At 39.2% G+C, this 72,089-nt stretch overlaps 1 protein-coding gene and 1 pseudogene across 1 annotated transcript; both read right to left on the bottom strand.

Moving 5' to 3' along the window:
* Positions 1-4,762: 4,762 nt before the first annotated feature.
* On the bottom strand, positions 4,763-25,401 carry LOC139710082 (organic cation transporter protein-like). The gene is made up of 11 exons (XM_071622026.1): positions 25,252-25,401; positions 20,606-20,908; positions 19,655-19,758; positions 18,930-19,084; positions 18,253-18,421; positions 17,576-17,714; positions 14,824-14,915; positions 13,231-13,439; positions 9,898-10,006; positions 7,919-8,125; positions 4,763-4,883 (listed from the first exon to the last, which is right to left on the bottom strand). The coding sequence occupies exons 1-11, from the start codon at positions 25,399-25,401 to the stop codon at positions 4,763-4,765; spliced, it is 1,758 nt and encodes a 585-aa protein (XP_071478127.1).
* Positions 25,402-35,297: 9,896 nt separating this feature from the next.
* On the bottom strand, positions 35,298-71,854 carry LOC139710092 (organic cation transporter protein-like; annotated as a pseudogene).
* Between the last annotated feature and the right edge of the window lie 235 nt (positions 71,855-72,089).

The raw sequence follows: 72,089 nt of genomic DNA, 5'->3' as shown, positions 1-72,089 counted from the left end.
GTTTGCGTGTGCGGATACGCATGGTTTTTGTTTGTTTGTTTGTTGTTGTTTTTTTTTGTGTGTGTGCGCGCGCGCATGTGTGTATAAAGAGAGAGTAGCATTCAGATCTTCTTGTCAAAGTCTCCACTGAAGTATTACATGATGTTGACGTTCAGACTAAACGTGAGGATTAGGGTGTAGATGGTGATATAGAAGCGGATGAGATGGGCATCAAAATAATCTAATGGGTTCTATGTACCACCTACTCCACCCCCATGACAAAACACACACGCACAAAAAACAAAAACATATGCACACACTGTTCACACCATATCCGCTTCCCCTCCCTCTCATCAATCTTCCACGTATAGTCATCTTCCTATAACCCATAGTCTAACCCATAATATTAAGGTGGTTCATTGAAACCTCTCCATTCGTATTATGTTATTATGTTGGGAATATGTGCATTGATAATGATATTAATAATAAATACAACCTTGTCAGGGGAAATCCTGCAAAACCTAACCTTGCTTTGATTTGAGGATCTTTGATGTTATCATACTTTGGGTTTTTTTTGTCATCATATTCATCCATCTTTAGAAAATGTTGAGAAAATTAAACGTATTTGCTTCTTTATTTGAAATGTCAAAGTAAATTATGTCTCACCTTCACGGTAAAATGATTCACAATGTCAAAGTACATGCAGTTTTGAAATGTACCCTTGTTGCTTTCAATACGTGAAATGAAGGGAAATGTTACATGGGCAGCATAGCTACACATACCATCTTACAATGCATGTTGAACGTATTTAATTAATGTCATTATCTTCTGTGCCTGAAGAGATGACAAGGATCTATTCTTTATCTTAAAAAAAAAAATACACATACGCCACTCACATTTCACTAATCAATGTGCAGTGCTACTTGATATTCGGTTTGTTGGTTCTTGGTACGCCACACAAGCTTGGATCAACACTTTTAGATAAAAAGGAACAGACATCATTATAAGTGGTTGTATCCCAATATTACTTTGCATCTTGATAAACTGGTCTACCTGTATAAATATAAAAAAAAAAGTGAAGAGTCACCTGAGGTTTCAGATGTGTATACAATTTCTATGGATTGTAATTGTATTGCACATCTCACTTTGTCAGAAGGTAATTAATAAGAGAACATTCAAGGTTTGTTGAGATGTGCTCTTAATAAATGCCGGTTAATTTCAGGCATTTGTAATATAAAAAAATACATGGAGTCTGTACCTGCAAGCAACTATCACGCGCACACACTCACACACACACACAGACACGCAGATGGAACTTGGGAAATGCATATAAACACATTCGTGTGGGGAAATACATGTGCAGTGAACGACGTCATTACAGGACAGGCCAGTTTACAAGTGTACGTATCTTCAAATGTATGGACTTTTTTCCCCTTCATAAATCTTATAGTAACACGCTATTCTATTACACATGCACATTTCAACATTGAGATACATTTTAAGTGCATCAGATATGTTGGTATGTCATGTAAGCAATCAGCAATATCGCGCAAGCTTTCTTGGGCGGCAGGAATCAAAGAGGTTTTTGTTCATTGATTCATGAAACTTGAATATTATAGCAAACGGACTACTAACTTTAGCTCCACTGCCGCTTGGCATTTGTTTTTAAGAGTCATTCGTACAAATTTTGTATGAGTACCAGGGTTGTACAAAAAAAAACAAGAGACCCGCGGGTCTAGCGCTCACCTCACATCGCAAGTTCACCTTTCACGCAGTCACTAATCTAAATTACACACAGCTCTACCAAAATTTGACCTGGCATTCTCAAGTAGAAGATGAACATGTACAATTAGGGCCCAAATTCGGACACCTCCCCCCGCCCCTCCAGTCATAGTATCAATTTTTGCTCTATCACTTCTGGTTCAAGAGAGGAACACTTTTTTAAAAGATTCCTTAATTTGGGGAATGGGGGCAGGAGCATGGTGCCCATTTTAACAAATTGAGATCCTATAACCCCCTAGGGATGCTACCTGCCAAGTTTGGTGAACAGCCATCATAAGGTTTTCAAGAAGAAGATGAAAATGTACAATTTAGGCCCCCAATTTGGGCCTCCCTACCCCTCCCCCCTGCCCGCCACGGGGCACCCCTGGATCTGCTATCAAACAAACTTGAAACTACAGTCATTAATGTACTATTAAACTCATAGTATTAACTTAGCTCTATCACTTTGGATTCTCCCTAGAGAAGATTTTTTAAAAGATACCTTAATTTTGAAGGGCTTGGGTCCCTTGAGGCCCTCCAGGTGGGACACGGTGCCCATTTGAACAAATTGAGATCCTACACCCCAAGGGATGCTACCTGCCAAGTTTGGTGAAAACGGGTCATGGGGTTCTCAAGAAGAAGATGAAAATGTACAATTTAGGCCCCATTAGGACCCCTAATGGTTACAGAGGAAACAAGAAGAAAACAAACATAATATGTAGAGGGAGACTCTCCCTGACTTTTCATAATGTCTTATGACAGGCTTATAAACTGTTACATAAAGTCGAACAGATGTTATATTCCTCACCTCCTTGGCGATGAGGAAACATACATTCAGGATGTTCCATCTAAAGGGCTAAATGCTATTTAACCCTAACCAGGCCGGGCTTTTTTAGGTGTTCTGTGGCCGGGGAGGGGTTGATTCAACCCCCCCCCCCCCCCGAGATCTCGGCCGTCGATCGCGCAATCGCCATGAAATTTGGCACGTGCATTACCTGTGGCGTAATCTACCGAGCTATACAAAAAGAAATGGAAATTTTCGTCATAATAAGTAATTATGCTAATATATGCATAAAATCATACATTTTGCTCTAAATCAGAAATTAAAGCTCCTAGAATCCTAATTTTTGATGAAAACATTCTTTGTAGCATTCCTAACAATGTACTTGAAAAAAAAATTGGTATCAAAATCAATTTCTTATGCATTTTATAGTTTTATGAATTTTGTATGTATTTCTCTGTTTTTTCGACCTTTTGTTTTATTTTTTTCTGCAAAATTATGACAGAACCTATTTCAAGCATAATTATGCTAAAATTAATTAGTTTTAGCTTATGAAAGCGAAAATAATCATATCTTTATGAATAAGAAGAGAAAACTCCATTTGCATAGACTTTATACATAAAATCACGTTTTTGAGCCATTTTCGGTCTGACAGGCATGTATAAAACGTTATGCAGCGTCGTAACGGTATGCACAATTTTCGCGAAAATGGTGTCAAAAGATGCGCGAGACTTGAAAGTAAAAAGTCAGCGAACGGCGCGGTCAAAAAATTTCGCGCGGCGGAGAAGTCGCGAAAAATGTCGAGGGGGGGAGTTGATTCAACCCCCCCCCCCCCCGGCCTTTTTAGGGTTAAGGAGTACAACCTCTTCAAAATTCACTGAAAATAGCATCTGAGATCTTTAGATATGGAAATATTGTAAATGCCCCACAGGAAAAGTCTGTTCCATTTGGTATATCCTGCGAGTTGGTCAAGTGCTGTGAAACTTAAAACAGCTTCGATTAAGTTGAGGGAGAAAAGTTAGCGGTAACATCACCGTGTGTGCGTAGTCCTTGTGGGGACCGTTGCTTGGTAAAACAAGAGCCGAAGAAGGGGAAAGTTGAGGAGTGAAGGGACATCATAAGGAGAGTGTAAGGAAGACAAATAGTGACAAGTGAGGGCTAGCAGAGAGCTGAAAGTTGAAGTTGCACTGGAGGAGAGGACTCTTCTGCCAAGCAACTGTCCTTGCTAGGACTACATAATGGTGTTACCTTTCTCCCTCATTTACTTCCCCATGCAAACTTTCAAGTAATACATATACCCTTCTCTTAACTTGTTCCGAAATCTCTGCGAAGCCCAAAAGAGACTCTTGTCTTCCTTGATACTGCACCTGAAGATATACTATGCTCATTTTATCAGTCGTTTCTGAGTTCTTTTTTCCAAAGCATTAGATAACCTGCGAAACATTAGTCTGCAGCTTAAGCAAGAACGTCATAGATCGTTCTTTCACCTGGTGTAGTTTATCACTTCTTACATAAACACGAACATGTCCTGATGTAAGAGAACAACCGTGATAGATCAAATGAAGTACATTGACACGCAAAATGAACTGTGATATCACTATACCATGTTATGGTTGTTGTTCACGAAGGCACCTAGGCTTGTGATTAATATTTCGTGGTCTTTTCCATCAAGACATAACATGGCGATAGCTAGTGAGTCATTTCATTTTGCATGTCAATGTGCCTCATTCATGTATAGTAAATGATTTTAAGGTATCCTACAAATTTTTGCATCATATCTAAACACATGGGAATAATACAAAATATTTCAATGTTTCGTTTAGCAAACGACAGAACCACGGCAAAACACATTACTATCCAATGGGGTACTACATACATTATTTCCCTATGAAATAATTGCAAAATACGCTGTACTGCTCATTCGCACAGACATTACCATAATAATGAAAATAAATTGAAATACATTCCTAAGTTTTATCTTGATTGCTACCCTGAGGAATGAGTGGAAGGCAACACTAAAAATTGTCAGTCTATTGACTCGTTTGTTTTGTTTTTATTACATCTTATACAAAAATAAAGTAGCCAGGTTATGAGTGGAATTTCGCTCTTTAAGAGCTGACGAGGTGATAGATCTTTTCGTCGCTTTAGAACAAAAAAACAAACAAACGACAGAGAGTGAATTTGTTCGCACATTTATCTGGAACTCATCCAACCTCAAGAATGTGAACTATTCGTGTGAAGTCAAACTTTATCTGATTCGTCTCCGTGAGTCGTTTCGTCGTTCATGGGTATCGACATCGGGTTCGCCGGCTTCTCTTCAGCGTCTACAGCCGGAACTTCCGCGTAGTGCACTCCGGCATTCCTGGAATCGTGTGAAGGATGACAATAATTTTGTTGTCGTGTATTACCGTTATGTTTTCGCAATGAACAACTCGTCACATATTACAATATCTTCCTCTTCCACCGTCTTCTCCAGATCCCACACATTCTCTCTATAATACGTTAACTCTTTTGATGTGACATCTCATTGTAGTGTATGACTATTCTTCCAGACAACAGAATAACAAAGGCTTAACATTATTTTCATCATTCCTTAAGGAATGACGCAAATCAAAATACTTTTGCCCATATCCTCATTTTTTCCTGTCCTTCTAGTAAACCGTATATATAATCCATGGGCCACCTGAGGTGGCAAAACCTTTTTGATGTCATTTTGTTTGTCTGGCATAGATATGCTTATCAAGCTATGATAGCATTTCCAAATGAGTAGCTTAGTCATAATAAATGAATTTTTAACCAATTTGGTCCCGTTGTTATATCCCTATACTTCTGAATCGAAGCTAACCGCTGTACAAAGAAAAGCACTGTCTTCTGTATGTTCACAGGTTGTAAACGCGGTGCGCTTAGTCTTTATTCAAGGCAGCGAAGGGAATATCCAAAGGTTAAGATGTCCACAGCGCTTAGTCTTTATTCAGGACGGCGAAGGGAATATCCAAAGCTTACGATACAGTGTATATCCTTTTATCTAAAAACAACAACAACAACAACAAAAGCAATTCCTCGTGAATTTTACCGTATTTTTCAATTATTTATCATTTTCCGGTGAAAACGCTACGGTGAAAACGTTAACACCACGCCAATGTCGCTTTATTTCCATCCAACAATAAAAGATAATACAAAAACAATGTACCAGTACACTACAATACATTATAATGAATGATATTGTCAATGAACAGAGTGAGTTTTTGTTTAAAACTTATGTATTTGTTAAGAGGGTAGTATAAAAACAGTATAAAGATTCTCTTTTATGAGGAACTTTAGATATGTTAACGGTACATTGGTCTAGATAAAGACTAAGCGCACCGCGTGACAGCTGTGGACATCATAACCCTTTGGATATTCGTATTCGGTAAACTGGCACCTCGTCTACAACCACACTGTCCACTGTTCACCTAGTCTAATGCCATCTCGTCTAAACTCGCTTCGTCTACTACCAACTCGTCTACCAACCATTTTGTCTAGATGCCAATTAGTCTAATTGTCATTTCGTCTACTAACCATTTAATCTAATCTCTGTCTCTAAGTCACATCTCGTCTAATACCCATTATGTCTATTTATCATTAGGTCTATGAATGAAATAGTCTACAGCTCATTTTGTCTAATAGACAATTGGCCTATATCCACCTTGTCTAATAACCAGTTAGTCTACTCCCAACTGGTCTACTCCCAACTGGTCTACACCCAACTCGTCTACTCCCAACTGGTCTACTCCCATCTCGTCTACTCCCAACTCGTCTACTCCCAACTCGTCTACTCCCAACTGGTCTACTTGTTATATAGGGTTTTTTTTTGTCTACTCCAAACTCCTTACTTAAGTCTACTTCATCCAGTTTCCTTTCCCATTGAAATAGCTTGAACACTCTTGGTGCCCCATTTGGTTTATTTTTTTTGTTCTAATTATGACAATTTTATTACTTTTTATTTTAAAAAAATAATGTCGCAGTGTGAAAAACTTGCTATGTTACATTTGTGCTGGATGTGTAATTCATATCAGAAGCAATCATGCAGCATTTATATGTCCAATCTTCAGCACTCCATCCATTCACCTTTATTGTTATATCGACAGTGAGACGGACTGGACACTAGACAAAGTGGTATATTCATTATTAGCATGACCAGATGAGAATGTTCAGTTTGGGTAAATTGCTGAGAGTATACCAGTTGGGAGTAGACCAATATTGGGTATAGACGAGTTGGGAGTAGACGAGTTGGGAGTAGACGAGTTGGGAGTAGACGAGATGGGAGAAGACCAGTTGGGAGTACACCAATTGGGTATAGACCAGTTGGGTGTAGACCAGCTGGGTGTAGACCAGCTGGGTGTAGACCAGATGGGTATAGACCATGTTGGGTATAGACGAACTAAGGATTGGACGATATGATATCTAGACAAATTGAATGTAGACGAGATGACTTGTAGACGAGGTGGGAGCAGACAAAGTGGCAGTAGGCGAAATGGATATTAGACGACATGACAAGTAGACCCTGTGAGTATAGACGACTTGGCTATTAGATCAATTGCTCAGTAGACGAAATGCTCCTTAGACGAGTTGGGTATTAGACAGTACGGGTAGTGGGCAAAGTGACTATTAGACAATATGTGTACTAGACAAAACAAGTGTTTTAGACCAAAGTTAATGGATATTAGTCGAATCGGTAATAGACGATTTGCCAGTAGACCAATTGGAAAATATACAGAGTGGCGGTAGACGAGGTCACTATAAACTGGATATTCCCTTCGCTGCCTTGAATAAAAACTACGCACACCGCGTTTACAACAGAACACCTGTGGACATACGGAAGACAGTGCTCTTCTTTGTATAGCGGTTAGTTTCGATTCAGAAGTATAGGGATATAAAAACGAGACCAGATTGGTTAAAAAATAATTTATTATGACTAAGCTACTCATTTGGAAATGCTATCATAGCTTGATAAGCATATCTATGCCCGACAAACAAAATGACACCAAAAAGGTTTTGCCACCTCAGGTAGTACCAATAATCAATTTTTCGGGTCTTGGCCCATGCACTAATAGAGTTGTGACTTTACATGTGTCACTTTTCTGCATTTTCCTTTTGTCAACCCTTGCCGATAGCACTATCTATCGTAACAGAAGAAAACCCATATTGATAATAGCAATCGTGATATTACAATGTTTTTGTATCATGTATACGTACTTGTGGTATTACGAATTCAACGAATTCAACGCATTACAATTATCAAGGCTAAAGTCAGATGTTATCCATGACTTTTTATGCCAACGAAAAAACAATAGTCGGCGAGGCGTTTTAATCATTTCAAGACTTATAAATGAACGTAGTGCATCGTTTCTTCCATACCTCAAATTCTCCCCCTCTTCCATTGTCTCCGGTAGCTTCCTGCCCCGGGTCTCGGGCAGGAGGAGGGCAAGGAGGCCGGCAGCTATGCTAGACAAGCCGTAAACCAGTGATGGTAGCGGGGCCCATGTTCTTCCCAAGATGCGAATAAGAGGCGCTATAATAGCTCCGACTCGTGACGACATGGAGCACATGCCTAGACCAACACTCCTGGGAGCAGGAAAGAAGGGAAAAAGTGTTAGTGTTTTCTTCTTTCTTTCAAAAGTTAAAATGCACTCTAAAACATTGACTTTCAAGGTCAAATGATACCCGATTCATTTTCTGAATCCATAATGACTCCTGATGGTGTACAAGTCTATGCAATATTCATAAATTTCCAAATTGTTTGATGATTTTTTCAATATTTTGTTTAAATATTTTCAATCGTTTCACATAATAGAAATTTCTTCTGCATCCGCTATATGCTCTCCCCATTTTTTTTTCTCCCCTGCCGTAATGTCATCAACAGTCAGTCTATCAGTTTGAGATGGAATTCTTCTACACGAGATCAGTTTTAATATTGCCAGCTTCTTGATTTTGTTTGTTTGTTTTTTACTGTTAGTTACGGTAGGGTTATAATATACTTCAGCTGACTTTAAATGTTGATGACATTTTGAAAGCTAAAGATAAGTTTAAATCAGAATACAACTGGATGCCAAAGTACGTCAAAGTGTCAGAGATTCACGAAAATGAGCACATTAACATTAGAAGTTATAATGACGTTTGACATCTATCCGCGAAAAAAAGAAGAAGTGCTATTAGTCATCAGCTGTCATAAAGTCTCACATCATTCAAGTAAGAAACACATTGCAACAGCCGAATATTTCAAAGGTATTTACACGTTACTGTAAGAAATGACAAAAATCAGATTCTTCTGTGTTCATTCTGTTTATTTTATTCATTTTCTTTCTTTCTTTCTTTCTTTTTTTTTTGGGGGGGGGGTGGTTGGTGTTGTAAGGCATAGTAGTAGATTTTAACCACATTGTCTTATATAGAAATTATCAAAATTTTAAAAATACTGTTTCATACTTGCCAACATTTTGAAATCGTGAAGAGGTAGATTTTGCGAGGGAGCGAAGCGACCAAGCCCGAGCGCGCTTGCGCGCGAGGGGGGTGGGGGGAGGGTGGTGTCCCCCCTCCCGCGGTGTGGACTTTTTTTGTTTTTCAATATCAAAATATGAGATTTGGTGCATGATTTTTAACCTTTTTAAAGGGTTCTTGGTATTGATAAAAAAACATATAATCCATGTAAATCTATGAACTATTTTGTAGACTATGCATATAAAAATAAAATTAGACACATTGGTAAATAATTTTTGTAGGCTGAGCATATGTGAAAAAGTAATCAAACATATTGGCAAATAATTTATCCCCTTATAGTGTACTTACTTTCTATTGTGGAGCTAGTTTGATGAATAAGACATAATGTTGCCCTCATCAAATCTAAATTAATTAGCAGATGACCTGGCTGTGAGATTCCTGTACGTGGCAGATTTTGCTCTCTTCTGCAGTGTTTTGGAGGGTTTCCATTCGTAGCATTCACTCTTGCACAACGTGAGCTACCAAAACATTACTATTATGCGTGGTTCTAGCTACACGTACACGTGTACAGTAAGTCTTGCACGCACGTAGATATGATAGAGACTAGTGCGCCACTGCAGTGTGCATACATGTGTGCATATTAGAAGGCTGAATACGGCGTTTTTGAGGAACGAGTTCCTTGAAATTATTATTAGTATTCTAATTACTAGCTTATTTTAGGGAATCAACGCACAGTGAAGGGAAAATATTATGACTTCCATTTCATTTTATGGTATAGGTTTGCTACAAAATCGGTAGATCAGAAGAGAAAATCGGTAGCCGGTCAAAACCTCTAAAAAGCGGTAGTCTACCGCCCAAAGCGGTAGAGTTGGCAAGTATGCTGTTTAACATTGAGGAGTTACCTTACAGGTGTTGGATACAGCTCGGCAGTGTAGATGAATATTATACCAAAGGACGCGGTGACACCAAATTTACCTATCGTAGCCACTGCGGCTTTCCATGGTCCACTTGCTGCATTAAAAACAGAAACCATAATTATATGATTATGATTTAATGCAAACAATAAAATCGCTTTTGCGTAGATTATTGTGTTATTGCATGAAATTACCAAAAGAAAAAGCATTTACAGACTCTTTATACATTATGTTTTAAGGACAAATGCATGCCTATAAGCATAGGCAACATTATTTCTCTAATACCCCTTTCAGTAACCCTCTTGGCTCGGACCAGGAGCGGACCGAGTCGAAAATTTTGAGTTTATAAATGGGTGGGGGCCAGAATGGCCCGCGCCAGGTGCGAACTATTTTGGCGCTGCTGCAGCTACCACCAGGTGCGGACCAGGCGCGGGCCTGGCGCTGATTGAAGAGTTTATGAACGGTAGCAGCGCCAGGCGCAGGCCAAAATTCCTTTCACGGTCAAAGGTCACAGCTTCCGCTGTTTAAGCGCGCGGCACGCACATCAATTATCGCGCGAAAATGTACTTCCGCTATATCCATGACGGGTTCAGTTACCATGGTAGTTATCCCTTACGTGACCGAGTTTATAGTGGGTCATCGTAAAAGTAGTGCGGCTCCGCTATAGTTACTGAACGCAATTTTGACTGCTTGGCGTGGGCTACTTTAGCTCGGACCAGGAGAGGGCCAAAAATGCATGAGTTTATGAAAGCGGTATAATACCCCTTTCAGTTAACCTCTTGGCTCTTGACCAGGAGCGGACCAAGCCCAAAATTTTGAGTTTATGAATGGGTGGGGGCCCGCGCCAGATGCTGACTATTTTGGCGCTGCTGCACAGCTAGCACCAGGTGCGGACCAGGCGCGGGCCTGATCGAAGAGTTTATGAACGATAGCAGCGCCAGGCGCGGGCAAAAATTCCTTTCAAGGTCAAAGGTCACAGCTAACGCTGCTCAGCTCACAAACGCGCGGCACGCACATCAAATATCGCGCGAAAATACACTTCCGCTCCGTCCATGAGGTGTTCTGTTACCATCGCAGTTACACCTTACTTTACCGAGTTTATGAATGGGTCATCGTAAAAGTAGCGCGGCTGTGCTATAGTTACTGAACGCAATTTTTACTGCTTGGCGCAGGCTAACTTAGCTCGGACCAGGAGCGGACCAACAAAATCATGAGTTTATACTGAAAGCGATATAACATGTCAAAAGAATTATAAGCCATGAAGTTTTGGCGCCTTCCGATTCCAGGGCACATTCGCAGCTGCGCTCAGTAGACTCGGATCAAAGACACTGTTCTAGGATGGAGGGTCAGTGGTCTTGTTCACTGAGCAAAAAGAGCTCAATTTTTGATTGATTTGAGAAGCCCATTATTCGACAGTACATGTTGAGGAGGTGCGTTTAAATGATACAAGATAAACAAGTATGTAGTGGCGTCAAATACTGTCATATGATATTAAAGGGACAAGTCGAAATTCATAAGACTTGAAAACATCGTACATCTTCCGTTAGGAGAAAACAGTCATATCCAGACGAGATTCATCTCTCAACCAACCAACAGCGTACGCGCACAAACAAACACACACACACACACACACACACACACATACAATTCTTCACACATTAATCATACACAAATATTATCCGCACCGAGCAAATGACTTGGATTTCTATAAGCCAAGAGAAAGCCATAGAAACAGCTGAAGTATTACTTAACTAAGGGGAAGTTCATAGAATGATAATACAAATTATTTCAATTGGCGAATTCTCTACAAGTTTCTTATAGGGACATTGACTTCAGCTTTTCTACAGACAGAACTAATTTCCTTTAAATAAAAACAAGTTAAAAAGGCTATAGGCATTGGATCTAGTTGCATGATGTGTGTAGCGTCAGCGCCCGTTGACAACCCCCCTTCGAAGAAAAAAAAATGTTTTCCTGTTATAAACTTGAAAAACAAAAACTGCATTGATAACTGAACGGCACAAAATAATCATGTGTAGCTATTAATTCATTATGATAAAGTAGATTTCACATTAAAAAAAAATACATGATTTTTCCACCTCACTCTATATATATAGTTACAAAGCTTTCGGCCTTTCCTGGACCTATTTGTGACAGAAAACTTGGCAATCAAAAGGGGTTGGATGTGGAATCTACTTTATTTGTGCACTATGCTTTGGCGACGTCCAAACCTTCACTTCATACGGAAGGTGTTATACAGCCAAATGTGTACAAACATCTGGAAGGGAAACAAATTTCAATAAACATTTACAGCTTCTTTCGTTCCTTTCATGAAGACGGAAAGTTGTTGTTTTTTTTTCACAGCTTAATGTACATAATACATAATGTATGATACGCAAGAGGCATAAGGTATTTATAATGTGTTTGCTTCAGATAAATATTTAGATATTTCCTGATAATCAGGGAGTCAAAAGTCTACATATCAAACCTGCTCCAAGACCGGAACCGCAATATATAGTCTTAGGGTTTATTTACCTAAACTTTTGGCCCTTTTATTTGCAATCATTTACTACCTTGTATCATGAACCATACACATGTCTTGCAATAGATTTTTATTATGAAATGGGTTAATCAAATACCGGCTAGGGATTGGCTAAACATAGTCACGTGATGGAGGCACATTGGTTATGCTCGCCCATGGGCAGAACACTTTTGTAATGTTCTCCCATGGAAAACAGTTTTACCTAACAAATGACAAACGATACCAAACGATTGAACGATAGTATTTTCACGCAATCGATAGGATAAATTCGCCTATTCCATACAATGTGAAAAAGCAGATTTGACTAACCCATATAATATAACAGATGATGACTTTTGTTGTCGGGAACATGTACCAAACGTTCTACCCTCAGGGTTTGAAATGCTATTTCGGGAGGCTATAAGTCCCTCGACTTCGTCTCGGGACTTATAACCTCCTCAATATAGCATTGCAAACCCTTCGGGTGGAACATTCGGTGTGTTCCCTCCCCCGCCAGTCATCATCTATATAAAGTACTACCACTATACGCAGAGATACAACATGTTAGTCCTCACGAAACCTTGGCTTGGTATAGGCATGAGAGAAGGTGTAATATTGAGGGAAACTGTTGTCCTTGTTTATATACATTTGCCCCAACTCTGGAGACAAAATTTTAAAAATATTATACAAGACAATGATATGAACACATCAATGTGAAACTTCTGGTGGTTGTTAAGTATTGACTTCTCCCTCTTTTGACACACGCCCTGAAACCACCACGGAATCGAGTTGGGATTACTTACGAATGACTATCGTCAGAAGACAGGCGCCCCCAGCGATGAGGAGATAGAGGCACGTAGAAATGCGGCGTCCATAGTACTCCAGGGTGAAGAGCGTGGAGGCGTAGGCGGGCAGCTCCACCGCTCCCGACACGAAGGCCGCAAGGTACACGTTGACACCAAGGTCCCCAGCACCCAGAGATAGCCCATAGTAGACGAGGTTTTCCACCAACCTGGCCAGTTCAATGTGACATGAGATAAACAGGCTCACAAAGATTTTGTTTACTTTGATATCATATCTGTAAGGCTCTCGCGGTACTCTTTAATAGACAAGATGACAATTGTACTAATTAAATACACAATGACGAGCCAAATTGTCATTTACGCACTCCATCTATAAAGTCCTATAGTCAGCATTCCTTCGAAGGGACTGGTCGCCCAACAATGAAATAACCCCACCATGGAAGTGTATGTACAACATAATCATAGACAATTTCATTCAAACCCGATAACAAAGATTACACATTCACAAGCCAGCACACACGCACACCAAGGCAGGCAGACAGACAGGCACACACACACACACACACACACACACACACATACATATGTATGTACATATATATGCACATGCAGTGAAAACTTTGAATCCAGATGAAAACCCATTTTCTTTGCTCAAAGTTTTCACCATTTATTATTTTATTCTGGTCAGTTTCCCTTTCTTTCTTTCAATATATATGCATATGATGTATATATATATGTGTGTGTGTGTGTGTATATATATACATATATACCGGGTGTCCCAAAAAAAGCGGAACGGTGGATTTTCAGTACCTTGCGTTTTAAAAGTGATATATTTTTTGACATCATTAGAAAGAGCATCTTCCGCAGAAGACCATGATACCAAAATCATTAAATTTTGTTTAGTACTTTTTATTCTACGCCATTTTTTGTAAATGCAGTCATTTTCAATTTTTTGCGACTTATGAGATAATAATTTGGGTGCAACACGCGTTCCATACGGTGAATTGTGTAAGCTCGTTGATCCATGTCAACAAAAGATAACGCTTTCATATTTGGAGCGCACACACACACAGACACACACACTGTTTTTTCCTGGCCCGTGCCCAATGTGAAAGCTGTATCTTTTGTTGACATGGATCACCGAGCTTACACAATATTCACCGTATGGATCGCGTGTCGCACTCAAATTATTATCTCATAAGTCGCAAAAATCCGGCGAAATTTGACAATGACTGCATTTTCAGAAATTGGCGTAGAATAAAAAGTACTAAACCAAATTTAATAATTTTGGTATCATAGTCTTCTGCGGAAGATGCTCTTTCTAATGATGCCAAAAGATATATAACTTTCAGACCGGAAGGTACTGAAAATCCACCGTTCCGCTTTTTTTGGGACACCCGGTATATATATATATATATGCATTCCTATATGCATCTAACTATATATTATATTTTACATAACCTCACCACATGTAATGTGATTTCTATTCGTATTTTATGTTTAAATGTCAAATAAATAACAATGAAAATATAACCATGAAATATATATGCATGAATACACATTCAGATACCATATATCTTCGGGAAAACGTACCAGTTGAAAGCGAGATTTATCGATTCCATTCTGAGGTTCGGTGTCCGAAAAAGGTCAAGGATGTTCGATTTTTTACCATCGTGCTGCTTTTCCTGTGTGGACAGAACATAAACAAAAATACAGCGGCAATTAGTGGGAGGGATAGCTTATCCACGCGGTATTTTGCGCATAATCATGAGGTTCACGTTGTGCCAACTTTGGTAGAACTGAAAGTCAGTTCAACTCTTTGGTCGCCTCACAGAGTATGCAAACGGTGCACGCACGACAGACGAATTGTATATCACCATTACTATTGGACTAACAAGTGAAGAGCGTTTGGGTTATCTAAATAAGTACTTGGAGGTTCACTGTTTACGCAGACTTTACGTGAAATTGATATGACATTGATTTATTACGCTATTAATCTGTCGAAATACTGATACAGGGAGCAATAATTTTAATCAGAGAAGAAAAGTCAACACGACCAAAATTTACAACCCCCTCCACTTTACTGGAAAATCATGATTGAAATGAATTTGTAAACAGGTTTTACTTTTCACGAGTATTTGTACCCTGACGCCCTATAAAATGAGAAGAAATCTAAAATTGTAAATGCATTGCGTTAAGTCACACTAAGAACCCACAGCATAGTCGACATAATTAATTTTAATTAAGAGGGAATGTATGATTTAATTAAGAGGAAATGTATGGTTATTCACACATGTATTCATCCGAGTACAAAAAAAAAGACAGCAGTTTTGTCCCGTGATGTTTCTACAATAATTCACAGTTATTCTTTTTCAGGAAGCGCTTGAATTGTCGGAACATTACATTTACCATGTATACACTTTGTTATCCTTATCTTGTATACCCTCTCCCGAAAGTTAAGAGTAATATCAAATTACAATTTTACAAATTGTCCTTCCCTACATTTGTTTGTTCACTCTCAAACTGAATGTCTCTCCCTCTTTCAACTCTCCGATTTTTTCCCATTCTCATGTATCTTTTCTTACATTCTATCTTCTCTTTTTTTTCCATTTTCTTCCTTCACTCTTTTCTCATTTCTTTTATTTCCCTTACCCTTCACCTCTCTGTTGTTACATTCTTTTTACCCTTGAGAAATGATAGCCCTGTGGTTGGTACGATTCGTGATATCTATACGTGACGACAACGACTTCGCTGTCGAGAAGCATCCATATAACTGAAAATGTACTGTCAAGGTCTGCGATTATGTGCATATAAAGGAAGGGTTAAATCATCTCCAGTTCTAGTCGGATATACTCTCTGTAAAAAAGAAAAAGATAGATAGATAGATAGATACATAGAGAGATAGATAGATAGATAAGTAAATGAATGAACAAATAAATAAATAAATAAATAAATAAATAGATAAATAAGACATTAAACAAAACACATAAAAAAATATCTATTCATTCCTGAAGATATATTCACGTGGACGCCCTATTTCCGTTCATGTACTGGTATATCCTTCTTTTTCCAACACTATATCGCTTTGCTGCGTTGTTCAAAATACAGATTTACTTTCAAAGTTTTGTTTCTTTATAATATGATTTATAAGCTGCTATGTTTATATACTCTACTCGGTCAATAATAAAAAAAAAATGAAGGACGTAAAAGGAATAAATATGTTGAGTTTACTCTTTGAATTCAATCGTACCTAACCGGGTCATAAAAGAATCCAGATGTATATCAGTCTTTGAAATCCTTTGTTTAAATGTGACTCTCATTAAACGCTACTTACAATATGAATAGCTTATACTATTTTTAGACAAATGTAGAAATATATCAGGAATAAAAGAGGATGTATAAATGAGGGTTCTCTATAGCACAGAGCTATCAGTTCAAGGCATTTTCGCAACTGCCCTTCCGTTCAAAGAACTTGCGGAAGCAGTGGTTAACGATTTTAAACAAAAGGGCATCGTAAGCAATTTTCTGATGGTACGTGATGCCCCAAATACAGACTATTTATAAACGCATTGTGAGTTTGATTTCTCGCGTGGAACACACACATATATTACACAGTGTGACCTTACCAACATTCATAAGTATAGAACATCATTCAAAAGCACAGTTTAATAGTGCAACTTATCATTAATCTTTGATTCATTATCAATCCACATACAAACACACACGTGGCCTTGCTGCCATTAACTGATCACGGTCCTTGTGTCTATATGAATGGTATATTTTATGTCTGTTATAATAATCATTTACATAACGTTTATTGGCTATAAATCAAAAAGTGCAGCCACGCTTTGTTTGAAGTACTCTCTTTGCACCTTACTTACAATATTATGACAGGGAATTTTGATAATAAAAATCAAGAGGTCCAGCCAATGGTATCTTTTACGTACAGTACTCTCCGTGAATGGTACCCAGCCCATACACTCAGTAGTTTATTCGTATCCATGCAAGTCATACTAACTATGTTTTGTGCAGTACGTGTATTAAATATTAAGTCATTGAGTGGCAGAATCCTGAAAGGTGGGTCATAATTTTTTTTTCAAAAATGTATTGTTACTTTTTAGGTCAAGTGAGTATAACGTCTTTGCTGGAATGTTCCTAAGTTGCAATAAAGCACTGAAATAAGCAATGTTGTGGTAGGCGATTCTGATTCAAGAATATTGGAAAGGGGGTGATCTGTATATCTCTTTCATGTTTATCCTTATGATGAGGTTGGTGATGGGATTGATGGGTGAGTGGGCGTATGGCTGGATGGGTTTGTGGGTGGATGGAAGTTTTGTAATTATACCATTTCCAGTCTGTCGCTTTCAGTGAAGATAGGTTCGGCAAGGGTCGCTCGGTTGCCCCTTGCGATACTTCGAATGATCTCGCTCGCTCTCTCTATCTCCCCTTGACTGAGCAGCCAGCGTGCTGATTCAGGGACGATCCTGAACTTCGACAGAAATGTTTTAAACATGAAAAATAAAACTGAAGTGAAATTGTATAGCTTTCTTTTAATTACACATTATTTTATGTGCGATCTGGATGAAACCTATACGATGCAATTGCTACCTTGGTTGTACTCCAAATTGAACATGTTGTAGATTGCAGCCTAAACATTGGAAATATCATTATTCTTATTACGTTACCGGCTTCCCTAGATTTTACAGTGAAATATTCCTTCGTTTTTAAAACTTTCGTGAACAATATCAGCAATTCAGACAATCTTCTTTTTCCCCTCTTCTCCTGCTCGGACTAAATGGCAGTAAGACAATCAACGAGCTAGGATAATGTTGTTTTGGATGTGATTTACCTCAAAAGCACAGAAGGAAAATCTAACATTGTAAGAAAGATTGATAGAAATATATCATCTTATCAGAAGCAGCGTCATCCTGGTCTCTTTTTGTCTGTAATTTAATTTTCATGGGGTGGGGGGGGGGGGGGGAGGGGAGAGATCTAGGGAGAGAATAATCCATGTTAACGTACGGGACGAAGAGGAAGAACGCTGCGATTGGTACAGAGATTGCTAGCTGCAGGTGGTGCCAGTCTCGTAGAAGGTAAGCCAGGACAGACAGCCCCATGTATCCCACTGAGAAGGCAAAGTTAATGCCCTGGCCAGCAAGAACACGCTTCGACGGGCCCACGAACTCGGTCCCTAAAACATGACATAGCGTAATCGTAATTTAGAACATTACGAATGCATTTTTTTTTGATGCCTCATAACACGACAGATGGATAGTTTCACCACAGATGTTTAACGTCTTATTAAATTTTGTTTAATTCAGCTTAGGATGAAAGAACAGAAGCTTTTTCTTTGAAAAGAAAAAAATAATGAAGAATATCTGGTCCCTTGTGGATTCCGGTCCATTAGAAATGACATGGTGCTTCACTCTCATCATCATCTCATTTTTGCAACCCCTTTTTCTCCTCCTCATCTCATACACTGTACGTTATAATCTTTCCTTGTGTCATCCTTCTTGTCCGTTTCCTGTTTCCTTTCTTTTTAACCTCCGCACGACCTCATTAAAAAAAAGTTTCAAATAATCTTTGTGCAATTAAAAAGTTATCGATGAATTGGTACAAAAATAAAATGACGAGACTATCGTAATTCATATTCAAAGACAAACGTATAGATTACTTGGACTTAAAAAAAAAAGACGTACCAATGATGAAACACATCATGTAGACACCCATGTTCGCACTGCCGACGATCATTCGGAGGACGACGAAAGACCAGAAAGTCGGCGCGAAGGCCACGGAGATGCCGAACAGGAGCTGAATGGCGAGACAGATCCACAGGGTTCGACATCGACCAATCCTAGAGTATGGATATGGAATGCAAATAAGCAAATCTTCCTTTGTATTATGTGGTACTGTTTAACTATGACCACCACACGAAGATTGCAAAAAGATCTACACTTCGCTTCTTTGAACTGTCTTTTTCTTAGTTTGCTGATATTATTGGGAAAAATGATTTTACGGTCTCAAACTTTTTGTGAAATGATTTTGTTTACTTTCGTCTTTATAACGTTGTTTAATATACTTTTACAGACAAAATAAGTCAAGAGGAGCGAAACTACTGTGTACTAGTAATAAACAAGACTTAAAATGAAGCAGGCGATACGAGGTTCGAATCCTGCCAGTTGTTTTTCTCTTTTTCATTAGGTTGTTTGTTTGTTTTTTCTGGGGAGTACCCTCTGACATGAATGAGCGTCTATGTGTCAATTCTGGAAAAAGAAGACCACAAGATTATCTGGGGAATAAAGGTATGAATACAAGAGTCCTTACTGTGGACAGTCGAAAATCGAATATTTATGACAGATGCGCCTTGGTGTGTCATGTCCAATCAGTATGCATTTGCCGATTACCCCAAGCTCAACACTCCTACCTATCCGCCAGCGACCCAAAGACGAAACTGCCGATCAGTATCCCTACGAACCACATCGACGCCGAGATGTCCGACAGATCCTTCCGGTCACACACCAAATCAAACTAGGAAGACGGAGGAGTTATTAAAATGCATATAACTGATGAGTGTACATAAATAGCGAACAAAAGTAACAATTTCATCCTTATATCGCACACTTGTGAAAACTGAAATACATCCTTCGAGGCTCCGTCCATTTTTTTTTCTTTTCCCATTTTTAGGTCGTGTTCTACTGACTTCGAAACCAAAGAAAATATCACATTTACACAAATAAGACGAAACAGTCAAGAATGATAGAGAGCGTGTTTCTTTATAAACAGCCATTAGTTAAATGTAAAAAAAAAAATGAATCATCTAAAATAGTGTCATGATGGTGACAGTATGATTGTCGATAAGATCTTTGGAAAAAGTCGTGACGAAGCACAGCATAGAAAGGTAAGAATATTATATTAAAAATTTTGCGTTAACCGGCAGTGCAACATCATTTTATTTGTTGTAACTATAAGATAAAGTCAACTTAAAACAGCATTGTTTTACCCCAATATGATGTAAATGAGGACTTACACTTTACAAAACAAAGTGAAGTGTGTGACTACTGACGTATGCAGGACCCTACACTATACGATTTTATCCAGAATGTGTAATTTACTAATTTACGTTAAAATACATAGGCCTACGATCCCAACTGGTATACATACAATGAGGATGAAACGCTGCTTCTCATTAGAAAATGGAGTATACCCATTGCTTATATAATTCATAACCTTGCTTGATTATATTGGTAACATTCAAGTAAAATTCCGTTCAGATTGTTCATAAGGTTCCACCTAAGACAATATTGTGAAATAGAATTGAAGCGCACATACTGATGAACTAAAAAAAAATCATAATAATAATGTCTTCGCTTTTTACCTCCATATTAATGGTGGATTTATATCGACTGGTGTCGAATATCCAACCAGATGAACACGGAATGACGTCAGACTTCACCGGGTCATTGCTAAAGGGCGCAGTCGTGGTCCAATTTTCCTGATCGAGGTCAACCAGCGAAGAGAACGTCAACCCGGAAACGTTGTACATTTTGCATTGGCTGTAACCTTTGACTTCCGTATTGTTCGGGTCTGCCGGCGGGATGCTTGCGTGCCGCTTTGCCTGCGCGCACGCCGTTGGGTCAAGTTGAAAAGAAGTGCAGTTCTTGGCTTCCCACTGAGGCACCTGGGAAAACATTACGATGACGGACGATGAAGTAATTCAAACTCGTTTCAACACGTCTACGAGATGCTTAAGCGATGTCCCATCTGCAATGAACACTGCGGCGTATGTGAAACTCTTGACAAGTGCTTGAGCTAACTGGTTGTGTGCACAGTCAATGTGAATGCCAAGGCTTCTTAGTAATCACTTTATCTGTCATAGAACATGACATTTCATTTACATTTTGAAGAAGCTTATTGCTCTTCTCCATGGAACAAGACTATTGACCTTTACCCCTCTCTGCTAAAGGATTATTTCCTAACTTGTTTGCAACCATTACTATTACACAAAATATTTTTAGTGCTCTCATACACATGTCAAACGCAAATGAGTGTTCTGTCTAAGTATTTGGCATTATTTGAGTGTATTATTTACCCTTTTTGGCACCAGGGAATATTGTCCGCAGCTTCTTGATTAAACGTCACAGACTGATGACAATGTGATTAAGAGCGTAAACGATCGATCAAAATCAAGGGTAGCAGCGGAAGCAACGAAAGCATGGATTACCCTTTTTCAAGAACAGGTTAAGAGCGTTTGAACATGAACACAACAAATCCGAATCATCAGAAAATGCATCAAAGTAGGGCCTACATTGTAAATAATATAAAAAACATATTATCATTAATACATTGAGATGCTCCGCTGCCTTCCTCTCCTCCTCCTTTCTTAAACACACACACACACACACACACACACACACACACACACACACACACATAAAGAGATAACTCGGCGAAAACACGCACATCCTATGCATTGATACACAAGACGACCGCGTTCCTCCCTCCATATTACTTTTAATTTAATACGAAATACAATACGTGAGGTTACATTGCTCCGTATATTTGATGACTCTGTGGACTATAAGTCCTGATAAGAGGAATCTTTGCACTGTATCTAATTCATACATGAACAGCTGGTGAGATTTGTGAAAAGAAATAAAGATTGTAAGGCAATGATAACAAATGATTGGGGTAGTAGTACTGAATGGATATAGAAAGAAAAAACCCTCTATTTTTGTTAATTCGTCACTTAGCTCTAAACTGTATTGGCTGCACGTATTCTCCCTTTCTCTCTTCCTGTAATCTATTTAAATCGAGCAAGAGTTCAAACGACAAGGAGAGTCTATGCAGGTAGGCCGTTCATTTTGGGTATGACACAGGTAAGACATATCGGAATGACTATTGTGCGTCTAGCATTACAACATGCGTCCTTGCAAATGAGAGAACAGGAACTTACTAGGGGACCCGCATATTACACGCCTATACTAGTATATAAAAAGGTCACATTATATTATGTAGGCATGCATATCTAATCATCGCGTCTTGAAACAGTAAAAAAGAAAACTTAAACATCAAGATGACCTGCAACGCCAACGTCTAGCTCCGTTTAATAGGCAATACGCTTAATTTATCAGGGTTTTTAGGGTGACGTTTGCTGTCCCCCACCCCCTTTCAGGGCCCCTGTTTATGTCTTGCATCAAAATCGTCTCATGAATGAAGCTAGAGAATGTGTTGTCTATCCCTTTCTTCTCTTTCCTTTTCCCATTCATTCATCTGGGCATCCATCCATCCCTTTAATAGTTCTGATATCCCGAAGAGGTATATACTATATATAGGCCTAATGTCTACAAGTGCGTACATGTATACCTCCGTGGAAATCTAGGCCTATACACACCGAACAAACATAGCTCACTTACCGCCAACGGCAGAGCAAAATTCGTATAGTCTTCATCATGTCTGTTTTATTTTGTTTGTTTGTTTTCAAGAGAAGTGAAATGCACAAGACGTACACCGGCCTCCCTGTATACATGTACAGCATTGTACTGTTGTTCGTAATTCGAGTACGAATGTTTTCCTGTCAGTGCTATGATACCAGCTGTCCCACACTGGTGCATTCCGGGGGATAGAGAGCAAAAAGAATGAGGAAAACCACGGTTTAAAGAGCATAACATATAATACACACAACAGGAAGATGTGGATCATGTTCGATTCATTCTTACTCGCTGCCCTGAGATAGACGATATACGTGACTAGATGTGCGTATGTTGGCGTACACAACTTCTCCCTGGTGGTGTATTTACACTTCTTTTGTATATTGGAGCCACCCACGTGCACAAAATTTAGGGCGCCCACATGACCATTTTAACTATCTCATTTTCATTTGTATTCGATGGATGAAAAAAAAAAGAGCGTGCGTTCAGCTAATCATCCACAGAAATTCAGTGATCACGCCGTTGTGCGTTAATGCACAGAAGAATCCAACAAGGAAAAGTAGAAATTACGCGGTGCGTAATATATGTCCCCGTCGGAAGCAGCATTTTGTAGCAAAATGTACAATATAGGTCAAAAATCAAGGTCAAAGGTCAAAGAAGTCAAAGGTCAAAATTCTGTGTAGAAGTTTTGAAGCCCTCACCTAGTGCCATCACATAAAGCAAATGGAATCGAAATCGGGTTAGAAATGGCGGAGGAGTAGCATTTTGTAGTAAAATGTACAAAACAGGTCAAAAATCAAGGTCAAAGAAGTCAAAGGTCAAAATTCTGTGTAGAAGTTTTGAAGCCCTCACCTAGTGCCATCACATAAAGCAAACGGAATCGAAATCGGGTTAGAAATGGCGAAGGAGTAGCATTTTGTAGCAAAATATACAATAAAATGCAGAGCTACCAAGTGTCACGCATTCTGCGTGAGACTCAAGCATTTAGGGTCTGTCTCACGCTCGCACGCATGGCACTCATTTTTCTCACGTATCTGGTGAAGTCTGCAATTTGGGCCAGAAATAAGAAGCATAGCTCCAAGGATTAGAGTGATAGTTGCAATTGAAGGTATATTTCCCCTTTGCCTTTCAAAATTAGTAAAAATAGTCACTTAAGTATGCACCAGATCGCATCATTAAGAGCTAATAATTTAAAAAAGCTCCCTACCATGGGAGGGGGACACCCTCCTCGTTCGCGTGCGCATGCGCGCGAGCGCCGAGACGCTGAGTCATAAAAATCTCACTCATAAAAGTTTTTTTTACTTGGCATCTCTGAAAATGTAGGTCAAAAATCAAGGTCAAAGGTCAAAATTCTGTAGGTTTTGAAGCCCTCACCTAGTGCCATCACATAAAGCAAACGGAATCGAAATCGCGTTACAAATGGCGAAGGAGTAGCATTTTGTAGCAAAATATACAATATAGGTCAAAAAATCAAGGTCAAAGGTCAAAGAAGTCAGAGGTCAAAATTCTGTGTAGGAGTTTTGAAGCTCTCATCCAGTGCCATCACATAAAGCAAACGGAATCGAAATCGGGTTAGAAATAATGGCGATCAGGAGTAGCATTTTGTAGCCAAATGTACAATATAGGTCAAAGGTCAAGGTCAAAGGTAACAACTGAAATTTTGTGTAGAAGTTTCAAAGCTTCCATGTAGTGCTATCATGTAAAGCAAACAGGATCAAAATTGGCTCATACATGACAGAGAAGTAGCAAATTGAACATTTTGATCACACACGGACGCACACACATACACACGGACGCACACACGGACACACGGACACACACACGTACGGAGCCCGTTTCATAGTCCCCTGCTCGAACTCGTTCGGCGGGGACAAAAAGCAGCAGCATGGATAAATAAACCAGCACCAAACATATGGATAACGAAAATGCGGAAAAGATACATAATGTCAATTAAGACAGGTAGTCAATCCATGCAAGTCTGAATTCTTTGATATTGAAAGTGAGGCACATTTTTTGCAGCTCAGAGGGACAGCTATGGCACAATTTGATATCATGAGGGTTCTTTCCGTCTTCTTGATCTCGGCTAATTCCTCATAAAGACCATTTACTTCATTGTGACTCCTCCGCGGGGAATATAAGCAAGTACTATAAACCTCTTTACGATACCACACACAGTACTCTCACGTGTCTACATACGGTAAGAGCAATTTCGCTTTTCTAGCCCGGCATCTGCATCTGGCATGTTTGCAATGACTGCTGACATGCTTGACCTATTAACAGAGGACACATTAATTCTAATATAATTATTTACAAAGGGTGTGGAGCCAACGTACAGAAAGCCTATGCATATAGCCCTTACAGCGGTGAGTCGGTTTCAAGCGGACCCCCCATGGTAGCGGAATGTGTGAAACAGCAGTGCTCCTCCGCCCGGCTCCGAGGGTTGAGAAGTGCAGCGCTTGGAATGTTTCCTTATCGGCCCTCACGTCGTGTATTGAACTTGGAGGAAGGTACGATCGAGTCGTACCTCCTTAGTTATGAGTATAAAAAGGTGCGTGCGTGTGTACAGCCAGTAGGCAAAACTTCGTATACTCACCGAACACCAGTGGTCAGCACTTCCTCCTAGAAAAACAATGCCGATGGCGTGGAATCCACATGGAATCATCATAATGAACACAGCAAAAAATATCAGAATTTGATAACGCCCAAATTCTCCTATAGCGGTTAGAATATCGTCGAACCTCATTTTGGTTTTTCCTGTCACTCCAGGAAGACAGCATACGCGCGTTTGAACTGGACGTGTGGAGAACAAAGAAAAGAGAGCACAACTTAGCTCGACCCAGTTTATTCGTGACACAGAATGATGCCTGCTGTAATCGACCTTGTGTGCCAGCCTCTCTTCAGCCTTTCTGCACAGAGGTGTACTCTCACTATTGTTGCCGCAGACAATCGCAAGCGACGCCAACTGACGAGAATGCGAGAGCTCTCGCTGGGAATAGTTAGTTTTCGGCTTGGATCCAGCTCGCTATTTCTCCCAGTCCCATATTATTCCAAGCTCGCACTCGTCTCTATTGATTTCTTGTACATTATACTTGTAATCCAGAGGTGTCGGAACTAGGGTTGGGTATTGGTATAGCAGAGAGTAGATTGGTGGACTGATAAGAAATTATGCTTTCAAGTTTCCGACAAAGTGCTTTGACTACACCGCATTAGTTTGCGTCTTGGTTCTTGGTTCTTGCTCATTATGGCACAATAATTTTGAGTTGAGTGGGCATTTAAATGACTATGAAATTTCATGAGAATCATTTTTGGGCCAAAGGTACAGACAGTTGAATTGCATTAGTGAAGTTCCATCCTGATATTGCTAGAAAGTGAAAGGTAATAAAAAATTATATCTCTTGTGGAAATGAGTTTAATATAATCAAATGCCAATGAGAAATCTCCTGTCTTTGGTGATCATAGATGCTGTCATTTTTTTATGTTGTCTAAGAAAAGCATGTATGCTCTGAATGAGCACTTTACGTGAGATGTGCACAGTTCGTCGGTTGCCCTGCAGAAGGGCCTTAGCTTAGGAAAATGTTCCCGGCAGAAAGGTCTTAGTATAGAAGTGAGTGTAGCGTAAAAAGTATCAAAGATTATTAATTATAGGCGGATGTGGAGACATTGTTCTTTAGGGTATTTTTATAAGAGTTACCAGATTCTGGTAAAAAATAATACAGCAACAGCATTAATTCCTTTTGTGGGAGCCACCCAGAAATATTCTTAAGTTCAATGTGAAATTCTAATGTGGAGATGATTAGAATATAGTGTGGACGAGAGGGATGAGTTTGAAGGGACCCTTTGAATATCCATTTAACATTTTTGAGCAGCAGAGAAGGCTCCCGCATAAGGAACTCATTTTCGTATATACCTATCATGTTTTTGACTAGAAATAGTGTATTCCTGGACATTTTAAAAAGTTTTTCTTATGGCAATCTATGGCCCACAGGGTGGCAGGAAAGCAATAAGCCAACAGTAAACTATAGGGAGGTCAATGACTTTTTGGAATCTTTTATAAAAACCAGACAAGTTTTGTATCACTAGAAAGGTCCTGCCTAGAGAAAGACAATGGTGTTAAAATCAGCTAAATCTATAAAGAAAAAAAATTGGTGAAGTTACGATCTTTTAACTTAAAAATTACATTTAAAAATTCTGCGACAAACCCTCTAAAACAAGACTAGCGGTAAAAAAAAAATGATTGTAATATGATCCTCATACTTCAAGCTTTCATGTGATAGCACTTCAGTTCCATATGGGTTTTTTCAAAGTCCTTCATATCCCATTCCAAATTTGACAAAAACTAGAAAAATGTTCAATAGGACATTTTTGTGTACTGACAGATATTTCAAAATAACAAGATTTTGTTGTCCTCCCTACCAACAGGCATTTATTTTGGGCCCCCTAATTTAGTGTTTCAATTTTTAAATTGACATTTGTTTCCTGTGAAGTTAAACTGATTTTTTTTTTAACCTGAAGAATATTTGGAACTCGTACCATTTATGCCCCCTAACTAAACTGGAGATATTTATATACAATAGTTTGAAGGAACCCAAAATCCATTTATAAGTACTATCTGCAGTAGGCCTCATGCTGAAGAAAATACACGTATACGCAACTCTTTCCCAAGCCTGGTCCAAGCCTTCGCGAGGGAGGTAAACAGTGCAAGTGGTGCAGAGCGGCTACAGCTAAGACGTGACACAAATTTTTACCTTGAATTTTATTGAAGACTACACCTACAGGTAGTCATTCTTGGCGATAGGATATCATCTATAAACACTAAATGCAGCACGGTGTGGCATGGTTAAGGGGGTTCCATGGGGCCCATTTAAAAACCCAAGTTGGACAGTTGCTTCTTGAGGTTAATAAGTGTGGGGGCATCAACAGCTTGTTCCACTCATTTACTAGGCCAATACTCTTTTGTCTATAAAAGTTTTTCCTGATGTCCAGGCGACTCCTTGCTTTGATTAGTTTTATGGAATGGCCTCTTGTTCTATGATGACCACGAGTGGCAAGTTCAAAATAGTTCTCAATCTCAGGTTTTGAATTGTCAATGACAATGTTTTGAATATTCTGCCATGTTCTGCATGTTCGATGTTCTGTATGATATTGGAGTAGACTATAGTCTCCTCTCCTCTTTTTTTCCAAAATGGTCTATCTTCGGTATTTATGAACCTGTTGATTTTGCTTAATCGTGGTTTAGGCCTTGGGTCGCCCTCATTCACCTCGCACACGACGTAAACACTAACACTATCGCTTTATTCAGTGTACGCAATGGGGACTTCAAGCCACCTCCATTGACTGCTTGTAAACGACTGCGTGCGCTCTCACTTTCAGCGAGTGGGGACCTAAACCACGAAATCGCCGTTGATTTTGTACTGTATGTGCGACAGCGTGACTTTACAAATAACAAAAAACCAGCGAGTGGGACCTAAACCACGAAATCGCCGTTGATTTTGTACTGTATGTGCGACAGCGTGACTTTACAAATAATAATTTTAAAAAAAAACAGCGAGTGGGGACCTAAACCACGAAATCGCCGTTGATTTTGTAATGTACACATGTATGTGCGACAGCGTGACATTACAAATAATAATAAAAAACCTAGATGACTTACAAACACACCAGATTACTGTACTTTCATTTCTCACTTCTCATGAACTTTGTCTTTGATGGATGCCTATCGAATGTAACACATGTGATGACGATTAACACGCGATGCATCGATGGCGTTCAAGTCGTTCGTCTGCGTCAGGCACTGCCTGATGCAAATAATCACGCAAAGGGTATATAAAATAAACTAAATCAGGCGAAATAATAAAGTGCAGTAACTAATTAAAAAAGGACATTATAATCTTACAAAACCTCGAAACCGCAGAAACTAGAGCACGTACTTTGGTGCGCGCATGCAAGCCTCAAATACGCGCAGCCTGAACTCCCAAGTTCATTGCCTCTACCTGCCAAAATACCAAAAAAAAAAAAATTACCATGCGAAATAAGAACTATCTCTTCACTAAATCAGTTCAAGAAGAGATATAAGTTGTACTTATTAGATTTACATAACTAGTAATGATCTTGCCACATATAAAGCGATGTACAGTGTCACCTCATAATGTGTGCGTGTGTGTGCGTGTGTCTGTCTGTCTGTCTGTAAAATGAGTAGCATTCAGAGGTTCTCCTTGTGTCAAAGTCTCCACTGAAGAATTACATGATGTTGACGTTTAGAATAAACGTGAGAATTAGGGTTTAGATGGTGGTATAGAAGCGGATGAGATGGGCATCAAAGTAATCTAATGGGTTCTATGTACCAACTACTCGATCCCATGCCAAACACACACATACACACACACACACACACACACACACACACACACACACACCAAGAAAAAAAGATATGCACACACATATCGACACAAACACCATATCCGATTCCCCTCCTTTCTCAACAATCTTCAACATAGTAATCTCCCTACATAACCCATGATTTAATTCACAACATTAAGGTGGTTTATTGAAGCCTCTCAACTGATATCTTGTTGCTTATGGGAACATGTGCATTAATAATGATATCAAAAGTAATATACAACCTTGTGTGGGGGAATCCTGCAAAACCTAACCTTGCTCTGATTTGAGGATCTTTGATGTCATACTTTTTTCATTATAGTCATCCATCTTTATGGAAAACAAGGAGAAAATTAAACGTATTTGCTTTCTTTATTTTTAGATGTCAAAGTAAATCATGCCTTACCTTCACGGTAAAATGATTCACAATGTCAAAGTACATACAGTTTTGAAATGTACCTTTGTTGCTTTCAATACGTGGAATGAAGGTAAATGTTACCTGGGTGCTAGCATAATTACACATGCAATCTTACAGGTATTGGTAAATCTTCTGTGTTAGAAGAGATGACAAGGATCTATTCTTTATCGGAAAAATATATACATATATACATATACACTTACATTTTACTAATCAATGTGCAGTGCTACTGATATTTGGTTTGTTGGTTCTTTACGTCACATAAGCTTTGATCAACGCTTTAAAATAAAAAGGAACAGACATCATTATAAGTGGTTGTATCCCAAATCTACTTAGCGTCTTGATAAACTGGTCTACCTATATAGATTTTTAAAAAGGTGAGGAGTCAATGTAAGTTTTAAATGTGTATACAATTTCTATGGGATTTTATGGAAAGGTATTAAACATCTTCCCTGTCTGAAGGTAATTGATACGAGTACATTTGCCGTTTGTTAGGATGTGCTCTTGATAAATGCTGTTTAATTTCAAGCATTTGTGACAGAAATATACAGAGTCTGTACCTGCAAGCAACTAACATGTACACACACATAGATGGAACTTGGAGAATGTCTATATAAACACATACGTATGGGGAAATATGCAATGAACGACATCAGTACAGGGTAGGCCAGTTTACAAGTACACGTATCTTCAAATGTATTGACTATTTTTTCCTTTCATAAATCTAGTAACACGCTATTCCATTACACATGCACATTTCAACACTGGGATAATATGTTGGTATGTCATCTAGGCAATCAGCAAGCTTTTTGGCGGTAGGAATCAAATGGTTTTTTGTTCATTGACTCATGCTAACTTGATTACAGAATATAATAGCAAACGGACTATATACAGCTTCACTACCGCTTGGTATTTGTTTTTTGAGAGTCATTCGTGCAAAATTTGTAGGAGTACCAGGGATGTAACAAAATTTGAAAAAGAAATTGTATGGTTCCCAAGCCTTTTTTTCTCTTTCTTTCTTTCTTTTTTTTTTTGGGGGGGGGGGGGGAGGGGGGCAATCTCGAGCTCAACTGGTGAGCGAATAAACTTACGATTGCCTGATACATTGTAAAATGTTTTACACAAATGCAATTTCGGTTAGAGCGTTTCTTACACAAAATCATTAACCTGTGCTTGTAATTCAAGTGTATATCAAACGTTGAGTTTTCCTTGTATTTCTGCCCGTGTGCCGTGAATATTTACCAACTTACAGCTGTACGTGCCAATAATATGCATCAATGAAAATACATGGCCTATAGTACCAAAGAAAGGGGCGTTAGTGCCAGTGTGTGAATGTATGCTTGATTTGTGCGTTGAGGACGAGTCCCGAGTATACTCGGGCAGGGGTCTATAGGAATTGCGTGTTGTATAATAGTAAAATCAGTCCGTCCTCAACGGGTTTACTGAACAGTCACTCTGCGTGGGTTTTCTTGGGGGGCTTTGCAATGGTTACAGAGGAAACAAGAAGAAAAACCAACCATATTACTGTAGAGGGAGACTGTCCCTGACTTTTCATAATGTCTTATGACAGGTTTATAAACTGTTACATAAAGTCAAACAGATGTTATATTCCTCACCTCCTAGGCGATGAGGAAACATACATTCAGGATGTTCCATTTAAAGGGCTGAATGCTATTTAGGTAGTACAACCTCTTCAAAATAGCATCTGGGATCTTTAGACATGGAAATATTGTAAATTCCCGACAGAAAAAAAAGTCTGTTTCACTTGGTATATCCTGTGAGTTACTCAAGTGCTGTGAAACTAAACAGCTTCTTCGAGGGAGAAAAGTTTGCGGTAATATCACCGTGTGTGCGTAGATCTTGCGAGGACCGTTGCTTGGCAGAACAAGATCCTAGAAAGAGGAAAGTTGAGGAGGGAGAGTGTACGAAAGACAAATAGGGAGTGGGGGCCGCAGTGAACTGAAAGTTGAGGCTGTACAATGGAGGAGAGGACTCTTCTGCAAAGCATAGGTCCTTGCTTGGACTTTACGTACACATGGTGTTAGCTTTCTCCCTCATTTACTTCACTATCATGCAAGCTTTCCAGCAAAACATATACCAGTAACCTTCATAATTTGTTAAAAGGTCTCTGCGGAGCGCGAGGAAGAGATTCTTGTTTTCCTTGAAATTACACGTCCAGCTATACATTGCCAAATTTATCAGTCGTTTGTTAAGTTCCTTTTCCAAAGCATTAAATAAACTGCGAAACTTTAGTCTTCAGCTTAAGCCAAGAACGTCATAGATCGTTCTTTCACCTGGTGTAGTTTGTCACTTGTTTACTAAAGCACGAACATATACTGATGTGGTAGAACATAACAACAATGTTTTGTCTACAACGGCAAACAACACAAAATATTCCACTATCATAACATGGTGTGGCATGACAGTACATAGCTAATGAGTTATATCATTTTGCACGTCAGCGTGCCTCATTCATGGACAGTAAATGATTTAACCGCAACTAGGCCGGGCTATTTAGGTAGATGATAGAGCCGGGGTGGGGGGGGGGGGGGGGGTCCTACAGATCTCGGCCGTCGACCGCGCGATCGCGACGAAAATTAGCACACACATTGCCTATGACGTAATCTAAAGTACCATGAAGCTAATTTTTTGTTACATTATCATTTATGCTAAATTATGCTAATTTATGTATAATGATGCATGAAATCAGACAATTAGGTATAAATCACTAAATAAAGCTCAAAACAGGCAAATTTTTTGTGTAGATATTCTTTTTAGTGTCCTTAGCAAATGTAAGAGAAAAAAATTCTGCTATCAGAAAAAATTCTCAAGTATTTTATTGTTTGTTTGTTTTTTTCTTATCTATTTCTTTGTTTTTTTTTCGACTTTATGTTTTTCATTGTTTTTTCGATGAAATTTGTCCGCGACATTGTTCCGGACGAGAAAATGTGTTATCAATTGATTTTAATCGATAAAACCCCCAAATAATCATGCTTTTAAGTAATTGCTGTAAGCACAGTTTGCATTGAAATTGTAGACGAATTCACATTTTTGAGCAATTTTTGGTCTGACAGGCACGTACATAATAATGCGCAATTTCGGAACCGCGCACCTGGGCATCGCAAATTTGGTGTTAAAAGATGCGGGAGACTCGAAAGAGAAAAGTCATGAAACGTCGCGATGATAGCTTTTCGCGATAGCGATACTCGTACATCGCGCGGAACGTCGAGGGGGGCCTCAGAACCCTCTCCCCCCCCCCCCCTGCCTAGTTAGGGTTAAAGGTATCATATGAATTTTTGCATCAGATCAAAACACTTATGGAAAAAACTATTTAAATGTTTCGTTTAGCACACGAGAGAGAACCACGGCAAAACACCACAATGCTTTAAACTGGGGTACTACACACATTACTTCTCGATGAAAAAATTGCCAAAAAATACATACACTATACTGCTCATTATACGGTAATGATAATAGATTGAAATGCTTTCCCGAGTACCTTGATTGCTACCATGAGAAATGAGTGGAAGGCAACACTAAAATGGTCATTCGAATTGACTTGTTTGTCTTGTTTGTTATTTGTTGTTTTTTATGACGTTTTCCTTTAAAATACAACAACAACAAAAACGAGGGGAGTTCGCACCAGCCATGGTTATGATTGGAATTTTGCACTTTAAGAGGTGACGAGGTGATAATGATGAGGATAATAACAACAATAATGATAACTAGACTTGGAATTTGTCAACACTGACAAATTAGGTGATCCGATTTTTTTTTAATCAATGATTCGAGTCCTGATCGCAATACAGGCATGACGATATAGGTTTCATCTGTGTTTAGAGACATTGGCCGTGTCCCGCTCTTTCAGAAAATATGAAAAAGTCAAGTTCGGCTAGGTTGACCCATTTCGCTTATTTTTCAGTCCTCACGCGAAATCAGTGTGTGCGACTTTATGTTCGTTTTGAGGTGCACGGTCACATTTGACCATTGATCCCACTTTGCACAGCAAAGATGGCATCTGAGAAAAAAGTGGTTATTTTGTGTAATGATCCTGGTAACGTGGTCTTTGTGTGTGCAAAATATTGAAAAGATAGGACATGTATTCACCAAGATACAGGATGATACACTTATGACATTTGACACTAATTTACCTACCCAAAATGGTGTTCAATCAAGTAGTTGTTACCTTATAAAATAATGTACGTGACATGAACTAAACATGTGCAAAATATGGGGGTACTAGGGAATGTCTTTCATGTGTTATTGCAAAGAAATTTGCAAAAAGAAAGAAATATGAAAATATATCGAAGCTAAGCTTTAATTTAAGCGAAGTTTTTCGACGTGATTTTGACGTTGTATGAAAAAACAAAGGGCACATTTACGATAGCGCAAAGTCTCAGCTACAACGTATTAAAATCTGGGAGAAATTCAACGTAGGATAAGTGAGATAGTGCTCGATAAAGACAGTCATGTTAATTTTCATTTCAAGAGAAACTGCACTCCTATAGAGATAACTCGCAAATGGATCAAATTTGACAAGGTTACCTTCAATCTATTTTTACGAGGTGAAGACTTCATCCACCGAAATATTTGATTCGATTAAAACTGATGGAGCATTAAATAAGCTACAGCATACTGAAATCTGGGTGAAAATTGGCCAAGAATAAGTGAGATACGCTCGAGTAAACTTGAAATTTGATGACGTCATTTTGAAAATTTACTTTTTTTATTTTCTTAAGAAATTTGATATCTTTCCATCATTTTTCCAGCATCACCAACCCATGAAATGACATGTACAACTCATAAGCTCTCAGAATATGTAAAGAAAATGGGGAGTCATCGTCCATCCTGGCGAGTAAAATCGGATTGAAAATTGGCGTTTTTTTGGCATAGTTGCACTGTATATCGCCATTGACGCGCGCGCGGAATTTCAACTTTGACGGGCCCGTATGACGTCATTTTGAGTCGGATAGACTTGAAAGTTGGTAGAAATATTCCTTGACATTTTAGACATCCGATCAAAGTGGAAAAACGGGAAATTTCTATTGCATACGAGCTGTGCGTGCGTATATGCGCGCGCGCGTACGCGTCCGTCCAAATTTTTCAATTTTTCAAAAATGCTGTAAATGGTCTGAAACGTGTGCAAAAAAAAATTTGAGCTCGATTGGAGCATACAAATATTTCAACGCGCGCGTACGCGCACGTTTTAAGGGCATAGATGAATTTTGAGAACTTGTGTAGAATCAACTTGACTTGAACTTTATGTGACGTAAATTTCATTGAAAAATTCCATTCCGTTAATGAGATATGAATGAAAATGAATTTTCATATAATGACGTCATAGTGACGTCACGGTCGACTGATCACGATGATTTTACTTGATCTGTCGTCTTTGGGACACGATACATATATGGTATAAGTTTGACATTGATAGGAAGAGCACTTTCTGAGCTAATCGAAACACAACTTTTGTCCAGAAAGAAAAGACGAAGAACAAAGAATCCGTACAGATACAGAAGGTGATCCGAAGGATACTCGGATCACCTAATAATAAGTTCTTCTTTATACCCAGGGTAGCCTCTTCAGTGTTGCCACTGCTCTACTAGAGGGCCGCTGTTATTTTTATTACCCTAGCCTTTCCAGGTCCCATTTATACACCTGGGTCGAGAGCTGCATGGTGGGTAAAAGTAATCTCGTCCAAGGATGTAAGCACTGGTCGGGATTCACACTCGGGTCCTTATCCGGAGTCACTATCACTATCAGCGTGAACATAAACAATAAATGACAAAGAGAGATTTTGTTCGCACATTTATATGGATTTCATCCATCCTCAAGAATGTGAACCATTCGTGTGAAGTCAAACTTTATCCGATTCGTCTCCGTGAGTCGTCACGTCGTCCATGGGTATCGACATCGGGTTTGCCGGCTTCTCTTCAGCGTCTACAGCCGGAACTTCAGCGTAGTGCACTCCTGCATTCCTGGAATCGTATAAAGGATGACGATATTATTGTACGTTGTAGTAGTGTATTACCAACACGTTTCATGCAATGATCAACTCGTCACTTATTACAATATCTTCTTCCTCCATCGTCTTCTCCAGATCCCCCACCTTTTCTCGATATGGTACATTAACTCTTTTGATGTGACATCTCGTTGTACTGTATGACTATCCTTCCTTAGTACATTCCATAGGAAATGATGCAGATACTTTTGCCAATATCTTTTTTTTTCCTGTACATATAGTAAGCCGCATACTTATGACTCACATGTGTCAGATTTCTGCATTTTCCTATTGTCAACCCTTACCGATAGCAATATCTATCTCAACACAAGAAAACCCATATATATTGATACATAAAATCTTGATATTGCAATGCTCTTGAATCATTATTATGTATACGTACTTCAAGGATTGCGGATTCAACGAATTCAACGCATTATTATCATCAAGGCTACAGTCAGATGTTAACCATGACTTTTAATGCCTACAACAAAAAACAAACAAAAAGCAATGTAATAAATAATTGGAGAGGCGTTTTTAATGATTTCAAGATGTAGTGCATCACTTTTTCCATACCTCAAATTCTCCCCCTCTTCCATTGTCTCCGGTAGCTTCCTGCCCCGGGTCTCGGGCAGGAGGAGGGCAAGAAGGCCGGCAGCTATGCTAAACAAGCCGTAAACCAGTGATGGTAGCGGGACCCATGTTCTTCCCAGGATACGAATGAGAGGCGCTATAATGGCTCCGACTCGTGATGACATGGAGCACATGCCTAGACCAACACTCCTAGGACAGGGAAAGAAGGGAAAAGGGTGTTACTCTCTTTTTTTAAGGCCCCATGGTCCTCAATTCCTTTCCTGTGTCTACGGTGACTCTTGCTGGTGTGAGTACGTCCTTTATTTATCATAAATTTATGGACTGTATGATGAATTTTTTTTTTTCAAAATATGTTCGAATGTTTTTAATCATTTCACATGATAATTTCTTCTGCATCCGCTTAGCTTCTCTTTTATTTGTATTTTTTATTTTTTCGCCGGTCGTGAAGACATCAAGAGTAAAGTCAACTTAAATCGGCATTACATTATCTGATGCATGTATGCACTTTCCCAAACGCAGTTGCACCAGAGGTAACGCGGGGTTTCTTTTTTTCATACGATACAATTCCAAAGATTTCACCCCATGCTGCCATTCTGATACATTTTGTACATAGCAATGACTATCAGATTATCATCAGAGATGTAAGTCTTTTATACGAGATACGTTTTTACATAGCCAGCTTTTTTTCTCTGTTTATTTGTCTTTTTGTTTGTATGTTTACTTTTTGTGACGGTAAGCTTACTGCAGCTGACTTTAAATGTTGATGACGTCTTAAAAGCTAAAGAAAAATACAAATAAAAATCAACAACTGGATGTCAAAGGAGAGTGTCACAGATGCACTGAAATGAGCACATTAGCATAAGCAGATAAGAAATAGTGGCGTTTGACATGAATCTGCGAAAAAAAAAGAAGAAGAGGAGGTACCAGTCATTCAAGTAAGAAACACATCCCAACAGCCGAATATTTCAACAAAAACTACACAGCACAGTATTCAGAAAGAAATAATGAAAACGAAACTGTCTTCATTCTGCTTATTTTACACATATTGTGAGAGGTTTTTTTTTCTTTCCTTTTTTTTTTGGGGGGGGGGTTGGTTTTGGTTGGTGCTGTAAGGCATAAAGCTGATTTTAACCTCAATGCCCAATGTCTTCGAGATCAAAATTTTGATGATACTGCTTAACACGGAAGAGTTACCTTACAGGTGTCGGATACAGCTCGGCAGTGTAGATGAATATTATACCAAAGGACGCGGTGACCCCAAATTTACCTATCGTAGCCACTGCGGCTTTCCATGGTCCACTTGCTGCATAAAAACAGAAAGAAAAATAGTATGATTTAATGCATACAATAAAATCGTTTTTGCGTAGATTATTGTCGTTATTCGAAATAACCCCCCCCCAAAAAAAAAAAAAATAATAATAAATAAATAAATAAATAAATAGATAAATAAAAAATGCATACATTATATGTATATAATTACATTCCAGGCTCTTCGAGCAATATTATACCCATTAACCCTTCTGTTCCAATAAGTCAACTTTAATATACACAAATTACACACACACATGACTGCGGACAGGAAATTATTGTAGCACACAGAGAGTCAAGCAATGCATGCTTGTTATTTTTTTTTTAAATGCATGCTTGTTATTTAAAAAATATATATATATTAGCTTTAAGTCTTCTCTTACATGTCAAAAGGACTATAAGCCATGAGGATGACGGCTGCACTCAGGGGGAGTCGAATCGAAGGCCCTACGATGGACGGTGTCTTGTCCACTGAGCGGTGGAGCTCATTTTGAATGGAATCGAGAAGCGCATTGGTCTAACAGTACATGTGGAGGAGGCGCGTTTATTCGTATACAAGATAGGTGTATTGTGACTGTATGATCTTAGAGGGACATAGAGAAGTTGAATCTAATAAGACTTGAAAAAATCGTACTTCTTCCGTTCGGAGAAGACAGTCCGTCATATCAAGATGAGACTCATCTCTCAACCAACCAACCAACCAACACACACACACACACACACACACACACACACACACACACACACACACAAATTCTACACACATTAATCACACAAAAAAAATATTATTCGCACCGAGAAAATGACTTTCCTGGACCTTTCAGTGGCCGAAAATTTGGCAATTAAAGTGAGGTGAAAAGCTACGTCATGGGATGTGCAACCTACTTTATTTGTACACTTTATAAGCTTTCGCGACATCAAAACCTTCAGGTATACGAAAGATGTTACACAGCCTAATGTTTACATACATCTGAAAGGAAAACAAATTCAAAAAGAATTTTTACAGCTTCTATCCTTCCTGTCAGCATACTTTTTCATGACGACGGAAAATTTTCTCATAGCTTGATGTACATGATATATAATCTATTAACCCTTCATATGTTTTGAGTGCTGATCAACACAGAAAATCCCCCAGTGTTGTAAACACTGTCCATAGTCCCTAGTACAGAAAGGGTTAAAACACAAGAGGCATACGTATGCTTCAGATAAGTACATATTTCCAGATAAACAGGGAGTCAAAAGTACATCCCACCTGCCCCAAGACCGGAACCGCGACATAAAGTCGTAGGATTGATTACGTAAACTTTTGGCCCTTATAATTTGCAAATCATTTACTATATTGTATATGCTGTATTATGAACCACACACATATCTCCGAGTGTTTGCAATAAATTTTGTACTCCCAGTATGTACTTTACGCAGAAATACAACTTGTTTGTCCTCATAAAACTTTAAAGTGCTTGTATAGTTTCGGTTGAGCTGGAGCTTTAGATTTCCAACATTTTTTTTTAATGATAATTTTTTGAGATAAAGAGAAACCTCTTATAGAATATAACAGAGCACATAATTCGAAGAGGACATCACAATTTATTTGATGGAAATTGGTTTTGAAATGGCCGAGATATCCAAAACAAAGCAAACATAATCAGAAAAGGACTTCAAAGTTTATTTGATGAAAATTGGTTTTGAAATGGCTGAGATATCCAAAACAAAGCAAACATAATAAAAGGTGGGACCCGACTTTTGTTAGGATCGCTTTTTTTTTTACTTTGTTTTTGGATATCTCAGCCATTTGAAAACCAATATTCATTAAACAAACTTTGAAATTCTCTTTTTAATTGTATGCACTTCAGCATTACCATATAGTTGTTTCTTGATATCTCGAAATAAGTTAAAATCTGAATCCTCATCTCAACCAATATAATGTCATTACTTTAAGCTGGTAGTCATGAGAAAGGTGTGATATGGAGGAAAATTTTTTGCCTTCCAGACTCTGGAGACAAACTCTAGAGACAAATATTTACAATACATAAAACAACAAAATAAACACATCAATGTAAAACTTCTGGGCCCGTATTGTGCTAAAACTTAATCCGTGTTTAAACCAATGATTAGTCTGAAGTGGGTCTAAATTAGGTTAAAACCTTGGTCTACGATTGAATACGGGCCCTGGTGCTTATAAAGATGACTTCTTCCCCTTTCAACACACGCCCTGAAACCACTGAATCGGGTTGAGCTTACGGATGACTATTGTCAAAAGACAGGCGCCCCAGCGATGAGGAGATAGAGACACGTAGAAATGCGGCGTCCGAAGTACTCTAGGGTGAAGAGTGTGGAGGCGTAGGCGGGGAGCTCCACAGCTCCGGACACGAAGGCCGCAATGTACACGTTGACACCAAGGTCCCCAGCACTCAGAGACAGCCCAAAGTAGACGAGGTTTTCAACCAACCTGGTCAGATCAATGTTACATATCAGATAAATTGGCTCACGATTCGTTAACTTTGATATCTGTAAGGCTCTAATACAGGTAATCGACACCGTGACGATGATAATCATACTCAAAATAAACAATGACGAGCCAAAAATGTCATTTACGCACTCCATCTATAAAGTCCTGTAGTCAGCATTCCTTCGAAGGGACTGGTCGCCCAAAAATGAAATAATCTCACTATGGAAGTGCATGCACGATGCTTAATATAATTTCATTCAAACCCGACAACAAAGATTCACAAGCCAGCACACAAGCACACACAGGCAGGCAGACAGAAAGACAGCGGGCAGACGCGCGCGCGCACACACACACACACATGTATATATATATATATATATATATATATATATATATATATATATACATTGAAGGGGTCGGTGCAGTATAGTGCTAACCCACACGATAGTCATTTTGAGATAATCGCTGTTGAATGTTTGGAAAGTCCATACATCATACATTCATAAAACATGAATGCATGCATTTTTTACCTTCTTGTTGGTTGAATTCGATACTTTCATGGAGGTTAGAGTAAAGGATAAGGATTGTGAAAATGCATGTAACTCAATTTTGACAAAAGTATGGGTTAGCACTATATTGCACCGACCCCTTTGCATATATATATATATATATATATATATATATATATATGTGTGTGTGTGTGTGTGTGTGTGTGTGTGTGTGACCCTGCACCGCAAAACAAACAAAATGTTGCCAGACATGAATTTTTAGTTAAGACCATATTCTGAAAGAGCAGACTTTAAGCTTTAAAATGATGTACAACTCAGGAAAAGTGTGAACTGAGAAAAGAGGCTCCGAGGTACAGTGTCTCTTCAAGCGCTTAAAGGGGATGGCTAGTAACTGATCAGTGGGAATCAGTGGGAATGCCGGAGGATGATTGTTCCAATCCTTGTGGGATTCATTTAAGAGTACATTATATATCTATTGTTGTGTGAAAATTATTTGCTCCAGAATGGTCTCATATTCAAGTAATGTGCAGTTTAATGTTTCCAGGTTAGCGTCCCTGGTCAGTGACGGGGCATTAATCTGCACATTACTTGAATATGAGACCGTTCTGAAGCAAATAATTTTCACACAACAGTAGATATATAATGTACTCTTAAATGAATCCCACAAGGATTGGAACAATCATCCCTCAGCATTCCCACTGATTTCCAATGATCGGTTACTAGCCATCCCCTTTAATCTTTACCAAACCGTGCTGGCTGTGCGATGAATGGGACAAAAACAGGAAGTAAACCACCCGAGTAACAACAATGAAGAGATTATCAAATTAAACTGAAATTAAGCATGCCTAATTAACACATTCTGTCCATAATTAATGCTAACTTTCAATGCAGTAGCACTATCTCTTCAAAAGTTATTAGAGTTGAAAGTGAAGAGTGTGTACAAGGCTTTTCAGATATGAAAAAGGGACTCTAAAGACACACCTAATCACACTATTCTACCTAAAATGCTCGATATAAACTGCTAAAAAACACACTTTCCCGCCCGTTTTATGAAACTAGATATTACCATAATGTAAACGAAGACCTGCTCTTTATTATGAAAAAGTCAAGATCGGCTTGGTTGACCCATTTCACTTACTTTCAGTCCTCGCGCAAAATCAGTGTGTGCGACTTTATGTTCGTTTTGTGGTGCACGGTCACATGTATATAGATATAGATATAGATATATTCTTCATATGTATTAGTTTATATACTCTGTAAACCTCACCACGGAATGAGTACACATTCAGATCGCATATATAAGGTGTATATCTTCGGGAAAACGTACCAGTTGAAAGCGAGATTTATCGATTCCATTCTGAGGTTCGGTGTCCGAAAAAGGTCAAGGATGTTCGATTTTTTACCATCGTCCTGCTTTTCCTGAGTGAACAGGACATAAACAAAAATACAGCAGCAATTAGTGGGAGGGATAGCTTTTCCACATCTGTGTATAATCATGAGGTTCAGGTTGTACCAACTTTGGTAAAGTCAATTCAACTTTGTGGTCGCCTAACAGAGTATGCAAACAGTGCACGCACGACTGACGAACTACATATCACCATCACTACTTCGTTGTGGGCGAATAAAAGTAGGACATTCACACTGACAAGTGATGAGCGTTCGGCTTATCTCGGGAGGTTCACTGTTTACGCAGACTTTACGTGAACTTGATATGTCATTGATTTATTACGCTATTAATCTGTCGAAATACTGATACAGGGAGCAATAATTTTAATCAGAGAGGAAAAGTAAACACAACCAACATCTACAACCCCCTCCACTTTACTGGAAAATTATGACTGAAATGAATCTGAATCAAAAGTTTTATATTTCATTAGTAATTGTACCCTGACACCCTATAAAATGAGAAGAAATATAGAACTATAACTGCATTGTATTAAATCAAACTGAGAACCCACAGCACAACTCCACATGACGTTCTTGCCGAAGAACATGATGAACAAGAGGAAATTTATAGTTATTCACATAATATGTGTTGATCCTATCAAAAAAAAAGGAATAACAATAAATACAGAAGACAGCAGTTCCGAGATGTTTCTACTATTAACAGTTAGTCTTTTTCAGTAAGTGCGTATGAGTGACTTATGACTTGTAGGCACATTACATTTATCATCACACTTGGTTTTCCTATCTTGTGTGCCTTCTTCCGAAAGTTTTTTTTGTGTGTGTGCACTTTGAAACTGAATGATTTCTCTCCCCCTTTCATCTCTGACTTTTCTTCCTATTCTCATGTATTATTTCTTACATTCCACCTTCTCATGTTCAATATTCTTTCTTCTCTCTCTTCTCATTTCTTTTATATCCCCTTACCCGTCACCTCTCTATTGTTACATTCTTTTCACCCTTGATAAATAATAGCCCTGTAGTTGGTAAGATTTGTGATACTTATACGTGATGACACAGGCTTCATGGTCGAGAAGCATTTTTTTTGTTTGTTTATACATAAAAATGAAATGAAAATGTCCTGACAAGGAGTGCAATTATGCGCATCTAAAGTGAGGGTTAAATCATCTCCAGTTCTAGTTGGATATAACCTTAGTCTCTCTTATATATATATATATATATATATATATATATATATATATATATAATATAAGAGTAAATAAATAAATAGAAATGAAAAAAAACAGATTATAAATTCATTCCTACAGACTATTTACGTCGATGCCCTATTTTCGTTCACGATGTGTCAGTATATCTCTCTTTTTCTCTCTTGTCTCTTCTTTCATTTAACACTATATCGCTCTGCTGCGTTGTTCAAAATAAAGATTTACTTTTAAAATTTGTTTCTTTATGATTAGTATATCATGAGCATATCTATACTTGGATAGTCTACTGTGTCAAGAATAAAAAGTTGAAGGACGCGAAAGTTATATATATGTTGAGTTTATTCTTCCAATTCAATCGTACGTATCAGGGTCATAAAAGCATTCAGATGTATATCAGTCCTTGAAATCCATTTGTATGCATAATAACTATCGTCATTTTGTTTAAGTGTGACTCCAATCGAACGCCACTCACAATAATGATAGCTTATATTTTCAGACACAATCTATAAAAATACATCAAGAACAAGAGACCCGCTGGTCTAGCGGTCACTGAGTATCGCAAGTTCATCTTTCACGGCAGTCACTAATATTAATTATTCACAGCTCTACCAAAATTCGCGACCAGGCATTCTCATGTAGAAGATGAAAATGTACAATAGGGGCCCACATTTTTTAAGATTTCTAAATTTGGGGGGATTGAGGGCCCCCTGAGGCCCCTGGAGTGGGGTATGGTGCTCATGTTACTAAATTGAGATCCTTACCCCCTAGGGATGCTACCTGCCAGGTTTGGTGAAAATCCATCATGAGGTTTTCAAGATGAAGATGAAATGTACAATTTAGGCCCCCATTTGGACCTTCCCACCCCTCCCCCCTACCCCCAAGAGGGGCACCCCAGGATCCGCTATGAACAAACTTGAAACTACAGTAAAGTCATAGCAATAATTTAGCCCTATCATTTCTGATTCAAGAGAAGATTCCTTAATTTTGGGAGGTTTGGGCTCTTGGGGCCCTCCAGGTGGGACTCGGTGCCCGTTTGCACAAATTGAGATCCTATGCCCCTTGGGATACTACCTGCCGCGTTTGGTGAAAATCAGTCATGGGGTTCTCAAGAACAAGATGAAAATGTACAATTTAGGCCCAATTAGGACCATCATCCCCACCCCCTCCCCTGGGTCCCAAAGGGGCACCCCTGATTCCTCTATGTACAAACTTGAAACTACAGTAATCAATGTAATAACTCACAGTATTATCTTAGCTCTATCACTTCTGGTTCTAGAGAAGATGATTTTCAAAGATTCCTTAATTTGGGGAAATTTGGGCCTTTGTGGGGCCTCCTGGGTGGGGCATGGTGCCCATTTTAACAAATTGAGATCCTAACCTCCCAGGGATACTACCTGAAAAGTTCGATGAAAATCGGTCACGGGGTTCTCAAGAAGATATGAAAATGTACAATTTAGGCCCCATTAGGACCCCTCCCCACCCCTCGACTGGGTACCAAGGGGGCACCCCTGATTCCGCCATGAACAAACTTTAAACTACAGTCATCAATGTAATAACTCATAGTATCAACTTAGCTCTATCACTTCTAGTTCTAGGGAAGAAGATTTTTAAAGATTCCTTAATTTGGGGGGTTGGGCCCCCTGGAACCCCCCGGGTTGGGCATGGTGCCCATTTTAACAAACTGAGATCCTAACCCCCTAGGGATGCTACCTGCCAAGTTTGGTGAAAATCGATATTGATGTTTCAAGAAGAAGATGAAAATGTAAAAAGTTTACGCACGAGGCACGCCGGACGAAGAACGATCATAATAGCTCACTTGAGCCTTTAGCTCAGGTGAGCTAATCAAAGAGGAGGTATAATTTAAAGTTATCTATACAACAGAGCTCAACAGAGTTCAAGGTATTTTCGCAACTGCCCTTCCGTTCAAAGAACTTGCGAAAGCAGTTGACGATTTTAAACAAAATGGCATCGTAAGCGATTTTCTGATGGTACGTGATGTCCCAAATGGAAACGATTTATAAGCGTATTGTGAATTTATGATTCATCGCGTGGAACATAAACAGATACAGTGTGACCTAACAACCCACATTCATAAGTAGAACATCATTCGAACGCAGAGTTTAAAAGTGCAACTTATCATTAATCTTTGATTCATTGATCAATAATACACACACAAATACACACGTGGCGTTGATAGCACTAACTGATCACGGTCCCTGTGTCTATATGAAAGGCATTTTTTATGCTTGTTATATTCATAAAACGTTTATTGGCTATAAATCAAAAACTGAAGCCACACTTCATTTGAACTACTCTCTTTGCACCTTACTTACAATATTATGACAGTGAATTTTGATGGTGAAAATCAAGAGCTCAAGCCATTGGTGTCTTTTACCAACTCGCCCTGAATGTTTTTCAGCCCATACACTCAATAGTTTTATTTATTCGTTTCAATGCAGGTCATACTAACTCATTTTTGTCCGATATCAAATATAATGAAATTCAGAGTCGTGAAAGTTAGGTCATAAATGATCTGTTCAAAATGTATGTTATACCTTTAATGTCAAGTCAGTATAACAACTTCGCTGGAATGTTCCCAATTAGCAATAAAGAACTTAAATAAGCAAACTGGTTGTTCAAGTGTATTGGAAAGAGGGTGATCTGCAGTGGCGGATCCAGAGGGGGAGCAACCGGCGCACTCCCCCACCCCCTTTATTTTTCGTTAAAACAAAAGAAATAAAAATGAAATGAAACCCGGAAATGGCACCAGAATATTAGTTGCCCCCCCCCCCCCCTTGCAGAATTCCTGGATCCGCCCCTAATCTGTATTTCTATATCAACTATTATGATGATGATCAGGTTGGCGGTTGGGTTGATGGGTGAACCGGTTTATGGCTGGATGGGCGGGTTTATGCGTGGATGGATAGATGGGAAGGAGGTTGAGCGGATGGATGGAGTGATGGATAGAAGAGAGTATGGGTAGATTTTGAAGATGGGTTGAGTATTGGATGAAAGAGTGAATGGGTGGATAGATGACAGATAGGTGGACGGTGGTGTCGATGCAAAGGGTGGCTTGGTATAAATGGGTGTATTTATAGGGTGTATGGATATAGATGATAATTATGATCCACGGCATCTGTATGGCACCATATATCTGTTATAAAACATTCAAAGGCGCAGACATGTAGCAATTGAATGCCTGGTGAAAAATGTGAGTTTCGAGTGAGGCTTTGAAGTGATCCAGCTTGTCGATTTCACGGAGAAAAGATGGGAGGGAGTTCCTGGAGGAGCAATAGAGGAAAATGCCCGGTCTCCGTATCCCTTGAGATGTGTGGTGGTCACCTGGAGAGTAAGGCCAGATGAACGAAGGCCAGGGCGAGGCTACCGTCGCTCGATTAGGGAAAACAAGAATCCTGGGACCAGACCATGAATGGCCTTAGAAGTGACCAGTAAGACCTTGTAGTCAATTCTGTTCTTGATTGAAAGGAAGCCAATGCAGCTCAGTCTGGACAAGAGTGATGTGATCATACTTCCTCAGCGTGGTGATCAAGGTGAGCAAGCGTGCTGCTGCATTCTGTACTGCTTGAAGTCAATTCAAGGTTACAGGTGGAAGGCCAGCTAGAATACTGTTACAAAATCCAGTCTTGATGTTAGGGCCGAGTGGAGTATGCTTTTTGCTGCCGTCCCTGTAAGCAGATGTCTAATAGCTGCGATGTTACGGAGCTAGAAGTAAGCAGTCTGGCATACCTGCGAAACATGCCTATCCATCCTCAGAGACTGCTCAAAGTAGACCCCAAGGTGGATGGTAGATTGGCAGATGAAAGAGTGTTTGGGACATAGGGGTTTGTTGACGGATAGGTGGGTGCATGAGTGGGTAGGTGGATGGATGGATGGATGGATGGATTGATGGATGAATGGATATGTAGGTGGGTGAAGGTCATGATAGGGATTAGGGTAAGAAGTTTGGGTTCAGGGTTGGAAGTTGGGTCTGAGTTGCCTATGAAGCTTGTGGTTGTGATTGTAATTATCGTGTCAATTGCTACCATCTTCAGTTTTGTAATCATACCATTTCCAGTCTGTCGCTTTCAGTGAAGATGGGTTCGGCAAGGGTCGCTCGGTTGCCCCTTACGATACTTCGGATGATCTCGCTCGCTCTCTCGATCTCCCCTTGACTAAGCAGCCAGCGTGCCGATTCGGGGACGATCCTGAAGTTCGACAGAAATGATTAACATGAAGAACTGAGATTAAATTTTAAAACTTTCTTTTTAGTAATGTATTGTCCGAATGAAGCCTCTACGATGTAATTACTGTCTTGATTATACTCCAACTTCACATCGGAAATATAATGACTCTTCTTGTATTACGTCACCGACTTCCCTAAATTACAAGTAGATCGTACAGTGAAGTATCCTTTCATTTTTAAAACTTTCGTGAACAATATCAGCAATTCAGACAATCTTCTTTTTCCCCTCTTTTGCTCATCACTGAACCGACTAAAGGGAAGCAAAACAACGATCTAGGATGATATTGTTTTGGATGTGATTTACCTCAAAAGCACAGAAGGAAAATCTAACACTGTAAGAAAGATTTATAGAAATATATCATCTTATCATTAGCAGAGTCATCCTTGTCTCTTTTTTTCTGTAATTTAACTTCAATGGGAAGGGAGAGATTTAGGGAAAGAATAATCCATGTTAACGTACGGTATGAAGAGGAAGAGCGATGCGATGGGTACAGAGATTGCTAGCTGCAGGTGATGATAGTCTCGTAGAAGGTAAGCCAGGACGGACAGCCCCATGTATCCGACTGAGAAAGCAACGCTGATACCCTGGCCAGCAAGAACACGTTTCGACGGGCCCACGAACTCCGTCCCTAAAACATGGCATAACGCAATTGTAATTGAACAAGTGCATGATCTTTAATAAGTGATGCATACAATACGAAGGATGAATGGTGTTGACGACAGATGTTTAACGTCTTATCAAATTTTTACATGAAAGAACATAAGCTTTCTCTTTTAAAAAAATACTACTTATCATCTTGGTCCTTTGTGGATTCCGATCAATTAAAAATGACGTGGTCTTCCATCATCATCTGGTCTCTCTGCAACTCATTTTTCTCCTCCTCATTTCATACATCACAATATTATTATTCTCTCCTTGTGCCATCCTTCTTGTCCGTTTCCTGTTTCCTTTTTCTTTTAACCTCCACATCGCCTCATTTTGAAATTTGTATCAAATAAGCTTTGTGTAATCAAAAATTAATCGATGAATAAAAAGAAAGTGACGAAACTATCACAAATCATACTCGAAGACAAATGTATTGCCGACTTGGACTTTAAAAGACACACCGATGATAAAACACATCATGTAGACACCGAAGTTCGCACTGCCAATGACCATTCGGAAGACGGCGAAAGACCAGAAGGTCGGTGCGAAGGCCACGGAGACGCCGAACACGAGCTGAATGGCGAGACAGATCCACAGGGTCCGACATCGACCAATCCTAGAGTATGGATATGGAATGCAAACAAGTAAAACTTCCTTTATTGTTCATACTGTGAAGTACTGATTAACTATGACCACCAAACGAAGATTGGCCAAAGATCTACACTTCGCTTCTTTAAACTGTCTTGTTTTTAGTTTGCTATGATTGTGACCAATGATTGTACGTTCTCCAACTCTCTGAAATGATTTTGTATACTTTCGTTTTTATAATGTTGTTTAATATATTTTTACAAACAATGCTGGACGACGAGCTCGTCAATGGCGTATTGGCTCTGCTGAAAACTTCTTTTCTCATTTCTACCATAATCATGGAATGCACATTATTAGCGCATGCATTATCAGTTATAATCACAAAATTGCTATTCATGTAAATATCTATAGCAGTGAGGAGGAGCAAAAGTGCTGTAAATACTAGAAATAGACAAGACTCTGAAATGAGGCAGGTGATACTAGGTTTGAATCCTGCTCATTGTTTGTTGCTGTTGTTGTGTTTTTAGGCTGTTTGTTGTTTTCTTCTTGGGGTACCCTCTAACTTTGAAATATTTGAACGGCTATATGTCCATGCTGGGATAATGAAGACTGTAGGGTTATCTGGAGAATAAAGGTTTGAATACAAGATTCCTTACTTTGGACAGTCGAAAATCGAATATTTATGATAGATGCGCCAAGGTGCGTCATGTCCAAATATGCATTCAACAATAACCCTACGCTCGAAACACACCTACCTATCCGCCAGCGACCCAAAGACAAAACTGCCGACCAGCATCCCTACGAACCACATCGATGACGAGATGTCCGACAGGTCCTTACGGTCACACACCAACTCAAACTAAGCAGAGAGAAAACTCATTAGAGAGCATTTAAAAACTGCTGAGTATAACTGATAATAGTGGGGGGCGTAAGGGATTTTTGGTTCAAATTCTTCCAAAAACACCAAAATTTGGCACACATGTAGCCCAAACCCATACTATTTCGATTTTTGATGGGCGCCAAAAAGGGCGCCCTCTGGGGTGGCTATATTGGCAACATCCAATATGGCCGCCATGAAGGTTTAAAGGAGACCTCCGGACGATTTTGAGACTTTTACAGTTACACAACTATAAATCACTTATACCGAGTACAGAGTTTCAGAATATATAGTGATTGGGTTGAGGAATAAAAGTATTTTCAAAATTTACAACAAATTGCAATGAACAAGGATGATGACATGGCAGCCTCACCATAAGAATGCATAAGTTGGGGCTAAAGGAAGCAGAACAAAAGAAGATGGCATGCATACATTCTACACAGGTGAACTTGTTAAGCAAGTAGTATTGTAATGGAATTACACTGCTACATTTCTGAAATATGTGAGGCCCCTATGTCATCAACTCTGTTCAGTGTAATTTGTTTAAGCTCTTTCAGAGTATTGTTTCTCTGCTCAAGGACCACAATAAATTCCACAAATCTATACATGGAGCTGTCGATTTATGTACTACATGATGTGAAATTATAAAAATCGTCTGGAATGCCCCTTTAAAGGTCACCTGCAATTGAAAAATAAAAGGGTTACAATCATTTAAAAAGTCAGGTTAAGAGGTGCTCTGGGTCAAGGAATTCGAATCTGAAGTTGTTTATATGGTCTGAAGTCAACTTATCCTTATAAGGTCACCTAAAGGTCATTTAGGAGTCAAGCCATTGTATTCATAACAAGTTATCTAAAAATGGCTTGCCCATGGTCAATATTCCAGGAATGCCAGCCTTAGTAATAGAATTGCAGTTATCGACGGCTGGAAAAAAAGGGCATATTTCTTGTGAAGGGCGCCCTCCGGGGCGGCATATTTGCAAAATCCAATATGGCTGCCACCTACGTTTAAAGGCCAGTATAACAATTAAAAACCTTTAAAGTGTTACAATAATTTGAAAAGTCAGCTCTAGAGGTTTTCTGGGTCAAGGAATTCGATTCTGAAGTTGTTTTTATGGTCTGATGTCAACTTTCCTTATAAGGTCTCCCTAAAGGTCATTTGGGGTGAAAACATTATATTCACAATCGGTAATTTAAGAACCCCTTTCTGAGAGTAATAAGGTTGAAGGGATCTTACTCAGATCCTTATTTCACAATCAAATTTGAAGACTCGATAACCCTTCAATTTCATTTTTAATGATTACTGACGGTAATTTCTTTTCTGCATTCTCTTCTTTTTCTTCTCTCATTTCTGTTCTAGTTCAGGGATCCTCAATCACAATAGATTTTCATAACTCAGATTTAAATTCAGTGGAATAATGATTATGAAGATCACTCCTAATCGGAATGAAAAAAGAAATAATTCTGTCGTGTTTTGATACATCAGGTTGGCATCGATTTGCTATTTTCGAACCCGTGTAAGAAAGTTTGATTCTAAAGTCCTTATAAGAATTTTACATACCACCACACCTATAATGCCATTTAGAGAATATGACGGTCTTGGTGACGCCATGGAGGGAACAAGCATATTTCACAGGTGTCACAGTGACACCATTAACGGGGTACAGATTAGATATGCTAAAGCACAATTTTCATGACACCGTCTTGGGTCTATTAAGATTTTATCCAAAGTGCTTGGCCGCGAGTGGGTATGATATCACAAGACTTTATACATTGGTATCTCGATGGTCTGAAGACTATAGGTTGCAACTCTACTCCCCGCAACATCTCTACGACGCACGTCTCCTGGAGACGACACGAGAATCGAACATTTTCGATTTTTTTGCAGAGACTATTTCCGTCTCGGAGACGTCTCTGCGATGTCTCCATCACTGTGGTCAGTTCGTCGGGACTAAATTGGTCTGCAACATCTCCGAGATATCGCGGCATCTTGTGGAGACCGTAGTAACATAATGGCAACGAAATGGAGAATTCATTGAAAAATGACGTTTCTGATAAGTCCCTGCGACTGTAAAAGCCGTGCCAACATCCCCGTGACTTCAAGCAAATAAGTTGTCCTTTTGTTTGAAGACGTCTCGGACGTCGCCCTGGAAATCGCGTTAGTTGTGACAGCAAAAATAATTTTCTTCAAGAAGCTGGCATTGCGACAATGTGTCCTCCCGTTAGATAGGCCCTCAATTCCCCTCCCACCCCCCACTTTACGTTTGCAGCAATATCATACTACTGACCATGGCTCGTCTGACACCTGCTCTACATTGTGCATTTTCACCTTCATCATTCATCCATTTCATTCATTTTTTCAACTTCCATGTTTTCTACCTCCCAATGCATGCCTTCAAACAGCTGTACTAGTGTACCAGTAATTGCCATGTACGTGTGCCACCTTTACTCCACTCCACTCCCTGAAGTCAGGGGTAACAACCATCATGACCTATGATGTCATGATTGCAGTAGAAACTCATTTCTAGCAGCACTCATCTTCGAAATGTTGATACAGCGCCGCTTGAGCAGATAGGGTGGTTTCTGATGATCTGCTCCCACGTTATGACGAGATGATGCCTACCCTCGTTGACGCTGGCTGCCCCATAAATCTTGTTACTTATCATTCCTTGCTGCACATGAGCACGATTGTTAAAGTAGTTAATGCGTCAGTGAGTTCTGTTTGATGACCCATACTACTTAGGTATTTTGCATGCCACATCAAAGCAAGTTATGAAGTAATGTCGCACCCTGTCAGTACCTGATGTTGGGCTCTGGAAGAAAGGTATGCTGTACAGGAAAGAGCTGAAAAGGTCTTTATCTTTCCAATACCACGACCCACCCGTAACTCTCTCAGATCAAAGGAATTTAAAAAAAGCAGACTGCCAAAAATGTGATGTTATGCTCATCCGTGCAATTGTATACTGTTTTCAGAAAATGCTTTCAGAAAACATTTTGTCATCCGATGTAAGAATATCTTTGCGTAGATCGCATCTAAGTTGTTGGGAAGCTGAAGGGTTGTGAGATCACAATTCCTGTAGGATGTTACCGTCTCGAATCAGGTGCTCAGGATGAGTTTTCTATTCCATTTATTCTTGGAGATCTGTGCGCTGATAAATGAGGGCAGTTCTTTATTTTTCAGTCTTAATTTTCAGGTGCTGTTCCAATCATAATTTGAGATTTGAGTGGTGCCATCACCATCTCTTGTCAGAGGACTGCACATTGTTGCTGCGCAAATATGTTAAGATGATTTTCTTTAGGATCAGCTTCCCACACAACATCAATAGGTGTTCAGTTTCCCTAGTCATTTGCTCCCTCAGTAAAGAAATGGTTTCATTTGATAAAGAGAGAATGAAAAAAAGATAAGAAAAAACCTTCAGCTGAATTGTCTTCACCTACTCTGATAAGTTACTGGCATTAAAGGACTCTAATAATCGAATTTAGTTAACTGCCCCTAGAATACTGGTCTGACCTGGATTGAGGGGTTCAATTCCCTGGAATCTAAGCTTCGGTCATTGCTTCCTTCACTGAAGAAGCAGACGCTGTCTTGTCAAGGGAGAGAAGGCATACACCAATTTCAGCAGGAGGAGAATCACATCGCTTGCCAGCTGGAAAGTTGCATAATTAACCATGAAAGGTGACGAGGTGGCTCACTCGGTAGCGTATGACTTGCGGTCTAAAGACTCGTGTTCCGGCGCGGGTTCGAATCCCACTTATCTCAAGTCTAGCTGAGCAATGGTGTGAGTTGTCATACCGTCCCCTCTAGTAGAGGTACAACACTTTGCACCTCGATCATCACTAGGATATAAACAAGGCAAGTGCCAAATTGTGTCTCGCCCATTCGCGTACAAGAAAGTAATATTTTTCTAACTCCCAGAAGTTCATTAATCTTTGACCTTTGACCTTTGACCTTGTGGTGACCTTCAACTCTCCAAGGGACATTTACCATCCAAGTTTGGTCACAAACGGACAAAGGGATCAAAAGTTAAGAGCCATAATCGAAACGCGCCATAAAAACTTAGCAATGGGCCCTAAAAATTTGTTGACCCCTATCTGCGACCTTTGACCTTGTGATGACCTTTAATTCCCCAAGGGACATCTACCGTCCAAGTTTGGTCACAAACGGACCAAGGGATCAAAAGTTATGAGCTATAAACAAAACGCGCCATAAAAACTTAACATTGGGCCCTAAAAGTTCGTTGACCCCTGTCTGTGACCTTTAAGCTTTAATATATGACCTCAAATGACCTTTGACCTTACCATGTCATCCCTGATGGCAACATGATATGCAGGTCCCCAAAGTGCATCTACAACCCAAGTTTGGTTGAAAAGGGAGCGATGGTTGCAAAGTTATCTATCATAGGGGAGTCTTGCAGGTAAACTTTAACATTGACCTGAAATAACCTTTGACCTTACCATGTGAGCTCCAACGGCATCATAACATGAATCTATTCTAAGTGCATCCATCACCCAAGTTTGATTGGCATTGTAGCAACATGTGCTGAGTTACGTGTGATAAGAGAGTCTTGCAAGTAAACTTTAACGTATGACCTCAAATGACCTTTGACCTTATCCAGTGACCTCCAACGGCACCATAGCATGAAGGTACCCCAAGTGCATCTATGACCCAAGTTAGGTTGTAATCCAAGCAACTTATGTGGAGTTATTTGTCAAAAGAGAGTCTTGCAGGTAAACTTTAACATAGAAAAGAGAGTCTTGCACATACTCTTTAATATATGACCTCAAATGACCTTTGACCTCATCACATGAACTCCAACAACACCATAACATGAAGATACCCCTAGTGCTTCTATCAATTAAGTGTGGCTGCCATTGCTGTAACAGTTGCCAAGTTATGCATCATAAGAGAGTCTTGCAGGTAAACTTTAACATTTGTGACGGACGACGGACGGACGCCATTTGGATCCCTTAGTCTCGCCTTCACCTCCGGTGGGAGAGACAAAAAGTGGAAGTCCCGTGTGTGAAAGAATCACATGAAAAGATCCCAAATCGGCGTTCCGTTATCGGAAAACTCAAGGTGCATAACCCGGTAAAGTGGTCCACCCCATGTACATACAACTGGCCAGCTATACAAACAGACCAGCTAGTTGCATACGGGCTATCCAGCTATCTCCTCAGAAGGAAAAATGAAGACATAATAAGATTAGGTGTGTTTATTACCCTCTTTGCCATTGCACCCTGATTCAGCAGCTTGGAATACGATGTCGGCCGTCTTTAAGCATATACATATATATATCATATTGAAACAAAGAGAGGGAAAACTGACCAGAAACAAAATTAATGATAAATAGTGAAAACTTTCAGCAAAGAAAATGAGAAAAGAACACGAAACCAATGGAAACCCGTTTTCTGTGCTCAAAATTTTCACTGTATCATATATGTATATATATATATATGTATATATATATATATATATATATGATATATAATATATTGAATATAATTTTTCATTTATTTGTCATAATCATTATTGGTAATATGTAGGGGGTGGAACCGCTCTGGGCCCTCATTGACCATTGAAGGAGTATGGAAGATATGACAAATGGGACAAAATAGGGGTACCAGTGAATTGCAGTTGAATGTTCACAGACGCCATTTCAAAAAATGCTCAAAATGCCTGATTTGACCCTTATTTGACCTTTAAAGTGACCTTGATTTTCAAAAATGATATCTAGAATCACATTTTCTAACCCCGTAAAATCTTCCACATGGGATTAATAACTTTAATCAACCTTTTCAATTTGTAACTGCAGTTGACCTTCAACCCGGATGGCGGCCATATTGGATTTTACAAATATGGCAGCCCCAAGGGTTTTTAGTCTTGGCGCCCATCAACAAGAGACCCGCGGGTCTAGCGCTCACCTGAGTATCGCAAGTTCACCTTTCACGCAGTCACTAATCTGAATCATTCACAGCTCTACCAAAATTTGACTAGGCATTCTCAAGTAGAAGATGAAAATGTACAATAAGGGCCCAAGTTTTTTAAGATTCCTTAATTTGGGGAGATTGGGGCCCCCTGGGGCCCTCTGGGTGGGGCATTGTGCCCATTTTCATAAATTGAGATCCTGAGCCCCTAGGGATGCTACCTGCCAAGTCTGACGAAAATACATCATGAGGTTTTCAGGAAGAAGATGAAAATGTACAATTCAGGCCCCCATTTGGACCTTCCCAACCACCCCCCCCCCCCTGCCCCCAAGAGGGGCACCCCTGGATCTCCTATGAACAAACTTGAAACTACAGTCATTAATGTACTCACTCATAGTATTATCTTAGCTCTATAACTTCTGATTCTAGAGAAGATTTTTAAAGATTCCTTCATTTTGAAGGTTTGGGCCCCCCTTGGGGCCCCCTGGGTGGGGCATGGTGCCCATTTGAACAAATTGAGATCCTAACCCCCTAAGGATGCTACCTGCCAAGTTTGGTGAAAATGGGTCATGGGGTTCTCAAGAAGAAGATAAAAATGTACAATTTAGGCCCTATTAGGACCCCACCTCACCCCCTCCCCTGGTTCCCAAGGGAGGCACCCCTGATTCTGCCATGAACAAACTTGAAACTGCAGTCATCAATGTACAAACTCATAGTATTAACTTAGCTCTATCACTTCTGGTTCTAGAGAAGAAAATTTTGACAGATTCCTTAATTTTGGGGCGTTTGGGCCCCCTGGGGGCCCCCTGGGTGGGGCATGGTGCCCATTTTAACAAATTGAGTTCCTAATCCCCTAGGGATGCTACCTGCCAAGTTTGGTGAAAATGAGTCATGGGATTCTCAAGAAGAAGATGAAAATGTACAATTTAGGCCCCTTTAGGACCCCACCTCACCCCCTCCCCTGGGTCCCAAGGGAGGCACCCCTGATTCTGCCATGAACAAACTTGAAACTACAGTCATCAATGTACTAACCCATAGTACTAACTTAGCTCTATCACTTCTGGTTCTAGAGAAGAAGATTTTGACAGATTCCTTAATTTTGGGGGGTTTGGGCCCCCCTGGGGGCCCCCTGGGTGGGGCATGGTGCCCATTTTAACAAATTGAGTTCCTAACCCCCTAGGGATGCTACCTGCCAAGTTTGATGAAAATCAGTCTTGGGGTTTTCCAGAAGAAGATGAAAATGTAAAAAGTTTACGCACGACGCACGACGGACGACGGACGACGGACGACGCACGACGCACGACGGACGCCGGACGAAGGGCGATCGCAATAGCTCACTTGAGCCTTTGGCTCAGGTGAGCTAAAAATCGAAAGAGTATGGTATAAGGGACCTATGAGCCAAATTTGGTGCTTTTGGAAGAATCTGAACCAAACAACCCATTTTGAAGCCCCCAGCTATAAAGCATGCATCTACAGTAACAATTCCACCCCATCGAGCATTAATTTGGGGAAAATGGACGCCTATATCTTTCCAGGCTCATTCCATTCTTTCTGTCTTTTCCCTTTTTTTAAGTCGTGCTTCTACTGAATTCGAAGCAAAAGAAGAAATCACATGTACACGACTAACCCGAATTAGCGGAGAATGATGGAGAGCACGTAACTTTAGAATTGTCAGTGGGACAAAAAATAAATCATCTAAAATATTGTGACAGTATGATTGTCGAAGTCCTTTGGAAGATGTGACGAAGCACAGCGCAGAAAGATTAGAAAATTTGAAAAAATTTGTTGTTGTTATAAAATAGATACTGTCAACTTGAAACAGCGTTATTTTACGCCGATATCATGTGAATTGGACCATCAAGATAACGACATAGTGTGTGGCTGCTGACGTATGTACATTTATCAAGAATGCACATTTAAATATCGACAATAAAATACATACCTTGCCAACTTCATACGATGCCGAGAGGAAGAACGCTGCTCCTCATTAGAAAATTGTGTACATTGTCATTGTATATACTTACTTCTATTAAGAACCCATAATCTTGCTCATTTATATTGGAAATATCCCCGTAAAATTTATTTTAGACCGTTCATATTCCTTACATTATTGTGATATAGAATTAAATCGCACAGAACGATTAACTGAAAAAAAAAATCATAATGATAAAGTCTTGGCTTTTTACCTCCATATTAATGGTGGATTTATATCGACTGGTGTCGAATATCCAACCAGATGAACACGGAATGACGTCGGACTTCACTGGGTCACTGCTAAAGGGCGCGGTCGTGGTCCAATTTTCCTGATCGAGGTCAACCAGCGAAGAGAGCGTCAAACCGGAAACGTTGTACATTTTGCATTGGCTGTGACCGTGTTCCGTGTTGTTCGGGTCTGCTGGCGGGATGCTGGCGTGCCGCTTTGCCTGCGCGCACGCCGTCGGGTCAAGTTGAAAAGAAGTGCAGTTCTCGGCATCCCACTGAGGCACCTGGGGAAGACCATTATGATGACAGACGATGAAGTGTATATAACTCGTTTCAACACGTCTACGTGATGGATGTCCCATCTGCAATGGGCACTGCGGCGTATGTGAAAATCCTGAGCTAATTGGCTGTGGGCACAGTCAATGGGAATGCCAAGGCTTCTTAGCAATCACTTTCTGTCATAGAACATGACCCTTCATTTACATTTTGAAGAAGCTAATCGCTCTTCACCATGGGAACAAGACTATTGACTTTTACCCCTCTCTGCTATAGGATTATTTCCTAACTTGTTTGCAACCATTACACAAAATATTTTTAGTACTCTAATAAACAGGCGAAACGCCAATGAGTGTTCTGTCGCTGTATTTGGCATTATTTGCGTGTAATATTTGCCCTTTTTTTTTTTGCACCAGGAAATACTGTCCGCAGCTTCTTGATTAAATGTCACAGGCTGATGACAATGTGATTAAGAGCGATAAAACGACCCATAAAACGAACGTACAACCTTCCACTGAATTCAGATCTCTTGTGACAACCGTTCAAAATGGATTTCCAATATAGTCCATGGGCCAGGCCAGATATTGGTACCATCTGAGGTGGCAATACCTCTTTGGTGTCATTTTGTTTGTCGGGCATAGATATGATTATCAAGCTATGATAGCATTTCCAAATGAGTAGCTTAGTCATAATAAATGAATTTTAAACCAATGTGGTCTCGTTGTTATATCCCTGTACTTCTGAATCGAGACCAACCGCTATACAAAGAAGAGCACTGTCTTCTGTATGTTCCACTGATCTCCCCTCGGAGATCAGTGGTATGTTCACAGGTGTTCTGTTGTAAACGCGGTGCGCTTAGTCTTTATTCAAGGCAGCGAAGGGAATATCCAAGGGTTGTGATGTCCACAGCGCTTAGTCTAATATTCAAGACGGCGAAGGGAATATTCAAAGCTTATAATACAGTGTATATCCCTTTATCTAAAAACGACAACAACAAAAAAGCAATTTCTCGTGAATTTTAGCGTATTTTTCAATTATTTATAATTTTCCGGTGAAAACGCTACGGTGAAAACGCTGATACCACGCCAATGTCACTTTATTTCCATCCAATAATGAAATATTATGCAAAAACAATGTACCGGTACACTACAATACATTATAATTAATAATGTTGTAAATGAACAGAGTGATTTTTGTTTAAAACTGATGTATTTGTTGAGAGGGTGGTATAAAAACAGTATTGATAATCCATTTTATTAGGAACTTTAGATATGATAACGGTACATTGTTCTAGATAAAGACTAAGCGCACCGCGTGACAGCTGTGGACATCATAACCCTTTGGATATTCCCTTCGCTGCCTTGAATAAAGACTAAGCGCACCGCGTTTACAACAGAACACCTGTGGACATACAGAAGGCAGTGCTCGTATTTGTATAGCGGTTAGTTTCGATTCAGAAGTATAGGGATATAAAAACGAGACCAAATTGGTTAAAAATTCATTTATTATGACTAAGCTACTCATTTGGAAATGCTATCATAGCTTGATAAGCGTATCTATGTCCGACAAACAAAATGACACCAAAAAGGTTTTGCCACCTCGGGTGGTACCAACAACCCATTTTTCGGGTCTTGGCCCATGGACTCATATATGGAAATAAATTTCTGCCAAGAAGAGGCTCAACGTGCAGCTATCCTTGAAGAGCTGCTTTGCCAGGCTGCTGCTACAGCTATCGTGCGGCATAAGAGAAAGAAGATAAAGAAAAACAAGAAAGGAAGAAGAAAAGAAAAGACGGTTTGGGTCAAAGATTGGTTATTGCAGAGGACAGACTTTGGTAAATATGAAAAGCTTTTGCAGCAATTACATGATGGAGATATCAAGAGCTTCAAGAACTTCCTTAGAGTGGAACCTTGCCTGTTTCAGGAGCTCATGGGAACCACTTGGTTACTTGTTCGCTAGCAGTGGCGAATCAAATAAAAATGTTAGCGACACAGTATAACGACCGTTTGCGAATTCTTACGAGTATTTTGCGAATGTTTGCAACTGTTAGCGAAAATACAAATTCGCAAAGGTTCGCAAAGAAATTTTGAACATGTTCAAAATTTCTTTGCGACAAGAAACTCTTAGAAAAAACTCTCGAAACTCTTAGAAAAAATCGTCCAACGTCAACTGATCCGATTTGTGTTAGACAATAGGCGTTTTCACGTCAGCCCGGGGTTTCGAAATTGCGCGCTATTTTCTGACTTGGGAAATTTTCCCGATAGCGAAATAGCGCGCTATTAGATAATGTGAATATAAATTAACGCGCTAATTGTATCGCTCTGATGGAGAAAACTTCTCGAGTCCAACTCGGGAAATTTCTGAAATAGCGGGATAGTAGCGCGCTATTTGATAATGTGAAAACGACTCGAGATATTAGCGCGATGCATCCCATTATGCCTAGCGTGTGTGACCCGATCGATAGAGGCAAACTGCACACAAATCACGAGGAATTTTTGAGAGGGCACACACATTACTTATGCTGTTTGCACATAAGGCGTTTTCACATCAGCCCGATGTTTCGAAATAGCGCGCTATTTTCTGACTTGGGAAATTGGAAAATATCTCGAGCTTGGATTTTTATCTGGCTGATGTGAAAACGCCTACTCTCAGCTGTGGAATTAGCTCGACAAAAATTCGGGCTGATTCTCTTCGGGCTGATGTGAATAAGAAATGAAATAGCGCGGTAAATCGCAATCGCGAAAAATTTCTCGAGCTTGGATTTTTATCTGGCTGATGTGAAAACGCCTATTGACATTATCACTCATCAGTCTGGATCTCGAAAATTGCACTCGACAAGCACTGCTGTGATTAAGGTAACAGATGATTGGCTTATGTCACTTGACCATGGCCTGTACACTGGAGCTGTTTTTGTTGACCTCCAAAAGGCTTTTGATCTGGTTGACATTGACATTCTACTGGAGAAGTTTGCTTCTACCTTAGGACTTAGGGGTAAATCCTCAGACGGGTTTCATACTATCTAAAAGGCAGACATATAAGAACTGCAGTTAATGGTACGTTATCATCAGAATTACCGATGACTCATGGGGTACCACAAGGATCTATACTTGGTCCGATATTGTTTTTGTTATTCATAAACGATTTGCCAAACTGCTTCGATAAATCTTCGAAACATTTTTATGCAGACGACACTGTCATCTACTATTCAAATAGAGATCCGAAAATAATAGAACATGTACTTAATGAAGAATTACAGGAATTAAGTGTGTGGATGAATCATAATAAGTTGAAAGTAAACTGTTCAAAAACTGTCTCTATGTTAATCGGCACAAAACATATGCTTCATAAACATAGTGCACTCAACCTAAGAATAAATAACAAATTTATATCTCAAGTTGAAAGTTTCAAGTATCTAGGCAGTATCATTGATTCGCAGTTAAAATGGGACTTATTGGGCAATTGTGTAAAAAGATTAGTAAGATAAGTTTTGTGGGCAGAGTGAGAGGATTCGTCAACGAATCAACTATGAAATTACTGTATAATTCCGTGATTTTACCACATTTTGATTATGGTGATATGATCTGGCACTCAGCAGCCAAATCCCATGTAGAAACGTTACAGAAACTACAAAACAGAGCAGGCAGGATAATATTTAAAGTAAAGTCGTCTGAACATAAATCAATAAGTGAAATTCATGATAATCTGAAGTGGGAAACTTTACAAAGTCGCAGCACAAGGCATGTTTATTTGATGATGTACAAAATTCTTCATGAAATGGCACCTACTTATTTACGTGATAAATTTATTTCCAAAGAAATCGGTTACTCTTTAAGACAATGTGAGAAATTGATTTTACCGAAACCTAATTCTCAAAATTGTAAACGTACATTTTTATATCGTGGTAGTACATTGTACAATGATCTACCTTTGTCTATTTGTCTCAGCAGCCTTACTGATTTCAATAGAGAAATCAAAAATTGTATATGTAGATTTTGAACCGTAAAATAATAGAATTATTGAAATGAATTGATGAATATGTTGTATGTATTTATATGCATATTACCCTATGTCACCAGAGATCTAAGATGAGTCGGGGGGGGGGGGAGGGGGTGTTTGAGGGATTGTTTTGTAATATGATTTTAGATATCATGTTTGGTGTGGATTAAAGACATGTTAGTTATTATATGTTTATAAATCTTGGACCCCATGGAAGAACAGATCTATCATGTTGATAGATCTGAAATGGGCTATCCACCGTTACATGTTATCATCATTGTCACATGTCAACTTGTTTTCATTGTATTTTGATACTTCAATCTTGATTCATGTTTCAGTTATGTCATGTTCAACACTGTTTATCTTGTGGCTATGATTTTATTGTTTCGGAAATAAAAACAAACAACAAACAAACAAGAAAAACTGTTTGCGACAATAAAAATCGTTTGCGAACTTTCTTGCAACTGTTAACGAACCTTTTGCAACTCTTTACGAACCCTGACGAAATCCCGAATTCACTACGTTCGCAAACGTTCGCCGCTCAGTGAGATATCCCCTTAAAGAGATAACTCGGCGAAACACGCACATCCTATGCATTGACACACAAGTCGACCGCGTTCCTCCCTCCATTATGCTTGTTTTTTTTTTCCTTCTTTCCAACAAATACTTTGGATTACAAGCGGTGCTGATTATTCACCATCGATTTCACACGATACTTTAATACGAAATACAATAATCGTGATGTTACCTTGCTCTGTATAATGACTCCATGGACTATAAGTCCTGATAAGAGGAACCTTTGCACTGTATCTGATTTAAACATGAATATCTGGTGATCGTGAAAAGAAATAAAAATTGTAAGGCACTAATAACAAATGATTGGGGTAGATGTGTAGCACTAAATGGCTATAGAAAGAAAGAAAAAATAGTTTTGTTAATTCGTCACATAGCTCTAAACTGTATTGGCTGCACGTATTCCCCCTTTCTCTCTTTGTATCATCTAAATCGAGCAAGAGTTCAAACGACAAGGACACTCTATATGAAGGTAGGCCGTTCATTTTGGGAATGACACAGGAAAGACAATAGGCGTTTTCACATCAGCCCGATAAAAATCCAAGCTCGAGATATTTTTTAATTTCCCAAGTCAGAAAATAGCGCGCTATTTTGAAACATCGGGCTGATGTGAAAACGCCTTATGATATCGGAATGACTATTTGTGCATCTAGCATTACAACATGCGTCCTTGCAAATGAGGGAACATGAACTTACTAGAGGACCCGCATATATTACACGCCTATATATAGAAATGTCACATTCTGTTGGCCTGGATATCTATTCATCGCGTCTTGAAACAATAGGCGTTTTCACATCAGCCCGATGTTTCGAAATAGCGCGCTATTTTCTGACTCGGGAAATAAGCCAGTTCGTAATTCCACTTTGCGCATGAGCAGAAAAAGTTCATTTGTACCAACAGACATTTTGGTTTATTAATTTACTCAGATAAGCATGTGTGATGTGATGACTATTCATGTGATCCTTATCTAAATAGTGCTTGCCAGCACATCCACCTGACAGCAAGCCTGATATTTGGCAATATCAAAAGAAAAGGTTGTTATTGCATTCGATACGAAACAATGAATTAGACGCCTGCTAAAGTGTCAACTGACGGACTATTCTGGTCACCTGGTCTAAACTCAAGTTCATACTTTGTTTGAACACGAATTCCATGAATTGTTATGTCGGGCAAGCTTATGCATTATACCGCTTTGAAAACGAGTTAAGTGCCTAACCAACTGAGAAAAAAGAAAGGTCATTTGTACCAAGGTGTACATGAGCTAATTACGAACTGGCTTATTGGAAAATATCTCGAGCTTGGATTTTTATCGGGCTGATGCAGAAAATAGTCAGCAAAATAGCGCACTATGTCAAAACATCGGGCTGATGTGAAAAAGAGAATTTTTTTCGAGCTAATTCGACAGCTGAGTATGTGTAAACAGCATCAGTAATGTGTGTGCCCTCTCAAAAATTCCTCATGATTTGTGTGCAGTTTGCCTCGATCGATCGGGTCACACACGCTAGGCATGATGGGATGCATCGCGCTAATTTCTCGAGTCGTTTTCACATAATGCGTTTTCACATCAGCCCGATGTTTCGAAATAGCGCGCTATTTTCTGACTTGGGAAATTGGAAAATATCTCGAGCTTTGATTTTTATCGGGCTGATGTGAAAACGCCTATTATCAAATAGCGCGCTACTATCCCGCTATTTCAGACATTTCCCGAGTTGGACTCGAGAAATGTTCTCGATCAGAGCGATACAATTAGCGCGCTAATTTGTGTTCACATTATCAAATAGCGCGCTATTCCGCTATCGGGATGATTTCTCAAGTCAGAAAATAGCGCGCTATTTCGAAACATCGGGCTGATGTGAAAACGCCTAATGTGGCCTCGACGTTGGGTACATTTCTCGTGATTAATAAAATTGACACATGACATTGTGATGTACATAAAACACACGAGGAGGATAGTGATACCTCCCTTGTAGCCTATACATGGTGTCATGCATGGTGTATACGTCTACGGTCGTGCCACGGCATGTATGGGAAACCCAGTGAAACAAAGGGCAAGTTGAAATCATAAAGTAATTATGCGTAATCAAATGATAGAACCGTCAATGCACGTATGCATTATTGTATTCGGGTGAGTCTGATTTCCAAGCAAGAAGTAGAAGTATACATCAGGGGCCCGTTGCATAAAACTTATCGTTGAATTTCAATGGTAACTACCGTCAAAATTAGGCGTCACAGCCAATCAGCATCAAGGATTATAAAATTTACCGCTAATTTGAAGACTTACCGCGAGAAAGGAGCGGTAAGTCCAGCGGTAAGGGTTTTATGCAACAGGGCCCAGATTTAGCAGAGAGGTGCCACCTCCCTGATTTTAGTGGTGGTAGGACGCGCTGATCGGGCAGGGCGGGATGTAGTCCAGCGGATATAGAGCACATATAGGCTGAATCATGCACATTATGGTAAAAGCACCATACTTGGTACACATGTACATGATGCCAATACAAGTCATATCTGATATGGAAGCCACTCTGATTCTGCCTGTGGCGGCCGTGGTGGCCATTTTTCAAAATGGCCGCCATGTGATATAGCAATGCTGTGTATTTTGGAAACTACAAGTCCGATTGTCGTGATTCTTGTACCAAAGTATAGGTTTTGAGGGTCAAGGATTCCAATAAAATAATTTTTGCGAGGATAAAACCATGGCAACCTACTTATTAGCGGGAATTTTGAAAAAAAGCATGGCTGCCGCTCTACATTCTATTCATATATCTTTAAAACCAATGGATGCATCTTTATGAGTCTGGTACAAAAATATGTTTTTTAGGTTCAATTATTTAAATGGATACATCTTTTCGTGTATACAACCATCACATCCTATACGTTTTGGCTGCCATTTTAAAACATGGCCACCGCAATATATACTATACTGTACGTCTTTGAAACTAATTGGGTCAATGATTTTAAACAAGCATTTGCTGATGAATAGAACGAAAACATCTCGTTTTCAGGTCCAATTTGATAGATATGACTGCCGCACTACATAGAGTATGCACACACACACACACACACACACACACACACACACGCACATTATATACAATGTGGCCTAGAATTAATGGAAACGCGAGTTTTCGCAAATAATTTGCACATTTGCATTACTTTATGCAAAAGTGAATGACATAAAGTCATAGAGAATTTATCTAGAAGAAGAATGACACCAAAATCATCCGATTTGGTTGAGTACTTTTTATTCTACAGATGTTTTTGTAAAGACGGGTCGAGCGTAAATTTCTTACGTCAATTCAACAAATTTCAGCATCGAACAAAAGCCACTTCCTTGGGAGACTAACAAAGAATTGAGGCCGCATATCACAATGTGGAATGCTTGAATAAGATTATTGTCGAAAATTCACCTTCAATTGTTGGGTAGTCTCCGTTGCTGAGCTTTGATAAAATAAAGTAAGAAATTAATGATCAACAAAAACATGTCTAGAAAGAAAAGTACTCAACCAAATTGGACAATTTCGTTTTGGTTTTGAAAAAAAAAATATTCGTTTCCGTTTTCTGAGGGGCCACCATATATATATTACATAAATATGTACGCCCTCAATTGCCATATGTATTGTCCCATTGATAGGAATCGTTCACCTATTATTGGTAAATGAACCTCCTTTGTTGTTGCGGCGTTTAGTTCTTTATTGTTCATTGATTGTTGTTGATTGACCATACCTCTATCACATTCACCATTCAAGTATAGGTATTGAACATCACATAAGTACAATTGTTGCATACCTGGAATACTATAAAGATAATTATGTTGAATATCAGTTAGGTAGAGTCAATGGTGAGAATGGGATAGAAGACTTTCCCCCCAATTTTGGATGCATAGACAGGAAACGAGCCACAAAAACATGATTATTGCAGTCTTATAAGACCTATTGATTTCTAAAGTTCTCAGTTCTTGTTCATTATTTCATAGTATGACCTTGTCAAAACTGTTACACAAAATTATAAGGAATCATATAAAGGAATCGAATGAGCTCTGACATTCCAAAACAATTATTGTTCCTGATCATCCATTGATAAGCGGTGATGAACGTTAATGCATAATTATGTAGATGCAGGTGCGCTTTAGTGAACGTCTTCAGTATTTCTACTGGTGCCGGTAAGTAGAAAGATCGATATACTGAATATTTCATTCTGCAATTTTATCTTCCAATAATTATGAACCCAAAAATTTGGATTTCTTTGAGGTTTTCCTTAAATTCATAAATTAGCATAATTTTTCTTGTAGTTTATATTTTGGATGGGCGCTGTTACGTTATAAGATTGCGTTGAAATGCCCACTGTCCATTTACCTGTAGAAGTTGCTTTTGAATTATGAATCCTTAATCCTTATTCCATATGAAAATGGCAAATGCATCAAATATATATTTGTATAATTTTTTTTGGGGTAGGGGTAGGGTGAAATTCAGTTCAAGAGGCTAAAATTGTTGATAAAAATTAATGCATAGATCAACTATAACAAGTAATGTATTCAGAGTAGAACTACACATAGAAACAGATTATCTGATTTTTCCTTGTTCTTGTTCTCTACAAATTATTGTAAATCAAAAGATAAAATTCACAACCACAAATCCATTTAACGAAAAATGTTTGTCACATTTCTAGAAAAAAATATACACATAAGTTTTTTGCTTTACCTCTGTGAAGCACATTTACATAGAATGTTATCTTTTTAAGTGATTGGTAATTGGGTTTATTTGTAGGATAACATGGCTTCAAAAGCAAAGCTCATCAACCGAGAAACCAGCTCCCAGGAAAGAAACAGATTGGACCAAGTACATATCATATTCATATGTCAAGATGATGACACAAGAAAACCTATCATGTCCAGCTTTGTCTAAAAGAAATAATGAATGTATAGGATACAAAACTTTGGCAGAAGATCTGATTTGTTTTCATGAGGCCGATTCTTTACCCACTACGCTGCAAATTACAATTAGACGTAAACCTATAAAGATGTATCGTATATGAAATACCTATTATATTTACTTTATCGTTTGATGTATAATGTTCAGTGTAGTTATAAATATCAGAACAGCCTGGTCAATCATGGATTTTACAGACATACATAATTGTAGTGTGTTTACATTTGATGTATGAAAGTGACTCAATACGTTTTAGAAGTTTTCTCAGCTTAGTGTCATATTTCCAAAGAAAACAGATGTACTATATTGGTTGGAAACTATAATTTTCATTCCATGGTCCAGGGACCAGAGAAAGCGAGAGTCTATATTTCTAGAAACTATAATCTTGAGAAATATGTACTTCAGACATGAAATTGTGAAGATCATGTTTTTCACATATGGGTGCTGTTCGTTATTCCGAAGGTTCGCTATTCCGAAGGTTCGTTTTTCCGAAGGGACGTTAATCCGAAACACGCAAATTCCCTATACCTAGAGGTTCGTTAATCCGAAAATGAAAAAGAGTTCGTTAATCCGAAAATTTGTGGCGTTATTCCGAAGGTTCGTTATTCCGAAGATTGGTTAATCCGAAAAGGAAATTAGGAACAATGAACCTTCGGAATAACAAATCTTAGGAATAGAGAGCCTTCGGAATAACGAACCTTCGGAATAACGCGCTGTAACCTTCACATATACTGTACACACAAAAATCCTGTAAAGGAAGTTGAGCATATTTTCCAAAATGCTTCCAAAGTTAACTATGCCCAGATGTTCCACATTAGAATACTAAAAAAGAGTGAACAAGTAATTGTTGAACTCTAAAACAAACGTTTACACCAGAATCAATCCACAATGGGCATCCCTCTTTCATAACACTCGTATGCTATATAACTGGAGGGAGGCCATATTTATCAAATGGCTGCCTAAACAAAGGATGTGATGAACCTATTCACTTTGCTAAAACATCATTAAATTGAAAACCTTCACCCCCAAACTATACTTTTACACTTGAATCGTGATTATATATCTTTTGAGTTCGAAGATATACAATATTCATTTTCTGTTGTATGGCAGCCATTATTCATTAAAATGGCCGCCAAAACGTAGGATGAAGCGATTCATATTTACTTACAGTTGAATTTATGGGAATCCTTGACCCCAAAAACATATAAGTTGGTACCAGAGTCATGACCCTTTGTCCATACGTTTTAAGGGTATGTTTTTATCTAACATGGTGGCCATATTTTTTCAAAATGGCCACCAATAAGTAGGTTGCCATGGTTTTATCCTCTCAAAAATTATTTTATTGGAATCCTTGACCCTCACAACCTATATTTGGTACAAGAATCACAACAATCGGACATATGGTTTCCAAAATACACAGCATTGCTATATCACATGGCGGCCATTTTGAAAAATGGCCGCCACGGCCGCCAAAGGGAGAATCAGAGTGGCTTCCATATCAGAAATGACTTATATTGGCATCATGTACATGTGTACCAAGTATGGTGCTTTTACCATAAAGTGCATGATTTTTTCTATATCCGCTGGACTAATGTAGCTGGGGAGATACCAAAGAGGTCCCTCAAATGGACAAGCTTGTCTTGTAAATTTACCTCGGTGGAGATATGCCAAGCCCTTGAATTAATACATACCCATATCAGATAAAGTGATAATGGCCTGGCTTCACCGATCTCTCCCATTGACCTGCAAATCTTCACTAAATTTCCAGGTTTAGTTTTTTTTTTTTTTTTTTTTTTTTTTTTTTTTTTTTTTTTTTTTTTTTTTTTTTTTTTTGGGGGGGGGGACAATATCGTAGTAAATCACAAAGAAAACGGTAAGAGTTCCTTTTGTCCCCCCCCCCTTAAAATCAAAATCGTATAAGCGATGAATTCGTATACATGCACAGCATTTACGGTAAATCATTTTGTACGTAACAACATTAATATTGTTGCATGACACATCACGCGTTCAGAACCCGAAGTTTATATCCCAAGAATTAAAGGTTAAAAAAATTAGAGCGCCAAACGCGAGAGCTATCTGCCATACAACTGCCATAGGGCTTGTAGGGAGAATCAGAAGACTTTTATAAGACTCCTCACCACTTTTTCAAATTCATTTTCTGCTTGTAGGTACACATGTAGTCACGCAGTTATGTCTTGGCTAGACCAATGAGGTTCTACACCTATCAATTTAGATCTAAATGAATTTACATGTTCCCTCATAAGGCGAAAGTCAATGTGTATATAAAGTGTAAATCAGAACTGTATTATGGAAGGGTTTGAAACTTTCCTGGAAAGACGCGTTTATCACTTTTCAGATTACTTCCTACAAATAAAACTGATACGGTATGATCTTCGAGTAAATTATACATCTTTATAAAATCAATAACGATATGTAAGATTAGTACCCGAACATGCCCAGTCGAGTCATTTTTATTTTGATTTCATCGATCTTTGCGCAATGTCTTTTCGCGCATTCCTGTGACTACTATACTGTACTTTATACCTTTATTTTAGATATACCATCGCTCATCTGTAAGTAGGGAGTAATTACCATCATTATAAAGAAAAATACACTCTCTTCATTACTGAGTGGAAAGTCATTGTTCAATGAAACAAAATCAATTGGCATTTTTGTATATAATGTTTCACAATCTATGGATGTTTCTCTTAGGTTGCGTTCACATAGAAGTATTCGGTATTCGGTATTCGCTATTCGCTATTCGCTATTCGCTATTCGCTATTCGCTATTCGCTATTCGAGCACCGAGTACACCATCACTCGCACCGTCAACTCACCATCCCATGCAGTGAGGATTTCTTCCTCCTACATCCCAGCAAATCTTATTAACAATTTCTAAACTGCGTCAGAATGTCAGTCTACATGCTTATTTTTGCTAAAGGGCAAATCCAGACAAAAAGTGTCATTATTTCATAAACGAGAGACGGTATACGCTGCAAGAAAATCGAACAAGTTCGATTCCCACTTTGCTATACTTTTCGCAGCTATTCGGTACTTTCGAATAGTGCCCTCCTATGTGAACCGGTGTGAGGAAATCCTATCGTTCGATTCAAGCTATTCGCGTGCCCTCGAAAAACGAGCCCGAATACCCGAATAGTATACTTCTATGTGAACGCAGCCTTAGGCTGCGTTCACATAGAAGTATTCGCTACTAGTATTCGCTATTCGCTATTCGCTATTCGCTATGCGCCGTCAAAAGTCGACCCACACCATCACCCGCACCATCAACTCCCTACTTCTTCCTCCTGCAAAATCATCCCGGCAATAACAATTTTTAAACTGCATCAGAATGTCAGTCTACATGCTTATTTCGGCTAAAAGGCAAATCCAGACCAAAATGTTCATCATTTAATAAACGAAAGGTGGTATATGCTGCTCGAAAATCGAACAAGCTAGATTCCCACTATGCTATACTATTCGCAGCTATTCGGTATTTTCGAATAGTGCCCTCTTATGTGAACCGGTGTTAGGAAATCCTAGCGTTCGATTCAAGCTATTCGCGTGCCCTCGAAAACGAGCACCGGATACCCGAATAGTATACTTCTATGTGAACGCAGCCTTACAGCATAATTAGTAACAAAGCATTTCATTCACCTGCTCCCCAAAGTTCGGTAGGCGGGAATTCACTTAGTTGTTGCTAGGTAGGGCAAGGTCACGGCAAACTTTATGGTTCAAATTTTATGAACGAAGCATAATGCATAAATTTTAAATACATTACAGAACCGATCTATTGTATTCCTATCTGTGCGGCAGATCCCAGTTTGGCCCATACTTCAAATGTTTGGAGTGGCTGCATCGAACATGGGATCCAAAGGAATACAGATAGCCATGACTCCATCACTGTCCATCTCTTGCTTGAACCTCCTTGGTCAGACCAACCCGCACAAGATTACTCTTCGACGTGAAATCAAACAGTACAAAATACACACTGTATTCTTTGCACTGGCTTGTGGAAAGAGCTCCTGGGGGGATTGACAGCCACCCAAAACCTGCGTAACCTTAAGAAAATATATTAGCTAAAATATACTAAAAGACAGTTGAGTTTTGTTTTCTTTTCTTTTCTTTTCTTTTGTTTTATCATTTTTGTGGCTGTCCAAAACAAGAGCGTGTGCCTATTTTGTTGTTTGGTTACAACAACAAAAAAACACTAACTTTTACGTCAGAAAGTCTGCATAGTTGCAGAAAGGTTTGCGCATGATGCATAACATTAATTTAATCATAGTATACTCACTGAACACCAATGGTCGGCTCTTCCTGCGAGGAAAATGATGCTGAAGGCGTGGAATCCACATGGGATCGCCAACACGAATATTACCCAGAATAGTCGAATTTGGTAACGGCCAAATTCCCCTGTAGCAGCTAATATATCGTCGAACCTCATTTCCCCTTCCAAGAAAGATAAAACACTTTTGGCAGGAAGAACAGAGAACGAAGTATGGCGAAAAGTTATTGGTTATTCTGTGTCGTCCAGAGATTTAACTGTCTTCAATTGACTTTTTACAAATCACTTTATAGGCCGTAAGTCTACCTCAAAACATTCTTTTATTCTTCTGCTTCTGTTGGCCCCGAAAAGCAAGCAAATTGTGCAGAAGACGAGTGAAACAAGCCTCTCTCTGTCTTGCCTGCCGCTGGTGGCTTGTCTGCAGGAATGAGCCTTTCACTGCACGGCTCAGACTGAGCATGACTGTGATGTAGAAACAGATAGAATAGCGCACTGTAGCACCACCTGTAGCAACGCCTTTTCGCACCTGCACTGCCTACATGGTCCCGTGTTGAAAATATGATATTTACAAACGATTTGGCGGACGTTATCAACCATGTCAACATGTACGAGATTTGGCCAATCAAGTGCCATCGTTT

This window comes from Diadema antillarum, unplaced genomic scaffold, assembly GCF_040938485.1.
Source record: "Diadema antillarum isolate AM-2024a unplaced genomic scaffold, OU_Dant_1.0 seq00001497_RagTag, whole genome shotgun sequence".
Classification (NCBI taxonomy): Eukaryota; Metazoa; Echinodermata; class Echinoidea; order Diadematoida; family Diadematidae; genus Diadema; species Diadema antillarum.
Note: the sequence above shows the minus strand (reverse complement) of the source record. Positions and strands in the feature narration are given on the sequence as shown.

What these genes read in the sequence shown, in the direction of transcription:
- LOC139710082 (XM_071622026.1), bottom strand. Translation starts at nt 25,401, where the DNA reads ATGAGGTTCGACGATATTCTAACCGCTATAGGAGAATTTGGGCGTTAT. An exon ending in CATGATGTGTTTCATCATTG is followed by an intron (nt 18,422 to 18,929) that starts GTACGTCTTTTT and finishes GTCATGTTTTAG; the next exon opens with GGACCGAGTTCGTGGGCCCG. An exon ending in AAAGCGACAGACTGGAAATG is followed by an intron (nt 14,916 to 17,575) that starts GTATAATTACAA and finishes CTGTCCACACAG; the next exon opens with GAAAAGCAGCACGATGGTAA.